The sequence below is a fragment of the Rattus norvegicus genome, chromosome 4 (assembly GCF_021556685.1).
Source record: "Rattus norvegicus strain SHRSP/BbbUtx chromosome 4, alternate assembly SHRSP_T2T, whole genome shotgun sequence".
NCBI classification, from domain to species: domain Eukaryota; kingdom Metazoa; phylum Chordata; class Mammalia; order Rodentia; family Muridae; genus Rattus; species Rattus norvegicus.
In genome coordinates this window covers 158,627,662-158,692,164 of record NC_141537.1, presented here as the reverse complement: position 1 = coordinate 158,692,164, position 64,503 = coordinate 158,627,662, and the positions used below count along the sequence as shown (strand labels likewise).

The following is a 64,503-nucleotide window of genomic DNA, read 5'->3' as shown; positions in this document are numbered from 1 at the left end:
AAGAATATAATTTCCTTGCAATGAAACCAAAAGAGAGACACACAACATAATTCTACCTCTCACAACAAAAATATCAGGAAATGACAATCACTATTCCTTAATATCTCTCAACATCAACAGATGCAATTCTCTAATAAAAAAGACACAGACTAACAGACTGGATACATAAAGAGGACCTAGCATTTTGCTGTTGTATGAAACACCTCAGAGACAAAGACAGACACTACCTCAGAGTAAATGGCTGAAAACCATTTCCAATCAAATGGCCTGAAAAAACAAGCTGGAGTTGTGATTCTAATATCAAATAAAATTGAATTCAACCAAAAGTCATTAAAAAAGATAAGGAAGAACACTTCATATTCATCAAAGGAAAAATCCACTGAGTTGAAATCTTAATCCTAAATATCTATTCTCCAAATGCAAGAAGATCTACATTCATAAAAGTAACCTCACTAAAGCTCAGAGCACACATTGCATCTCACACAAAAATAGGAGGTGATTTCAACACCCCACTCTCATCAATGGACAGATCATAGAAACAGAAATTAAACAGAGACATAGAGAAACTAACAGAAGTTATGAACATAATGGACTTAACAGATATTTATACAACATTCTATCCTTAAACAAAAGCATGTAACTTCTTCTCAGCACTTCATGGTACATTCTCCAATATTGACCATATAATCAGTCATAAAACAAGCCTCATCAGATACAGGAAGATAGAAACAATCCCATGCATCCTACTGGATCATCACGGATTAAGACTGGTCTCCGTTAACAAAAATAATGTCAGAATGCTCACATATACACGAGAGTTGAACAAAGCTCCGTTAACAAAAATAATGTCAGAATGCTCACATATACACGAGAGTTGAACAAAGCTCAATGACATCCTGGTCAAGGATGAGATAAAGAAAGAAATTAAAGACTTCTTAGAATGTAATGAAAATGAAGATACAATATACCCAAACTTATGGGACACATTGATAGCAGTAATAATAGGAAAACTCATAGCTCTGAGTGCTTACAAAAAGAAAAAGGAGAGAGCATGTGTCAGCAGCTTGACAGTACACCTAAAAACTCTAGAAAAAAAGAAATAAATAAACCCAAAAGGAGTAGAAGGCAGGAAATAACCAAACTCAGGGCTGAAATCAACCAAGTAGAAACAAAAAGGACTTTAAAAGGAATCAACAAAACCAGGGGCTGTTTTTTCTTTTTTGAGAAAAGCAAAAAGATAGATAAGCCCTTAGCCAGACTAACCAGAGGGCACATAGAGTGTATCCAAATTAACAAAATCAAAAATGAAAAGGGAGACATAACAACAGAATCAGAAGAAATTAGAAATATCATTAGATCCTACTACAAAAGCCTATATTCAACAAAACCAGAAAAACTGGAGGAAATGGACATTTTTCTAGACAGGTCTAGGTAACAATGTTAAATCAAGAATAATTAAATGATCTAAACCACACGTTAACTCCAAAAAAAAAAAAAAAAGAAGTATTTATTTAAAGTCTTCCAACCCAAAAGAGCCCATGACCAGATGGGTTTAGTGCAAAATTCTATCAGATCTTCATAGAATACCTCATACTAATACTCTCCAAATGATTCCACAAAATAGAAACAGCCAGAGCACTACCAATTTCCTTCTATGAAGCCACAATTACTCTTATACCAAAACCACAGAAAGACCCAACAAAGAAAGAGAACTTCAAACATAATTCCGTTATGAATATCAATGCAAAGATACTCAATAAAATTTTTGCAAATTGAATCCAAGAACATATCAAAATGATCATCCACCATGAACAAGTAGGCTTCATCCCACGGATGCAAGGATAGTTTCATATACGAAAATCCATCAATGTAAACTATATAAACAAACACAAAGATCATTTCATTAGATGCTGAGAAAGCATTTAACAAAATTCAACAGCTCTTCATGATAAAAGTCCTGGAAAGATCAGGAATTCAAGGCTCATATCTAAGCATAGGAAGAGCAATATATAGCAAACTAGTAGCCCATAACAAATTAAATGGAAAGAAACTTGAAGCAATCCCACTAAAATCAAAGACCAGACAAGGCTGCCTACTCTCTCTCTACTTATTCAATATAGTACTGGAATTCCTAGCCAGAGCAATCAGATAACAAATGGAGGTCAAAAGGATACAAATTGGAAGGGAAGAAATCAAAATATCACTATTTGCAGATGATGACAGTATACTTAAGTAAGCCCAAAATTTTTACCACAGAACTATTTAACCTGATAAACAATTTCAACAAGGTGGCTGAATATAAAATTAACTCAAACAAAGCAGTAGCCTTCCTCTACTCAAAGGATAAATAGACTGGAAAGAAATTTGGGAAACAACACCCTTCAAAATTGTCCCAAATAATATAAAATATCTTTGTGTGACTTTAACCAAGCAAGTGAAAGATCTATATGACAATAACTTCAAGTCTCTAAGAAATTGAGGATGATCTCAAAAGATGGAAAGATCTCTCGTGCTCATGGACTGTCAGGATTAATATAGTAAAAATCTCCTTTTTGCCAAAAGCCATCTACAGATTGAATGAAATGCCCCATCAAAATTCCTACTCAATTCTTTATAGAGATAGAAAGAGCAATTTGCAATAACATTTGGAATAACAAAAAAACCAGGATAGTGAAAACTATACTCAACAATAAACGAACTTCTGGGGAAATCACCATCCCTGACCTCAAGCAGTATTACAGAGCAATCGTCATAAAAACTGTATGGTATTGGTACAGAGACAGGGAGAGAGATCATTGGAACAGAACTGAAGACCCAGAAATGAACCCACCCGCCTATGGTCATTTGACAAAGGAGCTAAAACCATCCAATGGAAAAAAGATAGCATTTTCAGCAAATGGTGCTGGTTCAACTGGAGGTACAACATGTAGAAGAATGCAGATCAATCCATTCTTATCACCCTGTACAAAGCTTAAGTTCATGTGGATCAAGGACCTCCACATCAAATCAGATACACTCAAACTAATAGGAAAAAAAGGGGGGGGAGAATCTTGAACACAAGAGCATGGGGGAAATTTTCCTGAACAAAACACCAATGGTTTATGCTTTAAGATCAAGAATTGACAAATGAGACCTCATAAAACTGCAAAGTTTTTGTAAGAAAAAGGACACTGCCTTTAGGATAAAATGGCAACCAACAGATTAGGAAAAGATCTTTACCAATCCTACATCTGATAGAGGGCTAATATCCAAAATATAGAAAGAACTCAAGAAGTTAGACTACAGAGAATTACATAACCCTATTAAAAATTTGGGGACAGAGCTAAAGATAACAATCTCATCTGAGGATTATCAAATGGACAAAAAGCACTAAAACAATGTTCAACATCCTTAGTCATCAGGGAAATGCAAATCAAAACAACACTGAGGTTCCACCTCACACCAGTCAGAATGGCTAAGATAAAAAATCTCAGGTGACAGCAGATGCTGGAGAGGATGGGGAGAAAAAGGAACACTCCTCCATTTTTGGTGGTATTGTAAACTTGTACAAACACTCTGGAAATGAGTCTGGAGGTTCCTCAGAAAATTGGACATTCTAGTACCTGAGGACCCAACTATACCTTTCCTGGGCATATACCCAAAAGATGTTCCAGCATACAAAATGCTCCACTCTGTTCATAGCAGCCTTATTTATAATAACCAGAAGTTGGAAAGAACCCAGATGCCCTTCAACAGAGGAATGGATTAAAAAAAATGTGGTACATCTACACAATGGAGTACTACTCAGCTATCAAAAACAATGACTTCATGAAATTCATAGGCAATTGAAATGAACTAGAAAATATAATTCTGAGTGAGGCAACCCATGCACAGAAAAACACACTTGGTATGCACTCATTGATAAATGGATATTAGTCCAAAAGGTTGAATTACCCAAGATGCAACTCACGGACCACAGGAAGCTCAAGAAGAAGGATGACCAAAATGCTGATGCTCCCACTCCTTCTTAAAAGGAGAAAAATATCCATTAGAAGTGGTATGGAGGGAAAGTTTAGAACAGAGACTAAAGGAATGGCCATTCAGAGCCTGCCCCACATGTGGCCCATATATATATATATCTCCACCAAAACAAGACAAGATTGATGAAGCTAAGAAGTACATGCTGAAAGGGAACAGATATAGATCTCTCCTGAGAGACACATCCAAAGCATGTCCAATACAGAGGTCAATACTAGCAGCAAACCACTCAGCTGAGAACAGGACCCCCTTGGGGGGATGTAGAGGAAGGATTAAAAGAGTTGAAGGAGCTTGTCACCCCATAAGTACAACAATGCCAAGCAACCAGAGCTCCCAGGGACAAATCTACTATCATGGGCTAACCCAGGGCACCAACTGCATATGTAGGAGAGAATAGCCTTGTTGGGTTACCAGTGGAAGGGGAATCTCTTCTTCCTGCCAAGGTTGGACCCCCTCAATACAGGGTGATGTCAGGGGAAAGGGGCAGTAAGGGATGTGGATAGGGGAAATACCCCTATGGAAGAGGGAGAAGGGATGGGGGCTTATGGACAGGAAACCAGGAAAGGGAATAACATTTGAAATTCAAATAACCAAATATATCTTATTTTAAAAAAAGAATGATTAAAACTATGGGAATACCTTCTCAGAGATAAGGAGACAAGGTAGGGAGCAAATGACTCTTGAAGGGGGAGAAGGAGGGTGGTAACCCACATTTAGAATGAACATAAATAACACAAATAAGACAATAATGCTATACTTAAAATCTATGCTAATGAACTAAAATAAGGCACCAATTTACTCCAAAACAATAAAAAAAGCTAAAGAGATTAGAAAGTCAATTCAAAATATGAAAATAGAGTTCAGTAAAGATATAAAATCACTGAAAAAATCAAGGTCAAATGAGGCTGAAAATAAAACAAAATCTTTAAGTCTAGTAGAAAACCTATGTGAAAGAGTGGATTGTGTTGAGGAGAGAATAACAGTACATAAGAACATCAAATCTTCACATGTTAGACACACAGGAGGAGAATAATACCATAACAAAAGTATAGAAATTATTTTCAACAAAGTCATAGAAAAGTCCCCAAATCTGTAAAAAGAGATGTTCAATTATTTACAAGATACCTACAGAAAACACATAAAGAGGACCAAAAAAGGAACTGTACATGACATACTAAGATAAATTCCATCTTTGAGTAAAAGAATGGAAAATGATTTTCTAAGCAAATAGGTTTAAGAATCTAACACACGTGGTTAATCTAGTAGCCTACAAGATAGACTTCAAATCAAAACTACTTAGAAAACATACAAAGGGTATGTTCATACTCCTTAAAGGAAGACTCCTTATCATGGGATGAGGCTATTACAAGTTTAGAACATCTCCACCAAGCAAAAGTGTAGCCAATTCCATAAAATAACAGTGATAAAACCACAGATTAATCCTAACACAATGGAGCGTGGATAACTTCAATACTCTACTCTCAACAATAGATCAGTTATTTAGAAGAAACTAAATAAGCAGAAGTCTACAGATCTCACCAAATGCTGAAGAACATAGTATCTTGGCAGGTCACTAAATGTTCTCCAAAAATGATCACATATTAGAAAATAAAGCAAGCCTCAATAAATACAGAGAAATTGAGTTTGCATACTGCTATTCATCTGACAAAAAATAAGTAGGAATAATGTTATTGTACACTGTGTAAAGATTATCCTTGTATTATTCAAATGCTTATCTCTGCATTGCCATATCTGGTTTCAAATCTTATTCTGAGAATCGTCTATTTCAATTTTGTGTAACTTATTTCTCCTCAATTATTTCCCGATTGGTCAATAAAGCTAGTTGGTAGTGATAGACTAGGGGAGAAAATAGGGCTGGAATTCCTCCTAGCCTAGAGGATGAAAAGACACAGAGAGAGGAAGAAAGAAAGAGGAGAGGGGCGGGGGTCACTGGAGATTAACCACAAGTAGAGAATCCAGGAGACACAACAAGAAAACACTTAGAGCCCAGAAGACCAAACTAGTTAAAATGAAAGTATCACTGGGATTTTGACAGGGAGCTAGCCATAGTAGCTTAGAGGATTAAAATAGACTAATACTACACAGTTGTGAACTTAAAGCTTGATAAATAAATATAATAGTCTAGTCTCAATTCATTTGGAGATAGTAGGGCAAAGAAGAAAACCAATGCACATTTATAAAAGGCCACTAAAACAAAGTAGTAAAGCTAGATACAAGAGTACTAGAAAATGCAGAAAATGCACAAATTCAAGGGCAATAAATAGTATGCCCTTGAACAGTGCATAAGTCACTGAAGAAAGTAGAAGGGAATTATAAAATTTCTGGAATTATAGTTGAAGAGATAACTCAGCATTAAATAGCACTTTTTTCTTTTTCAGAAGACCTGGATTTGGTTCCTGGAACCTCCAGATTGTTTTCTTGGAGATTCAGGAAGACTGAAATGTTTGTCAAAATTGGACAATGGGGCATGTATAAGAGGCCTCTGGTTAGGTTATCCAGCTCAAAAACAAGGAACTATCATGTTGATTGGGCTGGTTAACATCAACTTTTAATAAGTCAGCATTCAGCAGTTTACAGTCCCCAGGTGGTTACTGGATATCAGTGTAACAGTTTGGTTTTGGACAGCCATTGGCAAGGTGAACTCTGAATCATTTTCACAATAGCATAGGAGTTGTGGGGATGGGGATAATAAGTTTCTGTCCCATGGTTATATTGTCAGCATCCTTGACCTGCAGGGGAGTGGTAGCTGTGATCCTGAGGTAGTTTGGCCATTTTTGGGCCACCAGGTACAGTTTTTTAGATAGATAAGCCACTGGTCTATTTCATGGCCCCAATGTTTAAGTGAGTACTTCTTTTGCTATCCCATTTTTCCATTCACATACAGGTGAAATGGTTTTAGAAGTCATGTCCACTTTAGTTTGTCTTCCTGTCCACTTGTGGCTTCATATCGGCTTTAAAAAGTCTTTTTAGGTATTCTCTGCAGTTCTCATTTTTCTCTACAACACCTGGCTTACTTTAGATAAATTCATGAGCCATCTAGTGGCTTCTCAGAGATCCCACATCAAAATCTGGCTATAGATCCAGAGACTCTCCTTACCTCCATCAGTTAGGTTGAGCCTAGGGGAAGGCTGCATCATTATCAGACTAGACTCAGATTAGTAATCCATTTGCTCTCAGAACCAATTTCCAGGCAGCATCCATAATTTTTTTGTCTCTTTTCTTTGTCATGAAGAGGACCTGAAGCAGATGCTGACCATTGCCTCAGGTGGGCCAGTGAGTTACATGACTGAATCTAAAAGACTTATGAGTACTATGAGTACTGAGTATCTTTACGAAAATGGGGTTGGGGGTTGCAACTTTCAGTTGCAATTGTTACTAGCAAATGTCATATATATTATGAACTGTCTCCTCTGTACATGTGGAGGTTCTGCAATCATGAAGGGGTATGGTTGTAGTAGAGTCAGCCTTCTGGGCAGTACAGGCCCAAGTGTGAGGTAGAGTCCATGTGGAATCAGAGAGTCAGAGGAGTCAAGGGCTGTTCATTCCTCTGCATGTGTACTGCTTAGGCAGTGGCAGTGGTGGCAGGAGCAAAGATATAAGGAGGAGGAGTAAAATCTTCAGGGGCAGAGGGAAGAATCAAGGCGGAGGGGAGCAAGTTACACTCTTACAGAGTAATGAAGGTTGGGAACAGTGCAGCTGGTGACAAAAGTGTTTCAACCAAACAGGGGTCTTTTTGACCAGGTACTGCCATCGGATGATTTGTGGCTTGTGGCCTCATAAACAATATTTTTTATTGCCAGGAGCCATCAAAGAGAAGCTAAAAACTAGCTGATGATCTCCCTGAGATGGTTCTATCATAGACTATAAAGTTAATGACAGATTTGATTCTCTAGCCAAGGCCAGGAAGACTACATTTAAGGAAAGATTCCTGCAATTAATATGCTTTTCCTCTTATTATTAAAATGCATAACAATCACTAGGTTTTAGGCCACTCTTTTGAGCAGGCTTCTGCAGAACAACAAAGATGCATTGTCTTGTAGTGATGCTATATATTCGAACAGATGCTTTCTTAATTCTTAGTGATGATCCTACAAGAATTCCTAAAAGTATATTTATAATTATTAAGATCACCTATAATAGCACCGCTATTATGTCCTTTCTGATATCAAAACTGCAATAAGAACTTTGCCATTCTTTAAGTGTCCCAAGTTAATCACTTCTGAGATAGGCATGCATCTAGAACTTAGAGCACATTACAAGAGGTTGTACAACAATTAACAAAAAGTCATAAAAATGGAACTAATGATTTACTATAGGTACAAAAATAGAAGATGAAATATTGACTTGGTTTATCTATATGAAACTTCACTAATACCTTAGTCACAAAAATTATGGTTTTTGCCTTTCAGTGAACTTGTAGAGCTAATGACAGATGATGAATGTAGATAAATACTCTTTTTTTTCTATTTATATATTTTTTTTATTAACTTGAGTATTTCTTATATACATTTCAAGTGTTATTCCCTTTCCCGGTTTCCGGGCAAACATCCCCCTCCCCCCTCCCCTTCCTTATGGGTGTTCCCCTCCCAACCCTCCCCCCATTGCTGCCCTCCCCCCATAGTCTAGTTCACTGGGGGTTCAGTCTTAGCAGGACCCAGGGCTTCCCCTTCCACTGATGCTCTTACTAGGATATTCATTGCTACCTATGGGGTCAGAGTCCAGGGTCAGTCCATATATAGTCTTTAGGTAGTATGCACGTCAACTTTCTCTATTGTAAGCTCCATATTCACTTAATGATTCGAATTTATGTGTAAATTTGTGGTGAACATTTTACTATGTACTGAGAACAAAGAGAGAGTAAACTCCCTTTTTCTTAGAGAATTGAACTTTTTAGAGAGAAGAAAATTTTAGAAGACTTACTTAGAGAACTTCCATTGAAAACATTTTAGAGGGAACTTTTTAGAGAGAACTTAGAAATAAAGATTAAAATCATGATTCAAAAGTTTTTTTCCTCAGGCCATCATTCTTTATAGGTGGGTCATTTATTTCTGTAAACAATGGTTAGTTTGCCAGACTGAACAACCAGACTTAAGTCTTCCACAATTCTATAAAATGGTTTAGGGCCCCATTCAGTGGGATGCTCTGCACCTGTCTCCTCTTAAGAATCAAAGAAAACCTTGTACAAGCAGCCAACAAGCACAGACAGAATACACACAGCAGACATATGACATTTCTGGGAAAATGAAAATAAAACCAGGAGGCTGTTTTAAATGGTCTTCCTTCCTGTACATGAAAAACCCATAAACCCAGAGATGATTCAGAAATCAGATGAGAACTCGAAAGTTCTTCCTATAGGGAGATTGGTGAGAATCCTCAATAGCTCCTGGCTGCTTAACAAAATACTCATCTACCTTGCCCTTCTCTGCCTCCAGACTAAACCCAAAACAGAAACACAGACAAGACAATAGGCAACCAGGCATCCAGACATACCAATTGGAAAAGAAAAAAAAAAGTCAACTATTTTGGTTAGAGGGCTTCAGAAGATCCCAGACAAGTCCCAAAATGTAATAGTCTATGATTTGTAATGGTACTCCCAACTCAAACAGTATGCACCAGTAAAGTGCACAGAATCTGAACTTAGAAGTCTACCACAAATAGGAGGGAAGACATAGGTGTGGACTGTGCAGGATCAATCTAAAGCCTAATAGGCTATAAATGGGTGACTTTTAGCTTTGAAGTGTTGCCTCCATCTCCAAATATATGGGTGCCTTTGTGATTGGTTAATTGGTGGGACTTTTACTGATCAGGTATACTTGGCTCAAGTTAGGCGGTCAGGAGGCTTCTACAGCTCCTGATTGGATGTCTATGAGGTGGGCTCAGACTATGTGGTGGGGAAGCTTTCTGATTGTCTGCCCCTGCGGGCTGTTTTTTTCTGAAATTGATTTATTTTGCACTTTTCCAGGTCTGGTAAACAGAAATTTGGTCCTAGTCTCCCAAAATACCAGTTTGAAACATGTCGTGGAGTCAGCCTGGCTCTGGTTAACTCAGTTCACTCACTACAAAAGAATAAATTGAATGTTTTGAGAAGCATATAATGACATATTAGTAACCACTGAAAACGCAGTGGGCTATAAAACCCAGTCTGAATGTATTTTCAAAGGTGTATGGTAAGTCCTGATTGAATTTGGTTCATGTAATGAAACATTTTCATGGTGATAATTGCATGATCTGTGAATGCAGCTGAGACTATAATACATGCCTAGCACATTTAGAAGCTTGAAGTTCAATTCTCAGCCAAAAAAATGTGCTATATGCATGATGATGATAGAACTATTTTTCTTAAAGTGATTTAATACACTGGGGTTATACCACCCAAATAATCTTCTGATTTTCAGTAAATATTAGCTTGTATATTTAAAAACTCATTTTGTAAGACTGAATATATTTAGAAATAGCATAAAATTATTGTTTCAGAAAATGAAACATGTATGTATTGAAGTACAAAGATAATGTTATGCTTGGTAGATGTTAGACTTGAAGGAAAGGAGATTCAGTCATATATACTGGTAAACATTAAGCCTTCAGTTTATAGCATTGATAGTACAATTAAGGTGACCTTGGTAGTTGGGGGCACAGTTAAGCCACCCCTAAGGACATGAGCATGGCAGAGATGGCTGGCACTTGACTGCCATGCAGTGACATGTGTGAAGGAAAGATACCCTCCTCATTGTCTCTTGTGGCCTATGGCATATAGGATTGCTGGCCTAAAGTCATTAAAGAAGGACAGCTGCCTATGTCCCTTACCTACTGCAGCACTCAGAAAAGCAAGCCCCGAACTTTGCCTGGTCAGCACAATAGAGGTGGCCCTGGATGTGAAGTTCACAGATAAGCCAGCCCCAAAGACATGAGTATTTGAGAACCAGTCCTGCATCTTATTTGCTGGCCTGTAGTTCTGACCAAGGAGAGACTCCCTTTTATCCTTCCTCATCCCTTGCCATCTATAGCAGGCAGAAAAGCTGGCCCCGGGATTGTGAGAGTAGGAAGACTGGCCATGTCCCTCAACAGTTACAGCACTTGTGACCACAGTCCCAGAACTTCACCTGAGCAGCAGGGTATAGCTGGCCCTGTTATCATGGGTTGTTTGTGAACTAAACCTGAGAGCATAAAAGCTAGAAAGCCAGTGGGCTGACCAGCTCAGAAACCTCTCAAGCCCTGATCTAGGGCTTTTAATGGCCCACCCCAAGATCTACCCCACAATGAACTGCTAGAGTACATAAAGGGGCCAGTCCTACATATCTAAAATTACAGATCTCCATGACCCAGGATGACAACAGCAGAATATCCAAAAGGAGTTCCAGTAAGGATTCAGTCACTGTAGAGTAGCAGAAGCCAGAGGCCTCATAGCAGACCAACAAGTCATTGCCATGAACATTTGCAAAAAAGGAACATTGGCAAGTAAAGAAGTATAGACATAAGGGTATAATATGGGACACACTATGACATATTACTGCTTCTACAATGACATTTTTCTCTGTTAGAGTAGGAGGAGGTTGCAAATGTGGAGGGTGGATACAAGGGGAGGAAAAGATGAGGTGGATTGAGGTGTATAATATGAAAAATTGCAAAGAACAAATAAAGTTAATTTTAAAAGAGAATAAAGACTTAGTGGTGCTCATCTACAAGCTTATCACTGAGCAAGTAGTTGGCTTACAGACTACAAATACTTTGCCACCAAAACAAAGCAAAAAAAACATTATTTTAAGCAGTCTTTGATAAATAAATATTTATTTCAGGAGAAGAAATTGGGCATGACAAAATATCTGCTTTGAAGTAAATGTTAGATGTGATGTAAGGATACCAAAAGCTGGTAGGAAGCATGTAGGAGTAGTGTTTTGGGAAGGATTTGCAATTAAAATCAATTTAAGGAATATGTGACATCTGGACAGTCAGAGTGCAGTGGGAGGAGCATCCCTGCACATCACTCACATCTCTGCACATCACTCACATCCTTCCACATCACACTCATCCTCCGGGATCCCTCAGTGCTTAGTTGTACAGTCATCTCATGATAGGATACAGTACCAGGGAATGCATAATGAGAACTCCCACAAAATCAAAGTAATTCCAAAGGAAAAGTATTAACTTTTAATACTGTTTAAGGTTTGCATGGACCATTAACAGTTTGGGGAATACACAGAGCTCTACATTTGACCATTGCTCATAATTTAGGGTATACAGGAAGCAATAACTTTAATATTTCCTATTGGTACAGCAGTAACCATTGGTGAAAAGCAGGACTACAAAGAAAAGGAACTGAACTCAATGCAGATATTTAGAATACAATGCGGGGGACACTCCTGTTGTGGTCTTAGTCTTCCAGGAAGCTGAGCATGGAGGATTTCTGGAGCCCAGAGGTTTGAGACCAATCTAGGCAAACCAACCCATCAACCAATAAAGAAATAACCAACAGTAACAAAAAAACTGGGTCAAACACAAGATTTGTTTATGTTTGCTTGTTTTTGGAGATAGGATTTCTCTGTGTAGTCTTGGCTGTCCTGGAACTCACCCTGTAGACCAGACTAGCCTTGAAATTAGAGATTAACCTATTGAGTGTCGGCATTAAAAACCTGTGCAACCACTGCCCAGCAAGACCTTGTTTTAAAGCAGTAGGAGTTAGGTATATAACTGTAACTGGGTCGTCAGGCACATTCACCCCTGCCCCATTTTGAATCATTCCCACATTCAGAACTATTTCTAGAAATTTCCACATTCAGAACCATTTCCAAAAATTTCCACATTCAGAATAATTTTGTAAATACCTGTTTCATTTGCAATCTCTCCATCTGGACATGAGAGACAATCAAAACTTCAGAATGGTTTCCCTTCAACAGGTGATTTTCTAAATCCAATAGGACAACTTTGACTGCAAACAGAAAAACGGGTCTGTAGAGGAGACATGAAAGGAGGAAAGGCAGTCATTTCATGGCATTCAGTATTAGCATCAAGATGGTAAATGTCAGTGGGACTTCTGTGTACCATTAACAACCAAGAACTATCCAGTGTGATGCCTAAGGGTCTCTCTCTCTCTCTCTCTCTCTCTCTCTCTCTCTCTCTCTCTCTCTCTCTCTCTCTCTCAAAAGCTTGCTTTTTATTTCACTTAGCTTTTATTTTTATTACATTTTATATAATGTTTTATTATATTTGAAACAAATTTCAAATTCTGAATGTAGTTTGATCATAACCTTTCCCTCCCCCAAGTCTGTCCAGATCCTCTCCTCCTTCCTACCCATGCAAATTTATGTACATTCTCAAAGAATCCACCGAAATCCCAATAAAACGGCAATCAAGGAAAACCTTTAAAATAAAATACAACAGCACAAAAAAGAAAAACAAAGCAAAACAAAAACCAGCAAACTATGACCAAATAAAATATTTATATAAATATTGTGGATTCCCTTATTGTGCTGCCTAACCAATTCTGAGTATGAGACCTGCCTTGGAGTGGTTTGTATACCCAGTATCTTCCACTGAAGAAAATTTATTGGGGCTATAGAAGACCATAATATATCCCCTTAATATTTATCACCTCCTTTTATTACATCATATAGCTGTTCAGGGGAACAGGTCTAAAAGTAACGGAATTATTACACATAAAGTTTTAAAATTCAAACCCAGAGATATCTGTCCAGGATATTTAATTACACTGTACACACAGAAATTGTATTATTTACTGAAAAAAACCTTTTCTAGTTGTGATGTGTGCAAGTTATAGACCATGCCTGTACTACTGTAATTTTATAAATTTGGAATGTGGAACACAATGCTTTAAATTTGTTCTTCTTGAGAAAGTTTGCAAAGGCATGTGACTTCTTTGTGGCTTGCCTCTTCTGTGGGGATTTTAGGCCTTGTTAATCACTGAGCAAAACATCATTTAAATTTTCTTTTTTAAATTTTAATTGTTTTATTGAATATTTTTGTTTACATGTCAAGTGTTATTCCCTTTCCCAGTTTCCCATCCATAAGCCCCCTAACCCCCTCCCCCTCTCCCTTTTCTATTAGGGTGTTCTTCCTCCCCAATCATTCCTCCTTCCCACCCTGACATTCCCCTACACTGGGGGTTCCAGCCTTGGCAGGACCAAGGGCTTGTCCTCCCATTAGTGCCCAACAAGGCCATCCTCTGCTACATATGGAGCTGGAGCCATGGGTCTCTCCATGTGTATTCTTTGGGTAGTGGTTTAGCCTCTGGGAGGACTGGTTGGTTCGTATTGTTGCTCATATGCTATTGCATACGCCTTCAGCTCTTTTAATCCTTTCTCTAACTCCTCCATTGGGGACCCAGTTCTCAGTTCAACATTTTGGCTGTTAGCATTCCCCTCTATATTTGTCATGTTCTGCCAGAGCTTCTCAGGAAGCAGCTATATCAGGCTTGTGTCAGCATGCACTTCTTGGCATCTGCAATAATATCTGTGTTTGGTGACTGTATGTATATGGGCTGGATCCCCAGGTGAGGCAGGTTATGAATGGCCTTTCCTTCAGTCTCTGCTCCAAACTTTGTATTCATATCTCTTCCTATCAATATTTTTGTTTCCCCACTTTAAGAAGGAGTGAAGCATCTGCAAGTTGGTCATCTTTCTTCTTGAGCTTCATGTGGTCTGTGGAGTGTATCTTGGGTATTCCAAGCTTTTGGACTAATAATCCACTTATCAGTGTGTGCATACCATGTGTGGTTTTTGTGATTGTGTTACCTCACTCACAAAGATACTTTTTATTTTCATCATTTGCCTATGAATTACATGAAGTCGTTGTTTTTAATAGCTGAGTAGTACTCCATGGTGTAGATGTACCACATTTTCTGTATCCATTTCTCTGTTGAAGGACATCTGGTTTCTTTCAAGCTTCTGGCTATTATAAATAAGGCTGCTATGAACCTAGTACAGCATGTGCCCCTGTTATATGTTGGAGCATCTTTTGGGTATATGCCCAGGAGTGGTATAAAATTCTTGAAAACCAAATCCAAGAAGACATCAAAATGATCATCCATCATGATCAAGTAAATTTCATCCCAGGATGCAGGAAAGTTTCAATATATGGAAATCCATCAACATAATCTACTATATAAAGAAATTCAAAGAAAAAATGATCATCTCCTTAGATGCTGAGAAAGCATTTGACAAAATCCATTACACCTTCATGATAAACATCATGGAAAAATAAGGAATCAAGGCCCATACCTAAATATAGTAAAAACAATATACAGCGAACCAGTAGCCAACATCAAATTAAATGGAGAAAAACTTGAAGCAGTCCCACCAAGTTCTAAGACTAGAAAAGGCTACCCACTCTTTCCCTACTTATTCAAAATAGTACTTGAAGTCTTAGCCAGAGCAATTAGACAAGAAAAGGAGATCAACAGGATACAAACTGAAAAAGAAGAATACCACTATTTGCAGATGATAGGATAGTATACTTAAGTAACCCCAAAAATTCCAACAGAGAACTACTAAGCCTGATAAACAATTTCAGCCAAGTGGCTGGATATAAAATTAACTCAAACAAATCAGTAACCTTCCTCTACTCAAAGGATAAACAGCCCGAGAAAGAAATTACAGAAACGATACCCTTCACAATAGTCACAAATAATATAGCATATGTTTGTTTGACTTTAGCTAAGCAAAGGAAAGATCTGTATGACAAAAACAAGTCTCTGAGATAAGAAACAAAAGAAGATCTCAGAAGATGGACAGACTTTCCATGCTCATGGATTGGTATGATTAATATTGTAAAAATGACCATATTGCCAAAAGCAATCTACAGACTCAATGCATTCTTCATCAAAATTACAATTCAGTTCTTCACAGTCTTTGAAATAGCAACTTGCAAAATCATTTGAAGTAACAAGAACCCAGTATATCAAAAATTATCCTCAACAATAAAAGAACTTCTGAGAGAATCACCATCCCGGACCTCAAGATGTATTACAGAGCAATTGTGATTAAAAAAATGTATGGTATTGGTACAGAGAAAAGCAGGTAAATTAGTGGAATAGAAGTGAGGAACCATAAATAAACCCACACACCTATGGTCACTTGATCTTTGACAAAGGAGCTAGAACTATCCAATGGAAAAAAGACAGCATTTTCAACAAATGGTGCTGTTTTAACTGGCAGTCAGCATGTAGAAGAGTGCAAATCTATTCATTCTTGTCACCTTGTCCAAGTGGATCGAGGACCTCCACATGATACACTGAAACTGATAGAAGAGAAAATGGGGAAGTATCTCGAACACGTGGGCACAGGAGAAAATTTCCTGAACAGAACATAATGACTTATGCTCTAATATCAAAAATTGACAGATGGGACCTCATAAAATTGCAGTTTCTGTAATGCAAAGGACATTATCAATAGGAGAAAATGGCATCCAACAGATTGGAAAAAGATTTTTCATAATGTACATTCAGAAGAGGGCTGATATCCCATGTATACTAAGAACTCAAGAAGTTAGACTCCAGAGAATCAAATAACCTTGTTAAAAAATGGGGTGCAGAGCTAAACAAAGAATCCTAAACTGAGGAATATCAAATGGCTGAGAAGCACCTAAATATGTTCAACATCCTTAGTCATCAGGGAAATGCAAATCAAAACAACCTTGAAATACCACCTTACACCAGTCAGAATGGCTAAGATCAAAATCTCAGGTGACAACAGATGCTGCCTAGGATATGGAGAAAGAGGAGCACTCCTCCATTGTTGGTGGGATTGCAAGCGGGTACAACCACTCTGGAAATCAGTCTAGAGGCTCCTCAGAAAATTAGACACAGTACTACCTGAGGACCCAGCTATACTACTCCTGGGCATATGCCCAAAAGATGTTCCAACATATAACAAGGACACGTTCTCCATTATGTTTATAGCAGCCTTATTTATTATAGCTAGAAGCTGGAAAGAACCCAGATGTATTTTAAAAGAGGAATGAATACAGAAAGTTTGGTACATTTACACATTAGAGAACTACTCAGCTACTAAAATAATCACTTCATAATATTCTTAGGCAAATGGATGGAACTAGAAAATATCATCCTAAGTGAGGTAACCCAATCATAAACAAACAAACAAACAAAAACAAACAAAAAAAACCAAAAAAAAAAACCATAGTATACACAGATTAGTGGATATTAGCCCAAAAGCTTGGAATATCCAAGATAAAATTTACAGACCACATGAAGCTCAAGAAAAAGAAAGAAACAGTACCGGATGCTTCAGTTCTTCTTAGAAAGGGGAACAAAATACTTACAGGAGGAAATATGGAGACAAAATGTTGAGCAGAGACTGAAGGAAAGGTTATTCTGAGACTGCCACACATGGGGATACATCCCACATACAGTCACCAAACCCAGCAGCTATTGGGGAGGCCAAGAGGTACATATTGACAGGAGCCTGATGTAGTTCTCATGAGAGGCTCTGCCAGAGCCTGAAAAATACAGAGGTGGTAGCTTGCAGCCAACCATTGGACTGAGAACAGGGCCCCCAATGGAGGAATTAGAGAAAGAACTGAGGTAACTGAGGTGGTTTGCAACCCCATAGGAAGAACAACTATATCAAGCAACCATACACCCCAGGGCACCCAGGGTCTAAACCAGCAACCAAAGATTACACATGTCTCCAGCTGCATATGTAGCAGAGGATGGGCCTTGTTGTACATCAGTGGGAGGAGAGGTCCTTGTTCCTGTGAAGACTCAATGCCCGAGTAGAGGGGAATGCCAAGTCAGGGAGAAGGGAGGGTGTGGGTGGGTTGGGAAGCACCATCATGGAGGTGGGGGGATTGGATGGGGGTTTCCAGAGGGGGAACCAGGAAAGGGAAAAATAATTAAAATGTAAATAAAGTAAATATCCAATAATAGGAAAAAATATTTGAAATACAAAATAAAGGTCATTAAAGGCTGTGACAGACATCCACAGTCACTTAGAAACACATGACAATCATAAAAAAAAAAACTGACCTAATATTTACTAAAAACACTTAAAGCAGAAGAGCCTAGAATTCTTTCAAAATTCTGGAAGACAAATACTGCCAACTCTTGAGTTTTATGCATAGTAAAACTATGGCCTATATTTGAAGGAGGAATAATAACCTCACATGATAAAAATTAATAGGAACTTATGACCCCCAAACATCTCTACAGAGGACTGTAGAAGTAATGCTTCAATCTCAAGAGAATGAAAAACACACACACACAACTGGCTTCCAGGAATAAATAAACACTATCAGGAAAATTAATAAATAGAAAATTAACAAATGACAGAAACGTATTCACATCCTCCACTAATATCTCTGAATATTAATGGTATTAATTGTCCAAGAAAAAAACATAGACTAGCAGATTAACTGAGAAAGCAGAATTTATCCCCTTCCTGACACCAAGAAAGCCATGTCTCTGTACCAAAGATGAATACCATATTAGAGTAAAAGGGTAGAAAATGAAATGAAGAATCAAGCAGGCATAGCTAGTATAATATCAGACAAGAAACACTTCACACCAAAACTACTCAGAAGAAATAAGGAAAGACTCTTCATACTTCTTAAAGGAGGGTCAATCATGAGGCTATTACAAGTTTAGAACATAACCACCAAGCACAAGTGCACAAAATTTCATTAAATAAATATTTTTACAACCATAGATTGATCCTAACACAGTGAGAGTAGATGACTTTAATATCCTCTCAACAATACATAAATTATCTAGACAAAAACTAAACAGAGAAACATAGACGTTAAACTATCTCATTAGAAAATAAACCTATAGGGCTTCTGGGAACAGGAACATAGGGGCACTCAATGCTGCAGTCTAGACACCACCTGCATCTGAAGGGACCTGGTCAAACAGTTCCCTGCACCCAAATCCCGTGGGAGGGAGTGCTAGACTTTCAGAGGGGCAGATACACCTGGGAAGCCAGAGAAGACTACTCTCTGCCCACATTTCTGACTCTAGAGGAAAATGCCTAGTGCCATCTGGGCCCCCTGTGCACAGGATCTCGAGTGAAGGTGGGGCAGGCCCTTCTGGTGGCTGCCGTAATGGAGAGCTGAAACCCAGCTCTGAGAAGTGACTCCAGGCCTAAGACCAGAGGAAAGACCAACTTTTCTGCTCCTAGTGACCTGCCTCCTGGACTCAGGACAAATGCCCACAGGAACAACTGAAGACCAGTAGACAGGAACAACTACATGCCTGAAAGCAGAACACTCTGTTCCCAAAACTGGCTGAAAGAGAACAGGAAAACAGGTCTATAGCACTCCTGACACACAGGCCTACAGGACTGTCTAACCACTGTCAGAAACAGCAGAACAAGGTAACACCAAAGACAACCTGATGGCAAGAGGCAAGCACAGGAACCCAAGCAACAGAAACCAAGACAGAATGGCATCACCGGAGCCCAATTCTCCCACCAAAGGAGACATTGAATATATAAACACAATAGAAAAGCAAGATCTAGATTTAAAATTACATTTGATCATGATGATGGAGGAGATCAAAGGGATAAAGTTTGGAAAGGAAGAAGTTGAAATATCACTATTTGCAGAAAATATGATAGTATAAGTGATCCCAAAAGTTCCACCAGAGAATTACTAAATCTGATAAACACCTTCAGTAAAGTGTCTGGGTATAAAATTAACTCATATAACTCAGTAGCCTTCCTCTGCACAAAAGAGAAACAAGCCAAGAAAGAAATTAGGGAAAAGACACCCTTCATAATAGTCCCAAATAATATAAAATTCCTCGGTGTGACTTTAACCAAGAAAGTAAAAGATCTGTATGATAAGAAGTTCAAGCCTCTGAAGAAAAAAACTGAAGAAGACCTCAGAAGATGAAAAGAATTCCCATGCTCATGGATTGGCAGGATTAATATAGTAAAAATGGCCATTTGACCAAAAGCGATCTACAGATTCAAAGCAATCCCCATCAAAATACCAATCCAATTCTTCAGAGAGTTAGACAGAACAATTTGAAAATTCATCTGGAATAACAAAAAACCCAGGATAGCTAAAACTATCCTCAACAATAATCGGACTTCTGGGGGAATCCCTATCCCTGAATTCAAGCAGTATTACAGAGCAATAGTGATAAAAACTGAGAATGGCTAAGAACAAAAACTCAGGTGACAGCAAATGCTGGCGAGGATGTGGAGAAAGAGGAACACTCCTCCATTGTTGGTGGGATTGCAGACTGGTACAAACATTCTGGAAATCAGTCTGGAGGTTTCTCAGAAAATTGGACATTGAACTACCTGCGGACCCATCTACACCTCTATTGGGCATATACCCAAAAGATGCCCCAACATATAACAAAGACACGTGCTCCACTATGTTCATCGCAGCCTTATTTATAATAGCCAGAAGCTGGAAAGAACCCAGATGCCCTTCAACAGAGGAATGGATACAGAAAATGTGGTACATCTACACAATGGAATATTACTCAGCTATCAAAAACAATGACTTTATGAAATTCATAGGCAAATGGTCGGAACTGAAAAATATCAACCTGAGTGAGATAACCCAATCACAGAAAAACACACATGGTATGCACTCATTGATAAGTGGCTATTAGTCCAAATGCTTGAATTACACTAGATGCACAGGACACATGAAACCCCTAGAAGGATGACCAAAATACAAATGCTTCACTCCTTCTTTAAAAGGGGAACAAGAATACCCTTGGGAGGTAATAGGGAGGCAAAGTTTAGAACAGAGGCAGAAGGAACAGCCATTCAGAGCCTGTCCGACATGTGGCCCATACATATACAGCCACCCAATTAGACAAGATGGATGAAGCAAAGAAGTGCACGTCAACAGGAACTGAATGTCGATATCTCCTCAGAGACACACCCAGAATACAGCAAATACAGAGGCGAATGCCAGCAGCAAACCACTGAACTGAGAACAGAACCCCTGTTGAAGGTTTCACAGAAAGGACGGGAAGAGCTTGAAGGGGCTCAGGACCCCATATGAACAACAATGCCAACCAACTGGAGCTTCCAGGGACTAAGCCACTACCCAAAGACTATACATGGACTGACCCTGAGCTCCAACTGCATAGGTAGCAATGTATAGCCTAGTAAGGGCACCAGTGGGAAGGGAAACCCTTGGTCCTGCCAAGACTGAACCCCCAGTGAACGTGATTGTTGGGGCGAGGGCGGTAATGTGGGAAGAATTTGGAGGGGAACACCCATATTGAAGGGGAGGGGGAAGGTTAGGGGAATGTTGACCTGGAAACCCAGAAAGGGAATAACAATTGAAATGTTAGTAAGAAATACCCAAGTTAATAAAGATGGAGGAAAAGTAAAAGAAAAGAAACCTAGAAAAAAATCTACAGAACATCTTACCAAATGCTAACAAACGTACAATGTTTTCAGCAGCTCAATATATGTTCTCGAAAAATAATCATGTGTCAGAAAATAAAGCCTCAATAAATACAGGAAAATTAAACTTGCATCCTCTCATTTACCTGACAAAGAGATATAAGCCTAATGTTATTGTGCCCTGTGTAAAGATTATCCTTGCATTACTAAAATGCTGATTTCTGTGCCTCCATATCTAGTTTCAGTCTTTATTCTGAGAATCATGTGTCTCAATGTTGTATAACAATTGCTTCTTAATTATTCCCTGATTGTTCAATAAAGCTAGTTGATTAACCAATGACTGAAGAGGAGAGAGAATATGGCTAGACTTCCTCCTGGTCAAAAGGAGTAGGAAGAGGATAAGAAGGAGGAGGAAGAAGAGGAGGAGGAGGAAGGAAGGAAGGAGAAGAAGAAGGAGGAGGAGGAGCAGCAGGAGGAGGAGGAGGTACTTGGAATTAATCACAGGCACACCATAGGAAAACACTTGGAGCTCAGAGAGCCATAACAATATTAAAATGCAAGTATTATAAGGATTTAGACTGGTAGGTAGCAAAAGTAGCTTAGAGGGTTAAAACAGAGTAATATTTGTCAGTCGTTGTGACCTTAAAGATTTTTAAATAAGTATAATACAGTCTCAATAGTTGGGAGCTAGCAGGGTTAAGAAGAAAACTCACACACGTTTATAAACAGCCAATAACAACAATGTAATAAAGCTAGATAACAAGAGCAATAAAAACTGCAGACGGGAAGAGAGAGGCAAAGATTAAAACAGAGACTGAAGGTACACCCATTCAGAGCCTGCCCCACATGTGGCCCATACATATACAGCCACCCAATTAGACAAGATGGATGAAGCAAAGAAGTGCAGACCGACAGGAGCCGGATGTAGATCGCTCCTGAGAGACACAGCCAGAATACAGCAAATACAGAGGCGAATGCCAGCAGCAAACCACTGAACTGAGAATAGAACCCCTGTTGAAGGAATCAGAGAAAGAACTGGAAGAGCTTGAAGGGGCTCGAGACCCCATATGTACAACAATGCCAAGGAACCAGAGCTTCCAGGGACTAAGCCACTACCTAAAGACTATACATGGACTGACCCTGGACTCTGACCTCATAGGTAGCAATGAATATCCTAGTAAGAGCACCAGTGGAAGGGGAAGCCCTGGGTCCTGCTAAGACTGAACCCCCAGTGAACTAGACTGTTGGGGGGAGGGTGGCAATGGGGGGAGGGCTGGGAGGGGAATACCCATAAGGAAGGGGAGGGGGGAGGGGGATGTATGCCCGGAAACCGGGAAAGGGAATAACACTGGAAATGTATATAAGAAATACTCAAGTTAAAAAAAAAAGTTTAAAAGGCAAAAAATAAAAAATAAAAAAAATAAAAACTGCAGACAAGGCACAAACTTAAGGGTAATAAGTGGCACACCTTTGAATAATGGATGGGCCACTGAAGAAATTAGGAGGAAATTAAAATGTTTCTGGAATGGGGTTGCAGAATTGACCCAGCAGTTAATAGCACTTGTTGCTCTTTTAAAGGACCTAGATTTGTTTCCTGGCACCTACACAGTGGCTCATAATCATCCAGTTACAGGGAATCTGATACCCTTTCTTACCTCTGTACACAACAGACACACAAGTGGTAAATAGTTATAAACCCATCAAAACACTCATAAATATAAAATAAAATAGATACAATTTTTAAAATTCCCAGAATTGAATAAAAGAGAAAACTTCAAGAAAACTTCATTTGAGACAAAATGAAGATACAATAAAAGAAAGCTTATTCATTGTGTCCATATCAAAATAGTTCAGAAAACTCAATGATTAAATTAATGAAAATCGTTCATTCTTTAGAAAAGCAACAACAAACAAGAACCAAAACAATAAATTGATTTAAAAAATTATTTTAAAAATCCCACAAAGAATTAATCAAAGAAAAATGACTGATTGGAAAGAAAAAGAAAGGTTGACAAATTCGTAGCCAAATTAAGCAAATAAAGGAGAAAAGAGACTCAAAGAAATAAATTTAGAGATGAGAAGTTAGACATTGTGACAGCCAGCCATGAAATTCAGAAAACCATGAGGACATGTTTCTATACCTTTACACTACTAACTTGGATAACATAAAAAAGGATGAATTTCTAGATGTATCTGACATACTCAAATTAAACCAGGAAGTAAATAAACAAATCTATAATCAGCTGCAAAATTGGGCAATAGTAATAATAATGACAACAAATTTCTCAAGTAATAGAAAGGCTGAGACCACAGAAATCATTGTAGAATTCTACCAGAACTTCAAGAAATAGCTGATATCAAATTACTTCAATAAAATGAAGAGGAATCTTTCCAGAGCCTTTAGTGAAGACCACATTACCCTGATAACAGTCCCAGATAAAAATGCCACAGAAGGGAAAGTTAGAGTCTAATAGTTTTGGTGGATACAGATGCAAGATGGACAATTAAATATTTACAAACAAAATCTAAGATCATAGCAAAACCTCACACAATAATAGTAGGAGATTTCAACACCCCACTCTCATCAATGGACAGATCATGGAAACAGAAATTAAACGGGGATGTAGACAGACTAAGAGAAGTCATGAGCCAAATGGACTTAACAGATATTTATAGAAAATTCTATCCTAAAGCAAAAGGATATACCTTCTTCTCAGCTCCTCATGGTACTTTCTCCAAAATTGACCATATAATTGCTCAAAAAACGGGCCTCAACAGGTACAGAAAGATAGAAATAATCCCATGCGTGCTATCGGACCACCACGGCCTAAGGCTGGTCTTCAATAACAATAAGGGAAGAATGCCCACATATACGTGGAAATTGAACAATGCTCTACTCAATGATAACCTGGTCAAGGAAGAAATAAAGAAAGAAATTAAAGACTTCTTAGAATTTGATGAAAATGAAGGTACAACATACCCAAACTTATGGGACACGATGAAAGCTGTGCTAAGAGGAAAACTCATAGCGCTGAGTGCCTGCAGAAAGAAACAGGAAAGAGCATTTGTCAACAGCTTGACAGAACACCTAAAAGCTCTAGAACAAAAAGAAGCAAATACACCCAGGAGGAGTAGAAGGCAGGAAATAATCAAACTCAGAGCTGAAATCAACCAAGTAGAAACAAAAAGGACCATAGAAAGAATGAACAGAACCAAAAGTTGGTTCTTTGAGAAAATCAACAAGATAGATAAACCCTTAGCCAGACTAACGAGAGGACACAGAGAGTGCGTCCAAATTAACAAAATCAGAAATGAAAAGGGAGACATAACTACAGACTCAGAGGAAATTCAAAAAATCATTGGATCTTACTATAAAAGCCTATATTTAACAGAACTTGAAACTCTGCAGGAAATGAACAATTTCCTAGACAGATACCAGGTACCAAAGTTAAATCAGGAACAGATAAACCAGTTAAACAACCCCATAACTCCTAAGGAAATAGAAGCAGTCATTAAAGGTTTCTAAACCAAAAAGAGCCAGGTCCAGACGGGTTTAGTGCAGAATTCTATCAGGCCTTCATAGAAGACCTCATACCAATATTATCCAAACTATTCCACAAAATTGAAACAGATGGAGCACTATCAAATTCCTTCTATGAAGCCACAATTACTCTTATACCTAAACCACACAAAGAACCAACAAAGAAAGAGAACTTCAGACCAATTTCCCTTATGAATATCGACGCAAAAATACTCAATAAAATTCTGGCAAACCGAATTCAAGAGCACATCAAAACAATCATCCACCATGATCAAGTAGGCTTCATCCCAGGCATGCAGGGATGGTTTAATATACGGAAAATCATCAACGTGCTCCATTATATAAACAAACTGAAAGAACAAAACCACATGATCATTTCATTAGATGCTGAGAAAGCTTTTGATAAAATTCAACACCCCTTCATGATAAAAGTCCTGGAAAGAATATGAATTCAAGGCCCATACCTAAACATAGTAAAAGCCATATACAGCAAACCAGTTGCTAACATTAAACTAAATGGAGAGAAACTTGAAGCAATCCCACTAAAATCAGGGACTAGACAAGGCTGCCCACTCTCTCCCTACTTATTCAATATAGTTCTTGAAGTTCTAGCCAGAGCAATCAGACAACAAAAGGAGGTCAAGGGGATACAGATCGGAAAAGAAGAAGTCAAAATATCACTATTTGCAGATGATATGATAGTATATTTAAGTGACCCAAAAGTTCCACCAGAGAACTACTAAAGCTGATAAACAACTTCAGCAAAGTGGCTGGGTATAAAATTAACTCAAATAAATCAGTAGCCTTCCTCTACACAAAAGAGAAACAAGCCGAGAAAGAAATTAGGGAAACGACACCCTTCATAATAGACCCAAATAATATAAAGTACCTCGGTGTGACTTTAACCAAGGAAGTAAAGACCTGTACAATAAGAACTTCAAGACTCTGAGGAAAGAAATTGAAGAAGACCTCAGAAGATGGAAAGATCTCCCATGCTCATGGATTGGCAGGATTAATATAGTAAAAATGGCCATTCTACCAAAAGCGATCTACAGATTCAAAGCAATCCCCATCAAAATACCAATCCAATTCTTCAAAAAGTTAGACAGAACAATTTGCAAATTCATCTGGAATAACAAAAAACCCAGGATAGCTAAAACTATCCTCAACAATAAAAGGACTTCAGGGGGAATCACTATCCCTGACTCAAGCAGTATTACAGAGCAATAGTGATAAAAACTGCATGGTATTGGTACAGAGACAGACAGATAGACCAATGGAACAGAATTGAAGACCCAGAAATGAACCCACACACCTATGGGCACTTGATTTTTGACAAAGGACCCAAAACCATCAAATGGAAAAAAGATAGCATTTTCAGCAAATGGTGCTGGTTCAACTGGATGTCAACATGTAGAAGAATGCAGATCGATCCATGCTTATCACCCTGTACATAGCTTAAGTCCAAGTGGACCAAGGACCTCCACATCAAACCAGATACACTCAAACTAATAGAAGAAAAACTAGGGAAGCATCTGGAACACATGGGCACTGGAAAAAATTTCCTGAACAAAACACCAATGGCTTATGCTCTAAGATCAAGAATCGACAAATGGGATCTCATAAAACTGCAAAGCTTCTGTAGGCAAAGGACACTGTTGTTAGGACAAAATGACAACCAACAGATTGGGAAAAGGTCTTTACCAATCCTACAACAGATAGAGACCTTATATCCAAAATGTACAGAGAACTCAAGAAGTTAGACTGCAGGGAGACAAATAACCCTATTAAAAAATGGGGTTCAGAGCTAAACAAAGAATTCACAGCTGAGGAATGCCGAATGGCTGAGAAACACCTAAAGAAATGTTCAACATCTTTAGTCATAAGGGAAATGCAAATCAAAACAACCCTGAGATTTCACCTCACACCAATGAGAATGGCTAAGATCAAAAACTCAGGTGACAGCAGATGCTGGCGAGGATGCGGAGAAAGAGGAACACTCCTCCATTGTTGGTGGGATTGCAGACAGGTACAACCATTCTGGAAATCAGTCTGGAGGTTCCTCAGAAAATTGGACATTGAACTGCCTGAGGATCCAGCTATACCTCTCTTGGGCATATACCCAAAAGATTCCCCAACATATAAAAAAGACACGTGCTCCACTATGTTCATCGCTGCCTTATTTATAATAGCCAGAAGCTGGAAAGAACCCAGATGCCCTTCAGCAGTGGAATGGATACAGAAAATGTGTTACATCTACACAATGGAATATTACTCAGCTATCAAAAACAATGACTTTATAAAATTCGTAGGAAAATGGTTGGAACTGGAAAATATCATCCTGAGTGAGGTAACCCAATCACAGAAAAACACACATGGTATGCACTCATTGATAAGTGGCTATTAGCCCAAATGCTTGAATTACCCTAGATGCATAGAACACATGAAACTCAAGAGGGATGATCAAAATGTGAATGCTTCACTCCTTCTTAAAAGGGGAACACGAATACTCTTAGCAGGGAATAGAGAGGCAAAGATTAAAACAGGCACAGAAGGAACACCCATTCAGAGCCTGCCCCACATGTGGCCCATACATATACAGCCACCCAATTAGACAAGATGGATGAAGCAAAGAAGTGCAGGCCGACAGGAGCCAGATGTAGATCTCTCCTGAGAGACACAGCCAGAATACAGCAAATACAGAGGCGAATGCCAGCAGCAAACCACTGAACTGAGAATAGGACCCCTGTTGAAGGAATCAGAGAAAGAACTGGAAGAGCATGAAGAAGCTCCAGACCCCTTATGAAAAACAATGCCAAGCAATCAGAGCTTCCAGGGACTAAGCCACTACCTAAAGACTATACATGGACTGACCCTGGACTCTGACCTCATAGGTAGCAATGAATATCCTAGTAAGAGCACCAATGGAAGGGGAAGCCCTGGGTCCTGCTAAGACTGAACCCCCAGTGAACTAGATTGTTGGGGGGAGGGCAGCAATGGGGGGAGCATGGGGAGGGGAACACCCATAAGGAAGGGAAGTGGGGAGGGGGATGTTTGCCCGGAAACCGGGAAAGGGAATAACACTCGAAATGTATATAAGAAATACTCAAGTTAACAAAAAAAAAATCATAGCAAAATAAGATCATTTATGTTAATCAAGTTGGCCTTGGTGCAGAGATTCAGGGATGAATCAAACCACAAAGAATCACCAAATGAAGTCATTCAGCTAAGTGGACTCAAAGACAGCAATTACATGATCACTTCATTACATTCTGGAAAGTCTTCTGACAAAACCCAACATCTCCTCATGACAAAGGCCAGAAAGAGGCAAAGACTGGAAGGAAGGTACATAACTCAGCATAACTCAGTCTGTGATGAGCCCATAGCCAACACCCTGGGGATGAATCATTTCTACTGAGATCAGTAGCAATGTAAGAAAGTTTACTCTCTCCACTCCTATTCAACATAGCACTTGAAGTCTTATCTAGAGTAATAATGAATGAGTGTGTGTGTGTGTGTGTGTGTGTGTGTGTGTGTGTGTGTGTAAGGAAGTCAAAATATGTTTAGCTGTATATAGTGTAACTTTACACATAAACTTTAAAGCCTCCACCAAAAGGCTCATAGAGATGATAAACACTTGCATTAAAGTGATAGGCACACAAGAATTCCTAATTCACAATCACAAATACTGAAAGTTAAGACATACACATATTCCTTAATAACATAGGAAATAATCACAAATAAAAAGAGTGAGGGACAGATAGAGAAGGGAAAACACAACCACAAAAATGTAGAAATAAACTCAACCAAGGAAATAAACATAATACTTTATAGTGAAGAAAAAGACTTAGGGAAAAATCCTAGAGGATAGCAAAACCTATCTTGCTCATGAATTTCAAAAGTTAATCTAGCCCAAACAGTCATGCTACCAAAGGAATCTTGATCAATGATACAGAAACAGAGTTTCTATCATGACATCATGATAGAAGTCAAGAAACCTTAAAAGACTGAAATAGCTCAGACTCTTTCAAAGCCACTGAAGCTGTGGCTCTTTCACAAGAGCTCATCTCTATACATTCACCAAGTCTCCTCTCTAGGGACCAAAGCTTTACCTATGGAATTTCAGGACAACTCAATCAACCCATATCAATTTTCAAATACTACTCAAGATACTTGAAAAAGTCCATGCGTCTGTGAAAAAGAATCAGAGAAAAATTTTCCAATCTATGGAAATAATAGAGTTTCCTTTAGGCAAAAAATATTGTAGCACAAAGGAAATCTGACTCATCCAGCACGGGGATTACCAAGTCATATGTGTATCACTTCTGTCTCCTAACGCTCACATCCTTAAGACAGCTGATACTAAGGTGACTTTTACAGACACTAAAGAGTCTTTAGGAAACTTGTGGGAAGTTTAGGAAAGACATCCTATATCAAGCTCACACTCCAGGGAAGCCCTGAGTTCTAATGTCTAACTAAAATTGCTTCTTCTGACACTCAAATCTGTTCCTCCTCTAAAATTTCCCAATAGAATTAAAGTACTTAATGAGTCCTTAGACATTGTGTGTCAGTTTAAGAAACTGAATTGACTCACAAAGTCATGTGAGACTGATCTATGAAACAATCTGGTGGATAGCACCTTGGTAAAAAAGAGTCAGTGAGTCCACACAGTTAGCATCTAAGAGTTGGTAAAGGAAAAGGAACAGAAGACCAAAAGAAAGCATTTATTGCTAACTTGTAAATATGCACATTTTGTGCCCAGCTGTGTGCTGGTTGTAAATAGAGACTCTCAGCCTCCTGTCTGTGAAGAAATGTGTGCTTGACACAGACAACAAAACAAAACAAAATGAAAACAACCAGAATACAAAATGTGTTTCCACAAAGGAAAATTGGGACCAAGTTAGACTTTGAGAAAAGCAAGGCATTTACCAACCAAAATAACAGAATTGTTTTGAAGCCTCTCTGCCATTCCTCTTAATGTTTACCATATACTTCATCATTTCCTCTTTTGTGGTCTGGAGTGAGAAGTGGCGTGGTATCCAATAAACTCCTTGTCCTTGTGCAAGAGAGGAAATTCTGACTTAATTGCACATCTGTAGAGTACGTTAGCATACTGTTCTATCCAAGTCTGTTAGGCTTGAACTTTTTTTTTTTTTTTAGGCTTGAACTTTTAAAAAGAGAGCAAAGGATTCACCTTTTGAGACCCACTTTTCAGGGGCTCTTTCTAAACTGAGACGAGAAGGAAAGGGAAGAATGAATTCAACCAAATCGCCTGCATCACACCACACAGGTATGACCTGCAAGTCTTTCTTTGCTTGTTTAGCTCTCCGATTAGAAGTTTGCTAAGGGTTAGGGTGATGGAAAAGCCCGTAGTGAGGTGGAAAAAAACAGAAGAGAGGAGAGGTCAGAACTCTTTCTGAGGAGTCCAGAAGAAGGAGTGGGGATGGGGAGGCAGAGCCTGCCTGTTCACTGTTTCTACCTTCCGTGATACTCTGAGTGTCTTTGAACAAGTCCTTCACTTCTGTGGAATTTACTCTAATTGTCTGTAAAATGTATGTTGGGGATAAGGAATGTTTTGTCTAATTTACAAAAAGCTTAAAATTGAGATGCTGAGAAGAGGCTAGAAAAGCAAAGAGAGAACATGAGGTAAGATGAGAAGAGAAGAAAGGGCAGAAGCATGGAGGGAAGGCCTTAAAGTGCAGAAGCTTTTTTAAACGGGGGAAGTAGAAAGGAAAAGCTCAGTGCTTCTTATGGTGTGGTTTCGAGGCTAGCAGCCCCCCAGAAACAGATGCTTCCACACAACTCTCCTGAATTGTTAGCTCGGGGGATGAAGACCAGCAACCTTCAGAGGGCACGGATGTGTGGGCAAGCATGGGGACTAGAAGGAGTAAAGGTAGAGTCAATTCAAACTTCTTTTGCGTAGCTCTTTGGGAAGATCTAGTGTATTTTCTCTTTCTTCCTACAGAGAGAGAATGCTTCAAAAACTCCCAAGTGCTTTCATGGACGATGGCTGGGGCCTCCATCCTGTTTCTCAGTGTCTGTTTCATCACCAGATGTGTTGGTGGGTTCTGAAGATCAAAGTCACACTTGTTTCTCCATAGCAAACACTAGCAGTAGAAACTTGCTTGGTGCATCACTTTTTGTATAAAGAGGCCTTTTGTTTTTGTTTTCACAAAGTTTTGTGTATGCTATATTTTATTTTCCTTGGCCATTTTTGTTGTTTAACAGTTTCATACATGTATGTGATGTTTTCCAATTACTCATTCTCTCACACTCCCTCTTATGTCCCTCCCTTAAGGATCAATCCCACCTGGTCCCTTTACCAATTTCATGACTTTTAGTTTGGTTTTGTGATCCATTTAGTTTAACATGGGTCATCTGTGCAATCACTGGAGAAGTGCATCCATTGGAAGATGATAGGGTCACTCAGAGTACACAATTGAAGGGAGCACTTTCCCTACTCCCTGAACTTATCAATAGGAAATACTCCAACAGAGGATCTGCACTCCTCCAACCACATCTGAGAATGAATGGACACATTCTTTGGCAAACCCACTAAGCCACTGTTGGTTTCGGATTATAATAGCTGTGTCCTATCCAGAAGATGACGTTTCTCAACTATCTCCTAATAGTCAGGCTTTTACATCCTTTCCCTCTTCTGCAGTGTACCAGGGCCATGAAGTGGGTGATTAATATCTGGTTTAGAGATGAACACTATCCATCATTTGTTCTCAGCACCTTGTGAGGTCCTGTGCTTCTGCATCCTCTGTCAGTCACCAGAATGACAGCATGGTCTATCAGGCTGAATTCTGTTTGTCTGTCTATGGATATAAACACAAATACATAAACAGCAACTTGGCACTATATTAATTTTTGTTTCTGGGTTCCACGTCTCCCCTCGAGGTGTCCCGATGCTGCTGGTATGCTGGCTTGGAGAGGGCAGAGCAAAGTCCTGAAAGTGTGGGGTCCACAGTCTGCCTCTTCCCTTGGAGCTGTCAGTCGCTGCTACAGGCTGGGCTGAAAGATTGAAACAAGATACCAGTCTGGTTGGAATCAAGTGGGGTGTGTGTGTGTGTGTTCTCTAAGAATCTTAGTGTTGCGGCTCTTTTAAGTGGAGGCCTTCTCTGACATCTTTAATGAAGCAACTCTCTGAGATGATCTTAGCTTGTTAGTATTTCTTTTGTTGTGGGGGGAGAGGTTTGAACGCATACACTTGATTCAGGGCATGAGACTATCCAGGGAGGGAAAAGGTCATTGGCTGAAAGCTAAGGCTACTGAGATACCTCATTTTCATGGAGAGGTGTTCTAGGTGCTAGGTTCATGAACTACCCGGCTAGGGGGTTGCCTGATTATGTGCTCTAAAGCAGACATGGAAAGAGGGAAGGAGCTGGTTTTACTCCTGCCCCTCTCAAGTTCTCAGATTTCCTTATGTCGGACTATGTTCTACCTCACCAGTTCCATACCGGTTCCTCTTGCAGCATGGTCTGCATGCCCCACATTAGTTTAGCTGAGTGGTTCTCAACCTTCCTAATGCTGCGACACTTTAAAATAGTTTCTCATGTTATGGTGACCCTAAATGTAAAATTACCTAGTTACTACTTCATAACTGTAATTTGGATACTGTTATGAATAGAAATGAAAATAAATATCTGATATTCAAGATATCTGATATGCAACCACCAAAGGGGTCAAGACCCACAAGTTGAGAACCACTGATTAAGATGAGCAATGGTATTCAAAGACTCAGTGAGGGTCTGCGATGTTCCCTGCTGTGGAGTTTTTGACCAGATGGATAATATCTTTTTATTTCACTTTTCTCCGTATCTGTCCTCAAGTTCTAGGCTATTTCCTAAGCCAAAAACTCAACTATAACTGAATTTCAGTCATCTCTAATTATTTTTGCAGTGCATATTTTCCATTCTCTTGGTGCTCTGGAGTTCTCCTTCTCAGAACACTATCATTAGATTAGCCTTCTCTTTGAAAAGTTAACCTACAGCTAAGATACCTGGTCAGGACAAAGAACACAACAATTTTTTATGGATTGAAGGTTTAGATGGTTAGATATAGCTCAGAAAGGACTGCAAACATGTATCAGAAAAATAGCTTATTCTTTTTATGTGAGGAAAGCCATTAAATGTGAATTACTCTTTCTTTGAGGAAGGGCATCCCAGTGTGGAGGGGAGGATGTTTGGTGAGGAAATATTGTGACCACTGTTGGCTATTTTGTTATGAGGGCAAAACAAAGGGCAAGGGCTTCAGCACTGAAAAGGACCCAAAGCATTAACTACATTCCTTTCCTCTTACAGTAACATATCACAGTTTTCAAATTTATGGGCAGAAGAAGTTACAGCCACATAAAACTATTAAGGAGCTTTCCTGCTACCTTGAAGCATCAGGTATAACTCTCTGGAACACACAGTATCAGTAGCAAAGTTTCTGGGCATTGTCTGAAGCCTTTCTCCTCCTAGGTTCAGTCAAGAATTGCTGCCCTTTGAACTGGAAACATTTTCAGTCTAGTTGCTACTTTTTCTCTACAACCACCTTATCCTGGCTATCAAGTCTAAAGAATTGCTCAGACATGGGGGCTCACCTGGTGGTTATCAACACATGGGAAGAGCAGGTAATTGGCCAACAGGCATCTCAGTGCTGATGCCTGCCATGTTCTCTACAGATTATGTCCACTGGAACCTGTGATGTTTGATCTGCTACTGTTGCCAATGGTGTGGCAGTCTCTGTCACTGTCTCTTGGCTTATTCACAGGAGGAGTTTCCATATTAACTGTAATGGGGGAGGGGTAAGAAGCTAACCCTAGACTATTTTGTTGGTGGATACTTTGTATGAATGAGGGCAAACATCTAACACAGGTTGTCTTCAGGCTTATTACTTCCTCATAATAAATAGATACATCATATGTGGTTGCCATTAAAAATAGAGAAACATTGGATGGATTACTTAGAATGTCCTAGAACTTAAGAGCGTCTTCATCTGTTGAATTTTCTTACTTGTAGTTTCTCACAATAAAAAAAAATTAGGAGATAGCCTTCAGTAATCTTACATTTTTAAGCATGCTTATCTGTCAGGTTTAGTCTCAATTCTGCTTCACCTCTTCTAAAAACGAATTATTTTTAACATTTTTTCAGAATGAAAATACCTGATTTCATCTACTAATTATCATTATTATTCTTATTAATTGTATGTCTTCCTTAGGAATTCCTTTTTCGCACAAAACCCAGAAAGAAAGAGTTTTACATTGGACTGACAGACCAGGTTGTGGAGGGTCAGTGGCGATGGGTGGATGATACACCTTTCACAGAGTCCCTGAGGTAAGTACTGCTCTGCAGGAAAATTATCACATGGGATAATCCTAAAGTGAAAGCATACTGAGGGAAATTCTCAGGTTGGCTTTTGTTACAATGATGCAAGTTCAGGTCCATCACTGGTGATACTGAATGCATGCAAGAAGAAGAAACTGGTAGGTACAGGTCTTAGCTTTCCCATTCCCTATGATTGCCAAAGGAATAAAAGAGAAATGTTAGGTGAAAATTATAAGGAACTGAAGAACCATTGACTTACAATGCAGATTTTTAAAAGGGTAAAAATGGAGTTATGCCCTAAAATAGAAATAATGGAAAAAATAATAACTTGGAAAAAACAGAATATTCTTATGTTCCTGTTCTTTTTCCCCTTAATAATGGTCTGCGTCATTGGAACACCATACTTTAAGAGTTTCCAGTTGGTTTCCATTATTTCTTTTTGTTGAAATCACATAATTCAATAAAGCAGCAGCTGTGAATTCAGGGACTTAGCTGCCCTGAAATCTGAGAAGATGTGACTCACTGTACAGGAAGGGTGACCCAGGAAAACACAGACTCTAGCAGAGCACAGAGAGTGAGAGTGGTGTGAGGAAGAAGGGCAGAAGCAGCACATCTGCCAGGCCAGCAATCCTCACCATGGTGCCTTTTTCTGGGTTCAAATCCATGGATCTGCATAAGAGCATGGAAATACAGTAAGATCCCACCAGCTGATAGCATAGGTAAATGAGTTTTCTTCACTGATAAAATGGAGATTATAAATCCCATCTCCCAAAATGATAGTAAAATAACAACTATGTAAGTTGCTTACTATATTGAGCCTCCTGTTTCTGAAATTTAAGATCTCTTGTGTTTTGCCTCCACAGCTTCTGGGATGCTGGAGAGCCCAATAACATAGTTTTTGTGGAGGACTGTGCCACCATGAGGGACTCTTCAAACCCCAGGAAGAACTGGAATGATGTATCCTGTTTCTTCAGTATGCCTTGGATTTGTGAGATGCCAGAAATAAGTCCTTTGGACTAGGTGCAAGGGAACACAGAAGACATGGTTTACATGCACAAGGAAGAACAAAAGTGAAGGTAACAACACCCAAAATCCAACACAAGAAAATGGCTGTCAGGCATCAGAAAGGCCACATATGTATGTGTTATTATGAAATAAGTAAAATGAGTTTTTTTCCATGGCTAAAAATCCACAGAATCATCTGACGTTCTCGCCATAACCTGAAAGTTCTCCTTTCAGAATATACAAAGCAATTCTCTAATAAATGCAGCAAGACAAAAGGGAACCTCCTTTTCACATCTGTCTTCCCCAAGGGAATTGATATGAAGGGAGAGGTAGAGACCAAGTACTGAGTCCAGCAAAGAAGACATCTGTAGAAAGAGACTTTGGATGGTCACCATGTCATCCCATTTATTCTCCATCCTTGGGACAAGCTTAGCTCCTCATGCCATTGATGCATAGATCACTTCAATGTTCTCCAACAGTGAGAAAGATGCATCTTTGAGTCTTGAAACTTATCTGCTGCTTGGAAGAAAGGCATGGCCTTCATCCTATCTTCATATGGAGAAGCCAGACAAACTTTAGCTCCTAACAAACTGTGATACAGCCCACTCTTCCTGGACCCCCATTTTCTCTGTGTTCTCTTCTATCAACTGGATTTCACCTGTAGCTGTATCTACCGCTCAAGTAGAACCAGAGTTCAAAGTAAAATTATCCTTTATAAATTCAGTTTCACATTTTTCTGTCTCAGGACTTTGCATTTATTGCCTGACATTCTGTCAATATAGACCACGTTTCTTTCAGACAGTCCTAAAGGGACCTTCAGCAGCATTCACACACTGCAATAAACATATATGCTTGAGTAGGGAAATTAAACAAATTAAACTGATATATTAGCATTCTTCACATGCATTTCTAGTAGACTTTCTAACAATCTGATTTTGAAATTGATAGCCTGTTAAATACAAAGAAATCTTATGACCATGCATTTGACTTTTCATTTTTAAAATATTTTTGTTTGAAAAGTTCATGCATTTATATAATTCACTTTTGATGAACCCGTCCTTATTCTCCTCACTACAATCTGCCCTGTTCACCTCACTGTTTTTCCCTGACAATTTCATGTGCTTCTTTTGGTTTTAAACCTATTATGTCCACTCAGTGCTTCCTGAATGCACTTGGGTATAAGACTTTCTACTGGAACATAGATAGCGTCTCAGAAACCACATCCCACACTCCACCTGTTCCAGCAGCCAGAAATTACCAACTGACAATCTTCAACTGGAGGTGGAATTTCATGAGTTTCATGCCATTCATGTTGGAATTTGGGATGTTTTCCATTGCTTTTATTATACTGAGATATGTCCCCCGTGTCCCTAGAATCTCTAGGAGTTTTATTAAAGGTTCTGGATTGCATCAAAGGGCCCACAAAGAAATCACACAAACCATGTGGTTTCTGTCCTTGGATTTATGTATGTGATTGATTACATTCATTGACTTGTATATATTGTGACATCCCTCCATCTCTAGGATGAAGCTGATGTGACTGTGACAGGCGACCTTTTGGATGTTTCCACTTTTCTATTGCTGTGATGACACATAGGCCAAAAGAAGCTTGGGCAGGGAAAAGTTTATTTTACCTTAACATAAATTGCCGATTCAGAAAATTGGAGATAGGGGGATCATCGAGTTGAAACATCAAGAATGTAGTGTTTTGTACATTAGGTTACAGAAAAACAACTTTAGTCACAAAAATAGGGTAATAAGCCAGTCATATTCACAAACGACAGATACCTGAAAAATGACACCATTAAAATTTAAATACAACATTCAATGGCCCAACATTTAGTCAGTGGCCCAAAGATTAGTCACTTTACTACTTTTAGTAAAAATTATACATGCTCATTATGAAAATTTTCTATGGAGTGCAAAGATGCATGAATGAAAAAGTTCTCCAGTTAGAGAAATACTTAGCACGAACATTAAATATCATCCCAGAAAACCATGTGTGAATTTTGATTGGTGCAAATGGTGCTGTTCCATAATATGACATCTCAGGAAGTCAGAAAGTAGCAAATGCAAGGTGGTTATGCCTGCTTTCTATCTGCCTTTCTTCCCTAATGGGAGCCATAACCCTCAGCCCTGCCCCTTTATCCCACCAAGACTCTCAGTTTTCAGAGCTCTCAGAAACTAAACTACAAAACCAAAGAGTACATCTGGAGCAACTCATGTCTCCAGCCGCATATGTAGGAAAGGATCGTCTTGTTGGGCATCAATGGGAGGAGAGGCCCTTGGTGCTGTGAATGTTAGATGCCCCAGTATAGGGGAATGCCCAGATAGAGAGGCAGGAGGGAGTGGGAAAATGGATGGGGAAGCACACTCATGGAGACAGAGGGTGGGAAATGGGATAGGGAATTTCTGGAAGGGAAATCAGGAAGGGAGATAACATATGCTCATGGATTGGCAGGATTAATATAGTAAAATGACCATTTTGCCAAAAGCAATCTACAGATTCAATGCAATCCCCATCAAAATTCCTGCTCAATTCTTCATAGAGTTAGCGCAATTTGCAAATTCATCTGGAATAACAAAAAACCCAGAATATCAAAAACTATCCTCAACAATAAAAGAACTTCTGGGAAAATCACCATACCTGACCTCAAGCTGTATTACAGAGCAATACAGATTTAAAAATTCACGTGTGGTATTGGTACACAGACAGGCAGGAGTGGAACAGACTTGAAGACCCAGAAATGAACCCACACACCTATGGTAACTTAATCTTTGATAAAGGAGCTAAAACCATCCAATCGAAAAAAAGAGCATTTTCAACAAATGGTGCTGTTTCAACTACAGGTCAGGATATAGAAGAATGCTAATCAATCCATTCTTATCACACTGTACAAAGTTTAAGTCCAAGTGGATCAAGAACCTCCACATAAAACCAGATACATTCAACTTAATAGAAGAAAAAGTGGAGAAGAGACTCAAACACATGGGCACTGGGGAAAATTTCCTGAACAGAACACCAATAGCTTATGCTCTAATATCAAGAATCAAAAATGGGGTCTCATAAAATTGCAAAGCTTCTGTAAGGCAAAGGACACTGTCGTTAGGACAAAATAGCAACCAACAGATTGGGAAAAGATCTTTACCAATTGTACATCCCATAGAGGGCTAATATCCAATATATACAAAGAACTCAAGAAGTTAGACTCCAGAGAGTCAAATAACCCTATTAAAATGGGGTACAGAGCTAAACAAAGAATTCTCAGCTGAGGAATTTCAAATGTCTGAGAAGTACCTAAAGTAATGTTCAACATCCTTAGTCATCAGGAAAATGCAAATCAAAACATCCCTGAGATTCCACCTCAAACCAGTCATAATGGATAAGATCAAACACTCAGGTGACAACAAATGTTGGTGATGATGTGGAGAAAGAGGAGCAATCTTCATTGTTGGTGGGATTTCAAGCTGGTACAACCACTTCAGGATTTAGTCTAGAGGTTCCTCAGAAAATGGGACATTGCACTACCTGAGGACCCAGCTATATCACTCCTAGGCATATACCCAAATGACGCTCCAACATATAACAAGGACATGTGCTCCACTCTGTTCATAGAAGCCTTATTTATAATAGCTAGAAGCTGGAAAGAACCCAGATGCCCTTCAACAGAGGAATGGACACTGATAATGTGGTTCATCTACACAATGGAATACTATTCAGCTATCAAAAACAATGACTTCATGAAATTCATAGGCAAATTGTTGGAAATAGAAAATGTCATCCTGAGTGAGGTAACCCAATCACAGAAATAATGCATGGTATGCACTCATTGATTAGTGAATATTAGCCCAAAATCTCTAATTTCCCAAGATACAATTTATAGGCCACATGAAGTTCAAGAAGGATGACCAAAGTATGGATGCTTCACTCCTTCTTAAAAGCAATCATAGGAAGAGATTTGGATACAAAGTTTGGGACAAAGAAAAAACGTGTGATCATCCAGAGCCTGCCCCACCTGGAGATATATATATATACAGCCACCAAATCCACACAATATTGATGAGGCCAAGAAGTGCTGGCTGACAGGAGCCTGATACAGCTGTTTCCTGAGATGCTCAGCCCAAGCATGACAAATACAAAGGCAAATGCTAGCAGTCAACCATTGAACTGAGAATGGGGTCCCCATTGGAGGAGTTAGAGAAAGAATTGAAGGAGATGAAGGGGCTTTCAGCCCCATAAGAACAATACCAACCAACCAGAGCTCCCAGGGACTAAACCGCTACCCAAAGAATACATGTGGACAGACCCATGGTTCCAGCTGCATATGTAGTAGAGGATGGCCTTGTTGGGCACCAGTGGGTGGAGAAGCCCTTGGTCCTGCCAAGACTGGACCCCTCAGAGTAGGGGAATTTCAGGGTGGGGAGGTGGGAAGGGGGTGGTTGGAAGGGGGAACACCCTCATAGAAGGTGGAAGGGGAGGGGCGATGGGATAGGGGGCTTATGGAGGGGAAACCAGAAAAGTGAATAACATTTGAAATGTAAATAAAAAGTATCCAATAAGAAATATACTATTTTAATATGTAATTAAACATCATGGAGATATTACCCAAAAGAAAGCAAACAAAACAAAACAAACAAACAAACAAACAAACAAAACCATGTCTACTAAAGATTTCTTTCCAAAGTGACTGTTTTCTCTTGACAGTATTTAATGATGTAAAAAACAAGTTTGAGGTTTGATACCTATATTTGTCTGTTCCCGTGAAGAATTGAAATACTTTAAAACAAGGATAATGTAGTTAAGTGATCTATCAATAGAATTCATTTCCTTCAGTAGAATTAAAAGCGAAAAAAAAAGAAATGGAGATAAAGAATATATCCAATAAAAATGGGGGGAAAAGCCATATTTCAAGGGATCTACCCCTGAAAGAAGACTGCATGGTGCTTACAAGTTCCCCTACTTCATTAGCAGTGGACATGCTTTATTTCCTAAATTGCACATTTTTGCCCCCCTCCAGAATTATCCACCTCTTTTTCAGACTTAGCAAGACATGGTTTTCCACTTCTTTATATCTGAATAACCTTATGTCTTGTGAAAATAAATATATTTGTGTATGCCTTTGTCTTATATCTATCCTCTAGATACATGAATTCAGATTGTCATTAAATAATGTATCAATCTTACATGGAAGTAATTCTGCAAAAATTAGTATAACAGTGACAAAAATGCCAAGCCACGAATCAAATCAAAGTGTTTTGCAAATATATTAGTAGGAAAACTCTGTATTCCTGTTGTAGCAAAGTAGGGGAAATCCTGGGACAGGTTTTATCTGATGACACTCTCAGCTTCAGAGGATAGCAATCTGTCCTCAAGAATTCATCCATAGCCTTTTCATCTAGGGGTGAAAAGTATGCTTCCCTCCCTTAAAACTGTAAGCATTAGATAAGACTGATGGGGAAAAACCTCTAAAGGAGTTTGCGTAGGTCCATGTATGGGAATGAGTGCCTTAAATAGCGGCATATGTCTTGAAATTCTACTTAGTTTCTGCTGTAACAGTTTGCAAGGGTCAGGTCTTAAGTTGAGGTCTCTGGTCCATTTGAAACTGGTTTTTTGCAGAGTGAGAGATACATGTCTAGTTTCATTTTTCTACTCATGTACTCGTGTATGGAATTCTAAAGAAAAATGTTTAAAATACAGAAGAAAATCTTAGAAACAAAACCAGATGGTTGGAATTACTCTGAAAAGGCACTAGAGCATGAGACTTCCTTAAGGAAGAGACTTCTCTCAGTTCTCTCCTTTCTCTTTTTCCTGTTTGATGGCTTCATACATTTATATAATTATACAAGGTTTTTATAATTATATATGATTTTATATATAATTTCATATATAATTATAAAGTGATTTTATCCACTTTCACACACCCTTTTCCCTCCTCTTATTCCCCTTCCTCTCCATCTAGTATCCTTCGCAATTAGTTCTTCCCCCACTCTTGTGTCTTCTTCCTGTGTGTGACCCACTGAGCTGACTGAGTGTCTTGTTCGAGTGTGGGTGGGAGGTTAGTTTCTGCAGCAGAAGCAGCTAGTGGCTGAAATAGCCATGCTGTCCAACTCCTCCTACATATTTTCACATTCACTCATTGCCTTTGCTTTGTGTTTTTATTAATGTGTCTATTATTTACATTTTAACACATATATGTATTGATTTCCTATCAGTTAAATGTGGGAATGGGAAGATCTGCTGTCTTCATCCAGGTAGGAGGCTGGGAGTCCAAGGGATAGCAAGGGTCCTGGGGATTGATCATTCTTAGCAGCAAGAAACAGATTGTAGACAGACTTGCAAAATCAATGAAGGAAATCATGGAGGGTTATATTTTATTGACTACTGGATTTCATCATAGACAGGTGTATAATTTGTACATCAAAATGGATAATATTAAATATATAAATCCCACTAATACATAAAATTATTTCAATTTGTCTTGAGTGTTATGATTTAATTAGTATTTTCAACCCAATGTGAAGTTACTTAGTTCCACTTCTTTTAAAGATACCATCTTTAATGAGAACACACACAAAACACATGTCACACTGTCACACTGAACCAAACCTTAATGTTCTACATTTAACCCAGAAAGTCGTTAACAAACTTGCAGAGTAGTTGTTGCCTTTCAATATAGGGAAGGAAAAGAAAGGTTAAAGAGTTGTTGCTTGGAAATTCTCAGCTCAGAGATAGGAAATATTAGCAAATCAAATTTCAAGCAAAACCAGAACAGTACTTTTCTTTTAAATGTTTATTTAATTTCCTTGTGTGTGTGTGTGTGTGTGTGTGTGTGTGTACATTTGTGTACTGTATATGCAGAAGAAGTTGTTGTGTTGTGTAGTCCAGAAGAGTCAAATACCCCAGAGTTGGTGCTGTAGGCCACTATGATGTAGGTACTGGGAATCAAACTCAGGTCCTCTGGAAGAAGAGCAAGCAATGGTAACCACTGATCTATCTCTATAGCCCCCAGTAGGCTTTCTCATGGTATGTCATAACTAATAGTATAAACATTCTAATTGTAGTGTAGCGGGAAATATTAAAAAGGCACCATCTCACACTAACGCTGGCTACTCTCTGGCCCTAGCAGTCTCTCCACCTCTATGGAGCAAGCTTCATGCAGCAACCGCTCATCTTGTGGTTCTCTTACAGGTAACTGCCATGCCAGCCCCCTGCTTCCAAATTCCCACAGCTAGTTAGGGTGCACTTCTCACAAACCCACACTTTGTCATCGTACCTTTTTCTCTGGAAGCCAATTGATATTTGTAAGCTATTCTAAGTTATAAATCCTCTGGAAGCAGGTCCAAGCACATGAACCAGGGCTTCTGCTACCTACATTTTGGCCTCCATGCTCATCTTTCGTCCCCAAACTGAGTATCTTTTCTCCTCTTCCCCTCTTCCTCTCTCCAACCCAAAAGTCCTGTCTCTTGCCCAGTGATTGGCTCCTTGAAATCTTTATTCATTAGGGGAATGTTCTGCCACATTGGAGGTTGCTAATGCAGTGACATTCCTACCAATAGTACAGTTCTTAAACATTGGAACAATTTTTTAAAAAAAATTGAAATGTGCTCTCTTTATGATTCAAAATGAAAACTACAATAGAGTAGAACTTCAAATAATTAACAAAATTGAGTCCTTAGCCAAGCCAAAAGGCCAGCTTATTGCCACTAATTTACTGTAAGTAGAATGGAGATGGGGTTCATCTCCAGGAAAAGGTAGATGTGAACTATAGTTCTGATTGTCATGAAAAAGCAATACGAATGGGAGCTCTTCAGCTTCCCGGGACTTTGTTTCCTCAGCTAAAACGGGGTTGAAAAAAGCGCATTACAAAGAAGTTAGGTCATCATGAAACTACCTGCTTTGACCCAACAGCTAGGATGGAGAAAGAAGAAAATTGCTAAAAGGTCTATTTGCTTCTTTTCTTCTTGTGCAATACCATCACTGAAGCCTATTTTACACTGTTTTCCTGCGAGATCTTCAGGAACTATTTAAATGTGAAAGTAAAATATCAATCAATAAAATTGTTAAAATTTTAAACTGAGATTTAGGCTAAAATGGGACCCTTTTCTCCTACTGGGTTGCTTCATCCAGCCTTGATATGAGGGTTTGCGCCTAGCTTATTGTAATTTATTATGCTGTATTCAGCAGATATTCCTGGAAGCCGTGCCCTATTCTGAAGGGAAATGAGGAGGGTGGATCTGAAACAGAGGTAGTAGAGAGGACTGGGAAGAATAGATGGAATCTGTGGTCACAATGTAATGTATGAGAGAAGAATAAAATGTCACTACCATGTTGTCTGCTGTAAGTTTGGATTTTAAGAGGTAATAATTAAGACAAGAGAAAAATGAAAAAAGATTACAAACCTAATCCTTTCATTAAATATAAAACAAAAACATACCAACTGAAAAATAAATTCTTAAAATACTCTCAAGGAAGCAACAATTAAAACCTGAATCCCTTGCCTAGCAAGCGCAAGGCCCTGGGTTCGGTCCCCAGCTCCGAAAAAAAAAAAAAAAGAAAAAAAAAACCTGAATCCCATAGGATGATGGTCATTCTCTCTACCAAAACACCACACAGAACCTTACTATCTTAAACATATGTGTGCACATGCTGGTGTGTACACACATACACACACACACGAGAGAAAGAGGGGGGAGAAAGGGAGTGCAAACCACACTATGTACATTGAATTAAATTTAAACAAAAATAATGATGAACATCCTCGTGGTTAACTATGCTCTATGACCCAATGTGTTCTCTATTTCTATGACACATACACTTTCCCTGAGTCTGATAGGTTTGTCTTCTCCATCCCCATCATAAGGATCACTTCGAGGGATTCCAATCAAATGTTGCTCCAGGTAACTTACAAATCCTTCCCATCTCAAAGTGACAAGGAAAATCATTCCAGACCCATTTATCTTGGTCATAAACAAGGACAACACAGTCTTCTTCCATAGAGTCCTTGGGTTCCCCAACTTTCCAGAATCTGAAAGAGAAGCAGAACCCTGAGATAGGATTTTATCCCAAGATAATCCAGAGATGCAGAGCAAATAGAACATGTGCGCAAAACAAAGTTACGATCTGCACTGCAAGAGTCATCAGCCGTATGTGGCTATTGAGCATTTGAAGCATGACTTCCTTAACACATAAAAATCAGTAGTCTTCCTATATACAATGTGAAACACACAAAGAAGCCAGGGAGACAATGCCATTCACAATAGCCCTCGTTGCTTTAACCAAAGAAATTGGAATAAGTCCAATGAAGCAAGTAAACTTCTCATGAAATGAAAACTTTAAAACACTAACAAGGAAATGAAAAATGCCACAAGATGAAAAGGTCTCCCTTTCATAGTATGTAAGTAGTCATCCCAACAGAAGTGATCACAGACTCAACTCAACCCCCATTAAAATTCTAAGGCAATTCTTACAGAAATTGAAAAGGCAAACTTAAATGTACTTTAATTAAAATTTTAAATTTAAATTTAAATTAAACATGTATGCCCCAGGACAATCACACAATCCTGAAGAGTTTAAAAAACTGGAGGTATCATCACCTCAGATTTCAAACTATACTACAGAGAATGCTTTAAAACAAAATATAACAAAAAACTAATACAAACTGTCAAGGCACTGGCATAAAAACGGGCCTGTGACTCAATGGAATAGCATCAAGAATACATACATAAGTCACTATTCATACATCTACCCAATCTTTCCCAGTGAGGCCAACAGTGAAAATAGCAGAAAAGACAGCATTTCCCCATATGGTGCCAGCAAAACTGGATAGCCATGTGCAAAAATAATGAAACATTATTCCCTTTCACTTTGCACAAGACCCAATTCCAAGTGAATCAAGGACCTCAGATAAAATCTGATACCCTGAATTTCACAGAGGAAAAATTAAGAAAAACTCTTGAACTTATTGGCACAAGGAAGGACTTCCTGAACAATGGAAATGGCACTAAGGCCAATAACTATTAAATGGGACCTGTGGAAATAGAAAATGTCTATATAACAAAGAACACCATATTTCAAGGGAAGAGGCAGCCTCCATGAGGGGAAAGGACATTTATCAGCTATATGTCTGGCAGAGGATTAGGATCTAGAACATCCAAAGAAGTTAAGGGTAAAAAGGTAAACATGAGGAAAACAAATGAGTATTGGGACTAAGCAAAAGATGAAATACAAATGGCAGAGAAACATTTTTAAAATGCTTAATATTCTTTGCCATAGGGCAATGCAGAGTAAAACTACTTTTAGATTATTTTTTATCTTGTCCCAGTCAGAATGCCTAAGATCTAAACAAACAAATACTGGCAAGTGCAGGCCTTCATGTGGAGAAAGGAGAATGCTTGTCCAGTCAAGGTACAAAGGAGAGTCTAAAGAGTGCTCATCTTTAAATGGCACATATGTATTACATCCCTTTCCTAAGAAGCCCGAGGATCTTGATGAAAAATGTGTTAGAGCTAGAGGAGAGGGATGACTACAAGGAAATAGTGTCCTCCAGAAACAACATGACAGCTGCATGACTGCATAAACATGCACTAACGTGCAAATTCAAAGTAAATTAGATCCCAGCATGGAGAGTGGAGGTGGTCACCAAGTCCCATCTCTAGCCATAAGTTGTTCTTGCCACCCATCTCATGTTTGCCTATAAATGCCTTACCCCCACCAATATACTCACACCACGTTCGGGTTGAATGGCGTCTTGTCCACCCATTGCCATTGACCTTCCACCTTCTCATAAGAAAGTCCCAAGAAATAGGAAAATTGTTCATCCAAAAGTTGAGTCACAAAATCCTGCATACCAAATATACATTTTTTTTAGCAAATTCACATTCGTAATGTCCATTAGGCTAAGGAGAAAAGACGGCAATGAGATCACAGGCTAAGCATAAACATCATGAAATCAGACAAGTCGGTCTTCAAATCTGCTTAGTGTGGTAGGGGGAGCTTTAACCTCACCAAACCCTGAGTCTTCTGACTGCTACATATGATCCCTGTAAAAGTGAAGTGAGATTGTAATGGACTTTGTATTAGGAAAAGCATAGTTGAAAAATGAACAAGTTGATTTGAAAAAAGGGGGGAAAGGAAAAACTGGGAGAGGAAGAAAATGTTGTCCAGGCTGATAAGAAAGTTTAAGGAACAACATTAGAAACCCAAGAAATTTCTCCACTATGAAGAGATTTAGAGCAACAGAATAACTAATGGTCCTAGGTAACTTTTTATTTGTTGGATATTTTTTATTTACACTTCAAATGTTATCCCCTTTACCAGTTTCCCATCCATAAACCCTCTATCCCATCCTCTCTCCCCATTCTTCTATGAGGGTGTTGCCCCACCCATCCCTTCCTGCTTACCCACCCTGACATTACCCTACACTGGGGGGGTCCAGCCTTGGCAGGACGAAGGGCTTCTCCTTCCATTGATGCCCAACAAGGCCACCCTCTGCTTCATAGGCAGCTGGAGCCATGGGTCTGTCCATGTGTAGCCTTTGGATGGTGGTTTAGTCCTTGGGAGCTCTTGTTAGTATTGCTGTTCTCATGGGGTTGCAAATCCCTTCAGCTCCCTCAATCATTTGTCTAACTCCTCCAATGGGTATCCCATTCTCAGTTCAATGGTTGACTTCAAGCATCTGCCTCTGTATTTGTCATGTTCTGGCACAGCCTCTCAGGAGACAGCTCTATCAGGCTCCTATCAGCATGCACTTCTTGGCATCGGCTATATTGTCTGGGTTTGGTAGCTGTATGTATATGGGCTGGATCCTAGTTAACTTTAACTGTCTACTTGACACAGCCTAGAATTACCTGAGAAGGGAATATCAGTTAAGAGATATCTAAATCAGATTGGCTTTTGGGTACGTCTACATAGAATTGTGTGTACTGTTAATTGATGTAGGAGGGCTCAGCCCACTGTGGGCAGCACCATTCCTTAGGCAGGTAGTCCTGGACTGGAAAGAAACTAAGCTAAATATGAGTCTTTGAGTGGGTCAGAAAGCAGTGTTCCTCCTTGGTTTCTGTTTCAAGTTCCTGCATGAATTTCTGCTCTGAATTCCCTCAGTGATAGACTCTAAGTTGTGAGCTTAAATGAACTCTTCCCCCTTTAAAGTTATTTTGGTTATGGTGCTTGTCACAGCAACAGAAGGAAACCAGAGCATCAGGATGTACTAAGCTAATGCATACCTGTTCTGCTTCTGTGTTGATGGTCACCAGATGACTGCTCATCCCCGAGCAGTTCCTCTCACTCTCATGCCAGGTCTGGTTGTCATTAAGAGCAAAGTAACAGTTAGACTGGAATGCTCTCCAGCTAACAGGACAGCAGGTCCAGGTACCTCCTCAGGTGAGAATTGAAATAGATGTTAGTTACCAAACAGCATTTACCTTCTGAAAGGTGTACAGTCATCTTCTTCAAGCATTACCCAAGAAGTTATTCAGTGTCCCTACATGCATTTTGCTTTCATATTTAAAATATTTCCAAAGCTAGCAGTGTGACTCAATGGTAAAGCACATTCCTCGAATGTGAAGAGTCCTGAATTTGATATTTATCAAAGAAAGAAAAGTATTGAGAAATGTGGTGGAGGTAAATTAAATTAAGCAGAATGTTCGTATAACAAAGCCTTTTACAAGATATTTTATTTGTAAAGAAAGCAAAGGCTGTAAAACTCGAGCGTTTCTTAATTCTTCCTAACCTTATAGATTCCAGAATATAAGTAAACAGGCATCTCAGAAAGAAGAAACTGTCCTCATGCTATATCTGAGTCAAGGAAAAAATTGAGTGAAGTTCATGTTATTTTTCAGATGACAAAAATACCCATGATCTAAGGGTAGTAACTAAAGCCTGAAATCTAAGCTCTTTGGAGACAGAAGCAAGAACAGCTCTAATTCCAGACCAGGCCAGTCCAGGGTACATAGTGAGACCTTGTCTCAAGAAAAAGAAAAAACAAAAACAGAAACAAAAAAAAAACAAAAACAAAAACAAAAAACCAAGTTCTGTTGATGTGGAGCAATTGTCTAGCACATAAAAGGTCCTGCATTTGATACCCAGCAACACACACACACACACACACACACACACACACACACACACACACACACACACACACACTCACATGCACACACACATGCACGCACACACGTGTGCACACACACTCACATGCACACACACACGTGTGCACACACACACTCACATGCACACACACATGCATGCATACACACAAACATTAATAATGTGTTGCAGCATTTGACTAAATCATGAGAAACTACTCTGTTCTAGTTGACTGATTTTCATTCTTGCAGCCAGTTCTCATTCCTACAGATGCTCTTTAAAGGCTGGATGGAAGCAAATAAAGAGGTTTCCTCTACTACCTGTAGCTCCAGGCTGTGGCTCCTCTAGGATGCATGTTAGCCTTGTGTGGTAGTCTGAGAACTTCAATGCGCTTCCTCTCTTCCAGAGTAAGAAGTAATGAGTCACTGTCAGCAAGAAAAGCAGTTTTCCTTTGCTATGTAGCCACCAATTTAGAAAAGTGGGCTGACCTCCCCACCTTTCTATTTCCCTCACAGTTAAGGTCCCCACACCCATTTTCTTTCCTATGCCATTTCATAATCCCAGGCAAATTCAACGAAAGCTAACAATTTATGATCATATTGCCTGTGATTTACATTAGAACTTTTGGAATCTTTTAGGTGAACACTATTTTCAGTTTATTGCGCCAAGATTTGTCCAAGAGTGGGAATTCTGGTAAACTGTGGGCTAGTTCCACAATGTTTTGTGGACGTCACAAGTTTAGTGATACTTCTACTTTGAAATATAATCAAGTATTGAAAAGTAAAAAAGAAAACTATAAGTGTACAGGTTAGTAATTAGTGTAATGTGGACAGTCCTAGAAAAGACTTCCAAGTTCAAAACACAGAATATTATCAACAGCACAGGTAGCCATCATACACAAGTCTGACCATTCTTCCATTTTGTGGTTTTTAGTGCTTTGCTTTAGTTTCAGGTTAGAACACAAAAATCAGAATGACTTTTGTTCAAATTTTCTGTGAATGGACTCAGATGCCCTGAATCCTTTGGTGCTGTCTTATGCCCAGAACTGTTTCTGAAGCAATATTGCTGCTTATAGCCATAGTCCATCCATTTTCATAACTGGACAATGACCTATTGTCTTCATGGAGTCAATGCCCTGATCTCTTTACTTCTGCTGCTTTCATGGCTTCCAGTGTTAGGCTGCTGTGAACTGTGTTCATCCGAGCATCTTTGACCTAAGGATCTTTGCATCCTAAGGAGAAGTACACATTTCTGTAAGGTGGGCATGCGTGTCTCGCAGTGGGATAGTCGGTGTTTGTGTGCATGCGTGGTAAATGGGGTACATGGAAAAGCTTTGCAAACAGATTTCCTACTCTGGGCTCCCTCCTGCATGTAAACATCTCGGGTCCAAGTTTCCTGCACTTTTGTCATCAGACGCTGTGTATTCTGAGTCAGTCCCATCCTGGTGTTTCTGCAATGGTGACTCACTGTGAATTGCAGTTTTACTTCCCTAACAACCAATGAGGTTGACACTGTGTGTGTGTGTGTGCTATGTTTTCCTTTTCTGCAGTGCCTACGTAAGACTCTCCATTTTTTATTTTATTGCTGACTTCCTTCCAATTGTTTTGACATATTAATATACATTTCACCCATCAATGTAGTACAAATATTCTATCTTACAGATTTCTGTTTTCACTATAGCAGGTTGTTGTTTGCACGTGGTATGATGCAAGAACTCAAATTCCACTTATTAAATATGATCACTGAAGACTACAACTTTAATTCAACAAAATGCTCCTTTCCCCATAACTGTGCAATAACCCCCTCAATATTAGATTAGAAATATATAATTCAGAGTCTATCCCACCACCATTTTTTTCTTTCCTCTAACCTATTTGTCTTATGCCTACAACACACTAATTGAGTCAGAGCCTCATCTTGTAGCCTGATGTCAGAAAGAACAAGATTTTCTATGATATTAGTGGTGTCAATGGCTTCATGGATACACATTTGTTCCCAATCTTGATGGGACACATTTAATGCTTAGAGCTCTTAAATGTCAGTTATACCTCAACAAAGTGATTTTTTTTGGAAGGAAACAGAGTAGTCTCATAAAATTTTTTAAAAAGAAATCAAACACCTAGCTCTGATAGTAAGCCTAAGACGGTGAATGTGTTGTATGTGGATAAGCTGAGGAAAAGCGAGGCTTCGAGAACACATGTTGAAAATTTGGGGGGAAGATCATTCAAAAGGAGCTTCACTCTGGCTAATAGCTTACCCACACAAGTTGAGATAAAGCAAGCACTGAGGAACGAGATGGAAACAACAGCACAAACCCAAGGGATCCGCCGGGGATGCAGGGCACCTTTTGCTAAGACAAAAAGGGAAATAGGTTAGTCTCCTCTCTGCCATAAGAGGAGGGGCGTCAAGATTGTCAAGGAGCAGTCTAAATATGACAGTGTGTAAAGTGTTTTAGGAGTTCAGGAGACTTAAATATTTCCTGTGAATAAACCAACATTATAGCCTGCTAGTGAATAATAACATGAAAAATATAAACTTGTTTTTATAAATATTGTTTTTTATAAACAGGTATTTATAAACAGAACATCAGAATACAAAAAGTCATAAAAAATCAAAGCTTCTATATAACATAGTGTAACACACACATTGTACGCACACACACATGCACACACACACACACACACACACACACACACACACACACTCAAGTGCGTGAAGAAAGCCCTTATTGTAATATCATTATTGCATACATATGGTTTCTAAAATAAATTAAAACACTGAGCAAAATTATGAGCAGTCATTTTTTACTGCATTATTTATTTATTTACTTATTTTTTATATTTTTGTGATTTATTTTTAATTAATCATCCCTGTCATTTACATTTCAAATGGTATCCCCCTTCTAGGTTACCCCTTCACAACCACCCCATCCCATCTGCCCTTTCCTCCCTCTCCTTTGCCTCTTTGAGGGTGCTCCCCTATCCACTCACCCACACCCTCCCAAATTCTGTAGCATCACCCTATGCTGGGGCATCAAATCTCCACAGGACCAAAGCCCCCCCCACCTCACTGATGTCGGGCAAGGCCGTCCTCTGCTACATATGTAGCTGGAGCCATGGATCCCTCCCTGTACACTCTTTGGTTGGTGGTCTGGTCCCTGGGTGCACAGGGTGGTCTGGCTAGTGAGCAATAAGTTTAATCTGTTGAAATTGTAAGAGACCATCAAACAAATGAAAGTATGCATTATCCAATAACTATGACCTAAAATATTGTGGCAAGATTTTTCATATCTATTGAAAAGGTAAATTGAAAGCATGCAGTGTTGACTTGGCTGAGAGAAAGTACACAACGAGGGGATAGATGGCTGTGTTGCTGAGAGTAGCAAGGGGGAAAAAGCCTAAAAAGCAACAATGAGCACAATTATTCATTCATAGCTCTGTGTGTGTGTGTGTGTGTGTGTGAGAGAGAGAGAGAGAGAGAGAGAGAGAGAGAGAGAGAGAGTGAGTGAGAGAGAGAGAGAGAGAGAACAAACGAAAATTCAACCAAAACAAACAAAACCAAAACAAAACAACCAGGTTTTCTGATATAGTGTGGTCCTGGTGAAGTTAGCTATAGCAGACTGATGAGATTAAGCAAGATTTAAATTGCAAGCATAGTTTACCGTTTTTCCAATATATTTATTGTTAGAACATCCTTTATTTATTCTCTGATAATTTCATACATCTAAGCACTGTACCTTGATCATATGTATCCCTAAGCTCTGCCTCTCATTTCACCCTCCTTCTCCCATACCCAGGCATCCCTGACGCATTCCCACTTCCCCTTTCATTTTCTCTCCTTTGTTGCCTTGTCTCTGTAATCCACTGAGTCCACTAAGTGCTATCTGCTGGAATGCTGACTGATTGTGTTGGTTTAATCTTGTGCCAAGTCCTGTGCTGGGGACCACAGTTGCTCGGAGTTCATAGCTATAGTGGCCATGTCATATCCAGCAGATGCATCAATAGCTTGCTTATAATAACATAATATAATTACTATAACCAAGTATTGTTTAATAGTCTCACAGTGCAGATCCAGTAGCATCCTTTAAATCAATCAGGAGACCAGAGAGAGACTCTGGTGCACTATGAGCCTATAACTATGTGTCCTATATATTATTTCTCTCCCTTCCTGTCAAAGGAATCTTCCAAAGTATTTAATTCTCATTTTTATCTCATTTCTTTTAAAATATACTTTATCTCCCCTCCTGCTTCTATCTGATTTTAGTATCTCTTTTCCTTGGTCTTAGAATACGTTATACCGCTTACTAGGATTCAGTCATGTCCTTTCCTTGATTTTTAGAATGTTATACAGATTATTGGGATCAAGGCCGTCATCATTGTGTTGTCATCCTTCCCATCTTAAATCTTTGCACTGCCATTAATTCACATTTTAAAGTCATCATCACAAATACTTCAACTAGGTAAATGTAAAAAGGTCTGAGCATGATCACACATCAATTATCAACTCAGACCTCAAAAGTTGGAGGGAAGGAAATCAAGTTTGAGGCAATCCCAGGCTGCACAGAAAATTCAAGACTAGCCTGTGCTACTAACAAGACTTTATCTTGAAGAAGGAGTAAAGGGAAGAAGAAGAGAATGAGGAGAAAAATGAGGAGAAGGAAGAGGAGGAGCAGAGAAAGAGGAACAAGAGAGGAGAAATAGAACAGAAGGGAGGGAAGGATGGAGATATATATATATATATATATATATATACATATATATATATATATATATATGACAGAGAGAGAGAGAGAGAGAGAGAGAGAGAGAGAGAGAGAGAGAGAGAGAGAGAGAGAATAGAGAAACTCACATTTCATTTGGGATTCTTCCAGCCACATTATGTATGTCTATATGTCAGGAGATTCCAGGCTCCTCTTTACTTCTTGTCCAGGGTGTATATTTCCATCACAGGTGTCTCTTCAGAAACATTTAAGACTGGACACCAATATATCTGGCTTATTTTGCTAAGACCAGTAAGTGCAAGATCAGTAAGTACAAGAAAGCTAAGTGAAAAAAGAAGAAATCTTAGAAAAAGGAGTTTCCTCTAATGTACTCCAACAGATGGAGCAAAGAGGAAAAGGAAATTGAGAAAGCAACCCCAGAACAGTCAGTAGAAACTTCCAGAAGTGTGTCATGTAAGATTTCTCAATGTGTTTTTGTTACTCATATGTCATGTTTTCAAAGGTAGTTTGAGGTAAACTAAGGCTTAGAAAGTTCTCTAGCTCAATGAGATGTGTCCAGGTGCAATGAACACAGTTTTTAAAAGATTTTGTGCACATGGTCCATGAAGAGACATGAAATCCTTTGCTTTAGAACTGAGGAAGAGATCAGTGAAGCTGTTGATTAGATTTCTCAGGAAAGAGAAAATAGGCATTTTAAGACAAAGGAAAAAGGGTTGTATGATAGACGGCATTGTGATTCCTGGATCCGCCTACAGGATTATTAAAGAATGAATATTTGCATTCCTCCAAAATGTATTTGTTGAAGTTATAAACACTTCTGTTGGTGTTTAAATGTGGAACCCAAGGAGGTCATTATAGTTAGCTAAGTTTGTAAGGGGGTCCTTCTGATGAAATTAGCACCTTAGAAATCTGTCTTCTCTCTTCCTACTCTCCTCTCCTCTCTCCTCTCTCCTCTCTCCTCTCTCCTCTCTCCTCTCTCCTCTCTCCTCTCTCCTCTCTCCTCTCTCCTCTCTCCTCTCTCCTCTCTCCTCTCTTCTCTCCTCCTCTCTCCTCTCCTCCTCTCTCCTCTCTCCTCCTCTCTCCTCTCTCCTCTCTCCTCTCTCCTCTCTTCTCTCCTCCTCTCTCCTCTCTCCTCCTCTCTCCTCTCTCCTCCTCTCTCCTCTCTCCTCCTCTCTCCTCTCTCCTCCTCTCTCCTCTCTCCTCTCTCCTCTCTCCTCTCTCCTCTCTCCTCCTCTCTCCTCTCTCCTCCTCTCTCCTCTCTCCTCTCTCCTCTCTCCTCTCTCCTCCTCTCTCCTCTCTCCTCCTCTCTCCTCTCTCCTCTCTCCCCTCTCCCCTCTCCCCTCTCCCCTCTCCCCTCTCCCCACTCCTCTCTCCTCCTCTCTCCTCTCTCCTCCTCTCTCCTCTCTCCTCTCTCCTCTCTCCTCTCTCCTCCTCTCTCCTTTCTCCTCTCTTCTCCTCTCTCCTCTCTCCTCTCTCCTCCTCTCCCCTCTCTCCTCCTCTCCCCTCTCCCCTCTCCTCCTCTCCCCTCTCCCCTCTCCCCTCTTCCCTCTCCCCTCTCCCCTCTCCTCTCTCCTCTCCTTGCTTCCTAATCCCTTCTCTCCTCCTTCTTCCCCCTTACTCCTTTTCCTTTCTTTCCCCAAACCCCCCTAGAATGCTGGGACACAGCAAGACAACAGCATTCTCCAAGCTTGGAGAAGGGCTCCCACCACAAAGGGATCTGACCTTGTACATATAGCCTACTTATAATCTTGAGAATAAATATATACCTTGCATCTATAACACTGTTGTTGTGGCTGAAGTCTTTTCACATTAATGCCAGCAAGTTAAAAAATTTTAAGTCTATTGTACAGCATATAACACCTTTCTGGATTTTTTCTTAGCATCATTGGAGGTTTGGAAGAAGAAAATCATAGTTCTTGTTGTATATTATACTTGTTTCAAAATCAGTGAAGTGATGGGCCTGTTGACTAAATTCCATAATTTTCCTAGATGATAGACAGCAAGTTTGTCAAAGTGGGGAAACAGCAACAAAGTCAGAGATAAAACTGGAAATGTGAAGAAATCTTCATAAATGTTGAAAAGCAAAATGCCCATGGGGACAGGTCTCCAAAGACAAATTTAACTTCAGTAATAAAATAATTTATTTCATTATGATGATAAAATATTTGAATACTATTTTAATTTATAAGACTCACCAGGTGTTCACAATTATTCAGAAGGGAAATAATTTACATGTCATAAAATATAAATAAATATTATTGATGTCACCTGTTTTCAATGGATCTTAGTGAACAAATAGTTACTATTATGTATGGTAAAATGTGTATTGTTTTCTTAAATGAAGACTACATACATTTTTCTGTATAGAAATTTATTGTTTTGTTTTGTAAAATTAAATGACAGATAAAAGATATTATAAGGCAAATGATCATGGGCAAAGGAGTCCATTTTAAACCCAGAACAGAAAAGTCCAACATGTGTAAGCTGTTACACCTAATAACAGGAGGAGGAGGAAGCCAGGTACTCACACCTGGTGAAGGTTCCTAATGTACAACAAAAGAGACTCAAATGCATTAATCAGAAGAGCCAACAAAGCAGGCTTCCCTCCAGAAGACAAACACCAACATGACCCTCCAGGTTGTGATGATACACGTGCCATATGGTTTTGGAGATAGAAAATTGGTGAAGCAGATAACACTAGCCAGACATACTATCACAAGCACATCATTGTGGAAGAGACAATAACCGAGAAGCCATCTGAGAAATGTTTGGTTGTATCATACCTACATTATTTGGTAAGCTATTGAGGATAGTGGTCACAAGCTCCGTGTAGAATATGTTTTTAGAGAGAGCTGGGAAATGATACAGGTGGTGCTAGGGTAGAGCAGGAATAACTACAGACAAATTACTACAGGTTGGCCTTGGGGAGAAAAATACATTCAAGCAAGCTGTTATTGTGAGTTTCATGGAGAGGAACATGGAGACTGATGGTTTTGTGTGTGTGTGTGTGTGTGTGTGTGTGTGTGTGTGTGTGTGTGTTAAATTCTGTAGTGTAAAAGTTTCTCTACTATTTGCGAGAATAGAGGCAAGCCAGTATGAGATATGTTTGTTGCTTTTCTGTTAAATAAATAGAAAAGTAAATACATATTTTGAAGTTAATTCAAAATTGTTTCATTCATGAATTAAAATTGATCATGTGATATTGGCACTTTATAAAACTTTGAATGCAATGTAATCGTTAAATTAGTGTAAGCTGTTTGTGTTGGTGTTTGGGGGAGTTGCTGTTTCAGCCTGGTTTGGTTGTTTGATTTAGAAGTTTGGTTTTTTGACACAGAGTCTCTCTGTGCCCAAGATGAAGCCCAAGCTGGTTTAATTTATGATATACCTGTCCTTACCTCCTGAGTGCTGGGACTATATGCGTGTCCTATCACATTCAGATCTTAAAGTACATACAATTTTTAGTAAACTAAAAATACTAGCAATAGCTATAAGCTACCTACACACAATTTCACAGAGAAAATGCATTGTGAAAAGATTGGCCTTTATGAGAGAGAATGCAAAAACACAAGCTTCACCTCTTCAGCATCACCTCAGATATTAAGGTGTGGCCACCAGTTCCACCCTACCTGGATATTCAGTGTTAAATTTAAAAGGGTTTCTCAAAAGGCTGAGACAGATAGCTCAAAGACATTGAGCTCAGATCCTTTGCACCATATGGGGACCCATGAACTTCGGTGTTGGAGGAGCACAGTGTGGGAGACAGGAGGATCGTGCTTGGAACCTCTGGGCACCAGCATAGCTAAAAAGATGCCAAAGTTCTAATTTTCTGCTGTCTTAAAAGAACAGACAAGAGAGTCATAGAGGAGGACTCTATGCACATGTACATATGTATACCATTAACACAACAATAAATAAGTAAAGGCATTTATTGGTTAATAAAATAAATGTTTTGTGAAATTCAAATGCAATGGTTTGCAGGAAGTGAGGCAGATAGCCTGTTTCAGTTTTGAAAACATGCTATTTTAAATGTACCGAATACAAGCCCAAGAATCAGGTATTATTTTTTAATTTTTTAATTTTTTTCCACCTTTATTAAATTGGGTATTTCTTATTTACATTTCAAATGTTATTCCCTTTCCTGGTTTCCAAGCCAACATTCCCTAGCCCCTCCCACTCCCCTTCTACATGGGTTCTCCCCTGCCCATCCTCTCCCCATTACTGCCCTTCCCCCAACAATCCTGTTCACTGGGGGTCCTGTCTTGGCAGAGCAAAAGGCTTCCCCTTCCACTGGTGCCCTCACTAGGCTATTCATTGCTACCTATGCAGTTGGAGCCCAGGGTCAGTCCATGTATAGTCTTTGGGTAGTGGCTTAGTCCCTGGAAGCCCTGGTTGGTTGGCATTGTTGTTCATATGGGGTCTCAAGCACCTTCAGCTCTTTCAGACCTTTCTCTGATTCCTTCAACAAGGGTTGCATTCTCAGTTCAGTGGTTTGCTTATGCATTTGATGTATTCTGGCTGTGTCTCTCAGGAGAGATCTACATCCGGTTCCTGACAGCCTGCACTTCTTGCTTCATCCATCTTATCTAGTTTGATGGCTGTATATGTATGGGCCACATGTAGGGAAGGTTATGAATGGGTGTTCCTTCAGTCTCTGGTCTCAACTTTGCCTCCCTATCATTTCCTAAGGGTATTCTTGTTGCCCTTTTAAAGAAGGAATGAAGCATTTTGCTCATCATTCTTGAAGTTCATGTGTTCTGTGCATCTACGGTAATTCGAGCGTTTGGGCTAATAACCACTTACCAATGACTGCATACCATGTGTGTATTTCTGTGATTGGGTTACCTCACTCAGGATATTTTCCAGTTTCAAGCATTTGGCTATGAACTTGATGAAGTCACTGTTTTTGATAACTGAGTAGTATTCCACTGTGTAGATGTACCACATTTTATGTATCCATTCCTCTGTGGAAGGGCATCTGGGTTCATTCCAGCTTCTGGCTATTATAAATAAGGCTGCCATGAACATGTGTCTTTGATGTATGTTGGAGCATCTTTTGGGTATATGCCCAAGAGAGGTATAGCTGGGTTCTTAGGTAATGCAATGTTGAATTTTCTGAGGAACCTCCAGACTGATTTCCAGAATGGTTGTACCAGTCTGCAACCCCACCAACAATGGAGGAGTGTTCCTCTTTCTCCACATCCTCACCAGCATCTACTGTCGCAGGGGATTTTGACCTTAGCCATTGTGACTGGTATGAGGTGGAAACTCAGGGTTGTTTTGATTTGCATTTCCCTTATGACTAAAGATGTTGAACATTTCTTTAGGTGCTTCTCAGCCATTAGATATTCCTTAGCTGTGAATTCTTTGTTTAGATCTGAACCCCATTTTTAATAGGGTTATTTGTCTCCCTGCAGTCTAACTTTGTGAGTTCTTTGTATATTTTGGATATAAGCCCTCTAACAGTTGTAGGATGGGTAAAGATCTTTTCCCAATCTGTTGCTTGCCGTTTTGTACTAACAACAGTGTCCTTTGCCTTAGAGAAGCTTTGCAGTTTTTTGTTTGTTTTTGTTTTGAAAGTTTGTGATCTTTAATATTCTCCCCAAACATAATATCATTTGACAAACATAAGGACAGAAATTAAATATTCCTACATGATTAGATATTTTAATAATTTGTTCTTATTAAAGGACAGAGGAGCATACACAAACAAGCACTGATGTAGAAGATTGTAATAATAGTAAATTTTAAATTTTATTTTTATTATTTTTAAATGTTATGTTTATGAGTACTTTGCTAACATATATGTTTAGGTACCATGTTCATGCCTTGTCCTCACAAAGGCCAGAAGGGAACATCAGATTCCCTGGAACAGGAATTATGATCAGTTTTGAGCTCCCAATTCTGTACTAAGAATTAGACTCAGGGTCTCTGGAAGAGGAGCTGGTTCTCTTAACTGCTAAGCTGTCACTCCATCCTCAATAATAGATAAATGAGTTACTTTTTAGAACATTTCATTAAGTATAAAATTCACATCTTTTCAAGTACACACAAAATGATAGATAAAGCAAGTGACATGCTATATAAATAATACTTCAATGACAAATATTTAAAAATGCCAAAGGATTTACAGCACAGGTGATGTAAGACTACATAGTAATTGATCTGAAAACAAACAAAAGAAAGGTAGCAAAATAATATTTAAGGGTTTAGAATTTAAGCATTCAATAATAAATATAGAAAACTTAATAAAAATTGACAGAAGAAATGGAAAATTCCCTGTACCAACAGCACGTACAAGTAATTAGCAATCACATGAAAAGATAATTTTTGCAAATATTCAGCTCCTTCAGTCCTTCCCCTAAGTCTTCCATTTGAGGTCCCCGTGTTCAGTCTGATGGTTGGCTGTGAGCATCTGCATCTGTATTGGTCAGGATTTGGCAGAGCTTCTCAGGAGACAGACATACCAGGCTCCTTTCAGCAAGCACTTCTTTGCATCAGCAACAGTGTCTGGGTTTGGTGTCTGCAGATGGGATGGATCCCTAATTGGAGGAAACTGTGGATGGCCTTTCCTTCAGTCTCTGATCCACTCTTTGTCCCTTTACTTCCTTTAAACAGGATCAGTTCTATGCAACCCCATAGGAAGAACAACAATATCAACCAACCAGACACCAGAGACTAAACCACCAACCAAGAAATACACGGGAAGACCCATGGCTCCAGCTGCTTATGTAAAAGAGAATGGCCTTCTCTGACATCAATGGGAGGGGAGACCCTTGGTCCTGTGGAGGCTTAATGACCTGGTAGGGGAATGCTAGCACATTGAGGCAGGAGTGGGTGCATGAGTGGAGGAGTTCCCCCAAAGAAGCAGGGGGAGTGGGAGGGAATAGGGAGTTTGCAGAGGGGAAACTGGGAAGGGGGGATAACTTTTGAAATGTAAATAAAATAACCAATAAAAAGCTAACACTTAGTTTTCTGTGTCTACACATAGCAGTGAATTCAGAAAAGGACTATCTGAAAGAAAGAAAGGAAAAAGGAAAGATAATTGTTGTCTTCATACAGTTTCTATAAGTGAGACTTAAAGAGGTGCTCCGTGGTTAAAAGCTGTTGGTGCAATTCCAGAAGATCCAAGTTCAGTTCTCAGTACCCAGGCCAGATGACTCACAGCCACCTGTAACTTCTGTTCCAGGCAACATGACCCCTGGCACCCACAGACATATGGCACAGACACACACACACACACTCACACACGCACACACACACACACACACACAGAGAGAGAGAGAGAGAGAGAGAGAGAGAGAGAGAAAGAGAGAGAGAGAGAAATCTTGAAATCAAAAATTCCTGCCAGAGTGATCAAAAGGCATTGAACAACCTGAACTTTAAACAGATTCCTTAACCTTCAGTTGCCAGGTAACTGTGGGGGTGGAGCTTGGACATAATGCTAACAATAAATATTTCACTTAAAAGGGCAGCATTCTATGAATATATAAGATAAGCAAACATGTAGTCAACTTATGATAATATAATCTAAAAGATATGATAACAGTAGGGTTCATAAAATAACTATTCTAAGTCCCTGTGACATTCCCTACTTCATCTGTAGTGGTAAATTGGCAAACAACACAAGTGTCCTAGCTGTGCTAATGATACGTGTGCATAGGGCCACTTACCCTGACAGGCCATAGCAGAAGGATTCCTGTGAACACAAATCAGCCATAAGTAAATAACCTGACATTCAAAATTTATAGATATCTAAATGTGGATTATCCCAAGCTTCATTAGGCTATAGCAATTTCCCTTGTATAATCCTGTTATAAAAATGAATGCTGAACAGTTATATAAATAACTGTATATTGAACAAAACCTAAAAATTACTGTATTTCAGCTTTATCCTGGCTTACTCCTTATACCTGTAAAATATAACTATTATACTCTATTACATGGTCTTATGTGTAACCATTGATGGAAAAAATGATACTCTTAATATGTAGGCATAGCAACAATAAGTCATGGAACCCATAGCAGGAACTATTAAAGGGCTCAAGATCATAAAACTAGATAGGTCATAAGCTCTAGGGGAAAATCCAATATTGCTCTGTGTAGTGGACATAGATTAAAATCTACAGATTAATTTTCATAAACAAGTATAAAAACTATTCATCAGGATGCATCTAGGAAAGAAACTCTCCTGGTGAATACTGTGAGTTTCCTATCACTGCTTCATTTATTTAAACTGCAACCACTTACAAGGCAGCACTCCACGGTCACAGAAGTTTTTGTTTTATTTTTGTTGTTGTTGTCGTTGTTGTTGTTATTGTTGTTGTTGTTGTTGCTGTTCAATGCCTTTTGAAGCTTTGCAGTTTTATGAGATGCCAATTTTCGATTCTTGATCTCAGAGAAAAGCCATCAGTGTTTTATGCAGGAAATTTTCTCCAGTGCCCATGTGTCCCAGATGCTTCCCTAGTTTTTCTTCTATTAGTTTGAGTGTGTCTGGTCTGATGTGGAGGTCCTTGATCCACTTGGACTTAAGCTTTGTACAGGGTGATAAGCATGGATCGATCTGCATTCTTCTACATGCTGACCTCCAGTTGGACCAGCACCATTTGCTGAAAATGCTATCTTTTTGCCATCGGATGGTTTTGGCTCCTTTGTCAAAGATAAAGTGACCATAGGTGTGTCATTTCTGGGTCTTCAATTCTATTCCACTTGTCTATCTGCCTGTCTCTGTACCAATACCATACAGTTTTTTATCACTATTGCTCTGTAATACTGCTTGAGTTCAGGGATAGTATTTCCCCCAGAAATCCTTTTATTTTTGAGGATAGATTTAGCTATCCTGGGTTTTTGTTATTCCAGATTATCTTGAAAATTGTTCTGTCTAACTCCATGAAGACTTGGATTGGAATTTTGATGGGGATTGCATTGAATCTGTAGATCGCTTTTGGTAAAATGGCCATTTTTACTATATTAATCCCATCTTCTGAGATCTTCTTCAATTTCTTTCTTCAGAGGTTGGAAATGCTTATCATACAGATCTTTCACTTGCTTGGTTAAAGTCAGACCGAGGTATTTTATATTATTTGGGACTATTATGAAGGGTGTCATTTCCCTAATTTCTTTCTCAGCTTGTTTCTCTTTTGTATAGAGGAAGGCTACTGATTTATTTGAGTTAATTTTATACCCAACTACTTTACTGAATGTGTTTATCAGGTTTAGTAGTTCTCTGGTGGAACTTTTGGGATCACTTAAACTATCATATCATCTGCTAATAGTGATATTTTGACTTCTTCCTTTCCAATCTGTACCCCTTTGATCTCCTTTTGTTGTCTGATTCCTCTGTCTAGGACTTCCAGAACTGTATTGTATAAGTAGGAAGAGAATCTGCAGCCTTATCTAGTCCCTGATTTTAGTGGGATTGCTTCAAGTTTCTCTCCATTTAGTTTAATGTTAGCTACTGGTTTGCTATATATGGCTTTTATTATGTTTAGGTAAGGGCCTTGAATTCCTGTTCTTTCAAGGACTTTTATCATGAAGAGGTGTTGAATTTTGTCAAATGTTTTCTCAGCATCTAATGAAATGATCATGTGGTTTTTATCTTTCAGTTTGTTTATATAGTGGATTACGTTGATGGTTTTCCATATATTAAATGATCCCTGCATATCTGGGATGAAGCCTACTTGATCATGATAGATGATTGTTTTAATGTGTTCTAGGATTAGGTTTGCAAGAATTTCATTGACTATTTTTGTGTCAATATTCATAAGGGAAATTGGTCTGAAGGTCTCTTTCTTTTTTGGGTCTTTGTGTGGTTTAGGGATAAGAGTAATTGTGGCTTCGTAGAAGGAATTTGGTAGCACTCTGTTTCAATTTTGTGGAATAGTTTGGTTAGTATTGGTATGAGGTCTTCTGTGAAGGTCTGATAGAATTCTGCACTGAACCCATCTGGACCTGGGCTCTTTTTGTTGGGAGATCTTGAATGACTGCTTCTATTTCCTTAGGAGTTATGGGGTTGTTTAACTGGTTTATCTGTTGCTGATTTAACTTCGGTGACTGGTATCTGTCTAGGAAATTGTCCATTTCCTCCAGATTTTCAAGTATTGTTGAATATAGGCTTTTGTAGTAGGATCTGATGATTTTTTTTGAATTTCCTCTGATTTTGTTGTTATGTTTCCCTTTTCATTTCTGATTTTGTTAATTTCGACACAGTTTCTGTGTTCTCTGGTTAGTCTAGCTAAGGGCTTATCTATCTTGTTGATTTTCCCAAAGAACCAACTTTTGATTCTGTTGATTCTTTGAATAGTCCTTTTCGTTTCTACTAGATTTATTTCAGCTATGAGTTTGATTATTTCCTACCTTCTACTCCTCCTGGGTGTATTTGCTTCTTTTTGTTCTAGGGCTTTTAGGAGTGCTGCCAAGCTGCTGATATATGCTCTCTCCTGTTTCTTTCTGAGGCACTCAGAGCTATGTGTTTTCCTCTTAGCACAGCTGTCATTGTGTCCCATAAATTTGGGTTTCATTAAATTCTAAGAAGTCTTTAATTTCTTTCTTTATTTCTTCCTTGACCAGGTTATCACTGAGTAGAGCATTGTTCAACTTCCATGTATATGTGTGCGTTCTTTCCATATTGTTATTGAAGACCAGTTTTACCCCATGGTGGTCTGATAGGACACATGGGATTATTTCTATCTTTCTGTACCTGTGAGGCCTGTTTTATGACTGATTACATGGTCAATTTTGGAGAAAGTACCATGAGGTGGTGAGAAGAAGGTATATCCTTTTGTTTTAGGATAGAATGTTCTATAAGTATCTGTTAAGTCAATTTGGTTCATAATTTCTGTTAGTCTGTCTATGTCTGTTTAATTTCTGTTTCCATAATCTGTCCATTGATGAGAGTGGGGTGTTGAAATCTCCTACCATTATTGTGTGAGGTGCAATGTGTGCTTTGAGCTTTAGTAAGGTTTCTTTTATGCATGTAGGTGCCCTTGTATTTGGAGCACAGATATTTAGGATTGAGAGTTCATCTTGGTGGAATTTTCCTTTGATGAATATGACGTGTCCTTCCCTATTTTTGATGAAAATCGATTTTATTTGATATTAGAATGGCTACTCCAGCTTGCTTCTTCAGACCATTTGCTTGGAAAGTTGTTTTCCAGTCTTTTTCTCTGAGGTAGTTTCTGTCTTTGTCTCTGAGGTTTGTTTCCTGTAGGCAGCTCAATGCTGGGTCCTCATTACATATCCATTTTGTTAATCTGTCTCCTTTTATTGGGGAATTGAGTCCATTGATGTTGAGAGATATTAAGGAATAGTGATTGTTGCTTCCTGTTATATTCATATTTGGAGGTGAGATTATGTTTGTGTGCATTTCTTCTCTTTGTTTTGTTGCAAAACGATTAGTTTCTTGCTTTATCTAGGGTGTAGCTTGCTTCCTTGTGTTTGGCTTTACCATTATTATC

The 64,503-nt window shown here is 39.0% G+C and overlaps 2 protein-coding genes across 7 annotated transcripts; one reads left to right on the top strand and one right to left on the bottom strand.

The window, feature by feature from the left end:
• Nucleotides 1-30,005: 30,005 nt before the first annotated feature.
• On the top strand, nucleotides 30,006-35,980 carry Clec4e (C-type lectin domain family 4, member E). Of its 3 annotated transcripts, NM_001005897.2 has the most exon segments (6): nucleotides 30,137-30,217; nucleotides 30,893-30,988; nucleotides 33,234-33,323; nucleotides 33,396-33,547; nucleotides 34,135-34,250; nucleotides 35,105-35,293. In NM_001005897.2, coding segments are annotated over 6 exon segments (648 nt in total). In that variant the 5' UTR covers nucleotides 30,137-30,180; the 3' UTR covers nucleotides 35,262-35,293.
• A 5,612-nt stretch (nucleotides 35,981-41,592) lies between these two features.
• On the bottom strand, nucleotides 41,593-53,393 carry Clec4d (C-type lectin domain family 4, member D). 4 transcript variants are annotated; one of them, NM_001003707.2, is given in 7 exon segments: nucleotides 43,576-43,732; nucleotides 43,812-44,272; nucleotides 45,971-46,086; nucleotides 47,469-47,620; nucleotides 48,651-48,755; nucleotides 50,588-50,680; nucleotides 53,179-53,387. In NM_001003707.2, coding segments are annotated over 6 exon segments (657 nt in total). In that variant the 5' UTR covers nucleotides 53,207-53,387; the 3' UTR covers nucleotides 43,576-43,732; nucleotides 43,812-44,109.
• Between the last annotated feature and the right edge of the window lie 11,110 nt (nucleotides 53,394-64,503).

What these genes read in the sequence shown, in the direction of transcription:
- Clec4e (XM_087658474.1), top strand. Translation starts at nt 30,181, where the DNA reads ATGAATTCAACCAAATCGCCTGCATCACACCACACAG. An exon ending in GCCTGCATCACACCACACAG is followed by an intron (nt 30,218 to 30,892) that starts GTATGACCTGCA and finishes TTCTTCCTACAG; the next exon opens with AGAGAGAATGCTTCAAAAAC. An exon ending in TTTCATCACCAGATGTGTTG is followed by an intron (nt 30,989 to 33,395) that starts GTGGGTTCTGAA and finishes TTCTCCTCCTAG; the next exon opens with GTTCAGTCAAGAATTGCTGC.
- Clec4d (XM_087658253.1), bottom strand. Translation starts at nt 53,206, where the DNA reads ATGTGGCTGGAAGAATCCCAAATGAAAT. An exon ending in GGAAGAATCCCAAATGAAAT is followed by an intron (nt 50,681 to 53,178) that starts GTGAGTTTCTCT and finishes TTTTTGTCTTAG; the next exon opens with CAAAAGGTGCCCTGCATCCC. An exon ending in CCATTCAACCCGAACGTGGT is followed by an intron (nt 44,273 to 45,970) that starts GTGAGTATATTG and finishes CTTCTCTTTCAG; the next exon opens with ATTCTGGAAAGTTGGGGAAC.